Below are 72,089 nucleotides of genomic sequence, written 5' to 3'. Positions count from 1 at the left end.
CTACTCTCAAAAAGTATTTTAATCATCTCTGAATCGAGGACTATCCATGATTTAGCAGCGATTTGTCGATTATCACGTCGCTCCTGATTCATTCTTCACTCATTCCTCAATACCTTGATATAAAGCATTAATCTTTGTGGCTGTATTTCTTGAACAGTGTATATTAGCAGAAGGTAGCATTCCTTCTCCTGCCTCACAAGTAACATAGAAAAGTAACATAAACAAACAAGACAAAACAAAAGGCCATGTCAATAACTAATGAACACATCATTCAATTTAAATTTGTGTCAGTTGTCATTGAAGATAGGCATTTATACAGGTTTAAAAGTGAATGTTATGCTTCAGAGACCTGAGCTAGTTCAGCAAAAACAGACCCAGTGAGTAAAGACAGCAAAGCGGTGAAAAGAGTCACACATCCAGGAGACATTGGGGGTAAGGGCACCAGAAATGTCAGGAATAATCCTCATTACACTGGAAAACTGTGCACAATGACAGCAAGTACGACAGGTCAAAGGACGAGGAAGTAAACTGACAGTTTGGGTTATAATTGTACCATTCCACATTGTTTTCTCTTCCAAATAAGTTTGGCTAACCTGGATATTTGTTTAAAACCTGTACGCTTGTCTGTCCACTCATTTTCCTTTTGTCCAGTCAGACTTCTTTTAGTTTTAACACGGTAAGTACAACGTCATTAATGATGGCCCTAACTATAAAAATGAGACCTATATTGTACGAAATCTAAATTCCCCTTTAAGACAGCAGCACTTCTCTGTTTCTGTTTCCATCGAGCTCACATTCCCGTTGAAATGGCCCTGTGGCCTGCTTTTGTTCTGATCAATGCCTACAATTAACACACACAATCAACTGAGGAGGCCTGAGAAACAGAGACGTCGTCCTTTGAGTGTGAAGCAGCCGTGGAGCCCATCACTCCTGGAGGGGTCCACGCTCCAGTCAAGAGGCTAATGACACACACAGCACTTTCTCCCCCCTCACAATTAATCAATCCTCTGGCGGATCTGAGAGAAGGAAGACTCCTCTTCACAGCAGCATTTCATTGTGTCCTCTTCAGGGCTGCCTTTGTGTGTTCAGCACTGACTGTATTAAGACTTTGAATTATCATAACATAGAGACAAACATGTCAAATAAAAGTACAGTATAAATGTATTAAGACAGAATTTAAACAGTAGTAGGTAACTTTAACATGTTATACTATAACAAAGAGTGGTTATTTTATGGTCTAAGCAGCCCAATCGACAGGACGCAATTACTTAATATGTATTCCTGTAATCATTTTTTATATAGTTTCACATTTGACAGTGATTTTGACTACATCTTACACTCACAGTATTTTATTCAAAAGCCCAGAAACACCACTTACTGGCATCACCTTTCATGAGCTCAAAGTGTGCAGTCCTCAAAATGATGTGAAGGAATGCTTTAGATTACAGCCTGCATATTACAGTGTAAGTATTGAGTGTATACTGTACCAGGTATCAATAAAATACTGGGTGTCTATTATGTTGGCATATATTTTTTTGGCATTATTCTATGTTACACGATCGGAGGAAACATTGACAGTGAAATATTGATATGCTATTGGTCAACAACACACTGTTTCTGCATTAAAGTTTGTGATGCAGGACATCATCATTTGAATCGATCCTGAGGAACTCGGGGAGTTAGAGGGCAACGACACACAGCTGCTCTTCTTGAGCACTGAGCAAGAGGAGAAAAAATTCAAGCTTTTTTTTTTTTTTCCACAGTACATTTTGGGAGTCCATGTCCAGATATCTACCAGTTTTTAATTTGAATAAAACTCTGTTCTGATCTACTGACAAAGTGGCTCTCTGGCTCTCTTACCGCTGGGTACAAAGAGAATGAAATATGCTGATGTTCTAGTGATTTTGTCACTCACCTTGAGGCTAGCCAGTGACAGACCCTCCCAAACCCACTTAATCCTCTCTGCCTCTCTAAGTACAGAGAAATAACATGGACTTACCAGAGCAGTCAGGGCGCTCCCCTGTGCTTCAGCACTGTGCTGTTTGAAATGCAATGAAGGGTGTCAGTTGCAGCTGATGGGCCTGATCACTGGGCCCGCAGTGTCTAATTATCATGTCATATTCTGCACACATTTCAATACCGCACTGGCAACACTCCCAAAGCCAATACTTTGAAGCTGTGTACTGATTATGCACAACAATGAAATAGAGTTTAATAATCAAAGAGGGTTTTGTTTCTTTATCTCTTTGTCTTTAAAAACAACATTGCAATTTGCACTGAGGATTACAGCAGCAGAATACAACATCAACACTAACGAAGACAACAGAGATAACAAATCAAACAACCTCCTGTGTACCAGCTAAGCCTAATTTTCAAAATATTGTATAAGAGAGGAAGTGCAGGAATAGTGAAGCTCTTGTTCTGCTGCCGTTCCTGGATTACACTGTCGCTAAAATGTTTGCCACTCCAACAAACCACGAGTGTGTCCCCTCACATCCACATGCTCCCACTCAGTGGGAAGCTGCAGGGCGTCCGAGGTTGAGTTCAAGTTTGTCTCACTCCCTCGCTCCGTGCTCCTGCCCTGCGGCACAGGCATCGCTCAGAAAAACACACACCCACACTGACACGCAGGGCTGCGCATTACAACAATACTCACACAAATATGCACTTAAAAGCACAGATTTCTTACATGTGAGACATACACATATACACCAGAGTACATGGGTGTATCAGTGCGTCTGTGTGGCTTCCAAGTCGGTTTGTACCGCCCACGCAAGTACCAGACCCCAGCTGTGTTTACACAAAACAAACCCCGCTGATGAACTCAGCGACTGTGGCTAAATGCCAGACTTCTGTGTATACTAATGCTAAATCTGAATTTATACACACTATGCACAATTCTTCTTCAAGTGTTGGAGTTTGTGTGCAAGAACATACCAGCAGGAAAGTGTATAGCAACAGATGTCATATTGAGCTGTGACTTTAGAGCTAAAAACGAATTAGTTTATAATTAGTACAAATGTTTTCCAAGAATATTTATTATTTTTTTATATTTTGCCAAGATTAATTTCTGTGACACATTGCTTTGTCAGATAATAGTGTCCATGTATACACCCAACAAAGGAAGTTTTAGTTTGCATGTTGGTGTGTCTTTTGGAGCTGTCATTACAGCTGCCCAGGGACTGCAGTTAATAAATAAATACCTTAATAAAGAATGTCCACTATGATCACAGACGTTGTTTATCAATTATGGTATAATGGCAGATTATTTGCTCAGATTCCCTTACATTTCCCAAGACTTTGTTGAGTCAGGTACGTTGATGACGCCATCAATAGGCTGACTAAATGAGAGTGAGAGTGACAACTTGGCCATAGTGGCCACAGTGAGAGTTGCAGGTCACATGATGCCCACTGACCTTTTCCTATACACAGGTATTACAAAATATACAGAGGAAAAACAATCAATGCATTTTTCACATTTTTGTGTCCAAAAAACGTTCTTGTGAATGAATGAGGCCGAAAGCAAGAAACAACAAACATGTCCTCTTGCAAGTTATTGTGTAAGTTTTGTGTAATGTTAAAAGCATTTGAATGTTTATTTGAACAGACTAAAACATTGCAAAAAAGTACATACAGTCAACAAAACATACTCAGTGACATTCGTTACACAATATTGAAAGTTCGCAAACATTAGCAACTGCTTATACCCAACTGGGCAAGAAGCAAAACCCCTGAGGATGGGTGTGTTTCGTCGCTGATAAATGTTGCTTCAGGACGATTTCTTCATCCACAATGTACATAGATTCGCTTTAAAGTATATTTTTATTTGCCATTTTCCAATCTAAACAAACCACAAACTTACACTTCAGTAGCGGTATTTCAACAAGTCCTCCAAACTAAATGATATGGTGGTCACTGACTTCAAAAATGACCCATGAACATTTTGGGATCTGAGGCCCCAATAAGCAGGACGACATTCGTCAGTCGCCTCCAAACCTGGTACACATGTTAAAGAATAATTCATATGACCATGGTTCATTTCTTCTCAGTTAAATCATAAACACTTGGTTAAGGTTAGGAAACAATCATGGTCATGGTTAAAAGAAACCAGTGTTGACTGTTGGTAGAAAACAGGATGTGAGAAAATCACTATTACGTGATGTATCACGTGGTATAACTTTTTTTCTGTGTGACTTTGTGTTGATTTTTAATAAAGCGACTTCATTTTGCTTAAGGAAAAAAAAAGCTATATTTGGTTTATTAACAATAAAGGGATTTGCTGAGAAAACAGAATAAGCTGAATAAGTTTACGGGGCAACTAATGTCGAAGTTGAGTAAGCATGCAGTTAAAACAAACTGTTCTATCAAAGTGAAATACAGTATTCCTTTGAGATGCCTGTCAGTTTCTTTTCATTAGTCTTGAAATGTGCCAGACTTGTGCAGGAAGTAAGATGGCAGGCTGCATGACGACCAGAATATCCAAAGGATTTTTTTTGTTTTTACAAAATACACCCATCTCTACAAAAACAACAAAGCAAAATATTTGTCTGTGATCCACTGCACTTGCTATAACAATTCATTAGCTGCTCCCTGACAGTACTTCAATACTACGAGGCCGTTGGATCACATTTATTGAGCAGAGGGAAGGAAAATGATGGTAAAGGCAGGAAAGACATCACTTTATTCTCACCATCTCTCCAGCACTGCTGCCTCTTGCATTAGGGGACAGATCTACATTGATTTTGTGACAAGGACATCACGCTCTGCTTTAATTGGATATGTGCATTTGCAGTCCTCCAAGCTAATTGCATGAGGCCGTGGCAGCTCAGGACGAGCTGCTGGGGCCGGACCTGCGTGATACTCGACAGTTTCAGTCTGGGTCTACGGCCACCAAAGTCTGCACCTCCGTACACAGTAATCACTCCAGGTCGGTGGCAGAGGACGAGCCCTTTTTTATCACTGATGTGTCTCTGGTGCGACAACATTGTAACGCCAATATCGTCCTGGGAGGCAAGTGCTTTGGTCAATGGCTGATGTGTGAAGACAGAAAAACATCCTTGTTAGTGTAAGCTGCTGTAGGTGATAGTGAGCCAGCTGATGTAGCATGATTAATCTTTAGGTAGAGTTTTCATCCCACTATATACCCAGAATGGATATATTATATAGATATACCTATAAATGAATAACCCTACTATTAAAGAGCAACTTCTCAGCTTGCTGCAGTGATGTAGATGTGTACTCCAGGATATGTCAGTACACCTTGACATCACTGTTGGGTGTGGCTACAGTTGCAAAAATAAAAATATTTTTTAAGAACAATTTCTTTATTCTACCAACACCTTCAGCTTCGTCAGGTTGTTTTATAGAGTGATTAAAAGCGCAGCCTGCACTGTATATACACTACAAGACGGCTGAATCTTTGTCAATTATCCAATGAGAACTAAGCACAGAGCTGACCAGCCTCTAATGGATGCTGCACCTCCAACAGAGAAACTTAAAATACTTAAAATAAAGATTTTAAGACCTTTAAGTGAATATTGAAAACTGCTACTACAGTGCAAACACTACAAAACTCTCTTTTATTTAATCACTATAGAAATACCTATGAAAACTCTTTCAAGCCAAAACCTTCAACTATAAAACCTCTAATTCTAAAATCCTTTGGTTACAGGTGCAACAGAGCACACTTCTGACCTTGCTTGGCATTGACAGCAGTGCAAGAGACTTTCAACTAGAGAGAGGAGCAGTGAAACGATGCTTTTCAGCCTGGTGTTCAGTGACTCTTCAATGGTACCGTGTGGAGGTGTCTTCTTTCTCATTCACTCTTTCCCACATTGTATTGTATCCTTGAGCCCTGACAAATGAGTTGAATGCCTTTCCTTCTAAAGAAAAAATTTGCAAAGCCGATTTTTTTTAATATATATTTTTAGACCTGCATTGTTTACGTCCATGTTGAAAGCATCAGCAGGAATTTGTATTGCTGGGATACATACAAAACGCAGACCCGCTCATTAAAAGATTCCTCCATACAGTAGCTTCACTAGTGGTTAAAAACTCCACAGGGCACCTTTAAGTCTCCTCCATCAGATGTGTAGATTTGGACCATTGCCTCTCCTTGCACAGGCCAACCCCATACCAACCTTGCCCATCACATTTCTCTTGGCTTTGGGAGAGCACAGCTGGCCTGCACAGATGTGCAACCAACATGTCAGGGAGTTCTCTGTGCTCCCTAATGTCCATTATCTAATACAGGAGGTGATATTAGTACAGAAGAGGAATACCAACAGCCCTCTGGATTTCTAACACACCTGGGTTGGCCAATAGGAATCCTCCACCTCCAGCTATCTTTTATGAAGATACATACCGTCGATGATGAATGCAATTCACTGGGGAAAATATCATATTTATGAAACTTGCAAGAGGATTTATTGAGGATTGTGCTGTCTCTCTACTGGATTGCATTAATGTTGTGAAGTGGCTGTGTTGTTTTGTCAATTCTTTGAATATTTATATATAAATACTTCAGACAGAAGTTTTCTCAACTTCATCTTCTTTTAAAGACAGTGAGGGTTCATTGGTCACTGGACCCCACTGTCATGTTCTTGAGTAATTGAAAGGCTGTCACAAAAACAAAAGTTGTTCAAAAAGAAAGTTTCGACTCTGAGCTATTAACCACAATAAGGAAAAGTGATTTGGCAGGTGATTTTTTTACTGGAGGCAGGTGGTTAACTGGCTGGAAGGAAAACGTGTAGAAAAACGGTTGAGGGAAGTCTTAGTGACAAGCGTGATGAATGAGAAGATAGATGAATAGATAAACAGAGCACAAAGAAAATGAAAAATGGTAAGGATTTTCTTTTTCATTTTAATTTAATGGCAAGGAATGGCCTGCCATCTTTTGAATTAGTTTTGCAGAGCGTGCTATAAAAATGTAAAAATGTACCCAACAGTGTCCTTTGCCATCTCTCTGGGGGTTGGAGCTGGAGAATCAAGCTCCCACGTCACATCCCCACAGCACTGACAGCAAACGGTGAGGCAGCGTTGTGAATGCCACTCCGTCACAGGGGACTAGTGGTACCGCGACTCATGTCAGCGCGCTGTTCTCTCCTCGCCGCTAAAAATAAGATGTTAAACCCTTCGAAAAACCTGCCTCCCATCTCTCTTGATTTGCTAAGTCGTCTCAACAGGGAGACTCTAAGAGATTCCATCTATCCCATCAGCTTTGGTGCAACTCTCCTCTATCCCACAAACACTAGGGAGGCAACTGTCAGAATCTAAAAAAGCTGTGTTACACATTGAAATTATTACCTCTGTAGAGCTTCAACATCAGTCAGCTCGGAAGGGGGTGTGCCAAAGATACATCTTTTCAAGGTCTTTTCACGAAGGTGGGTTTCTGATCAGAGAATTCAAAATATTTCGGAGTGGCTGTGATGCCATGGATTTGTAAACCCAAACCAAAAGGAATGCAGATTCCTGTGACTACAGGTGTTGAAAAAAACAGCGTCAGCTCTCTTTGGTGGGTAACAAAACATTTCCAGGCCCACCTAGGGGCTCTGTGGTCGCAGATAAACTTGATTTCAAACTTTTATAACCCATACTTAAAGTATGTGAAGCCCACACAGACGGTGTTGCTGTGGTTCAAAGTGACACCCCAGTCTGTCTGCATTCCTCTCTGTCAACACTGTGGAAGAACTGGACAATAATGGAAACCACCTCTGCTTCTCGTCTGTCCTTCTTCTCATGTGTCCTCTGTAGCCCCATCACAGTCAATTAAATTCAAGCTTGTCAGATCAAACAGGCTTACTCTGCCTTTCCCTCACACACACATAACAACGCCCCACAAGGATGCAAGGAAGTGAGGCGATGCCTTTAATTCACGGTGAGGAGAAGAAAGCTGACATTTGCAGACAAGCGTCGAGATGCTGTAAGCTACATGCACACTGTCCAGTGCACTCAATTAACAACATGCTCTCTGAAAGCCTTTGATCTGCTTTTATATACCCTGGACATGGCTCAGCATTTATTGTTCAGCACCCACACAGGCACACACACACATACATACACCCACCCACGAGTGCAAGAACACAATGCTCACATACTTGAGGCACACACAGTCCTGCACTTCAACGTCGAACGTCGTCTATGTTATTGCAAGGCTGCTCTGGCTACTACTCAAAAATTCGGCTTAAATTCTTCGACACATACGTTATATGCTTTGTTTACTTAAATTACTTAAAGTCCCGGCCCCTCCTGTCCACATGTCAAAGTGTCTTTGAGCAAGACACTGAACCCTCCCAATGGCCCCACATGGACGTTCTGCTGCCATCAGTGTGTGAGTGTGTGTATAAGTGAATGAGAGGCAAACTGTCAGGTGCTTGTCCACTAAGGTAGAAAAGTGCCATGTAAGCAGTCGATTTACCATTCTCTTTGTTCATTTTGTAATTGTACTACAGCTCTGTCCAATTTGTGTTTACAACATTTACTGCACGTCTGCATGTCCTGGAGCGTGGATCCCTTCACTGTCGTTCTCCTACAGTTTTTTTGTTTGTCTTTTAGAGTTTACCCAATATCCAAATAGGGGGTCCATGACTACAGTGTGTTGTATGTTTCACAAATTGTAAACCTCTCTGATGTTTCTGATTTTGGGCTGTACTGTATAAAATTTACTTGACCTCACAACCGCTTTTGAGAATCAACTGAGGAAATTTACTGAGAGTAAAACTATTCTTCATCTGCAGCATTCGAGAAAGAAATTAAATCAGCACTACTAAACAATGCATATTATGATTATTTTCATTGTCGCTACAATGCAAGAGGGAAAACGAAAAAAGGCAAAATATAACTATTAAATACAGATTGTTGATGGTATTTATCCACCTGTCACGTAATTATAGATGCACAGTATAATGAAAACAGCAATAAAAGATACATTCAAACCAGCCTGTATGTAAATAATCAGAGAGTGGCACACACGTAATAATATATTTACAATCCAACAATACTAATAAGCTAATGTGAAGATTTACATAAGCATTTAAATATTATTTTTAAGCCTTTATACAACCTTTTCATACATAATTAGTCATTATTAGCATTCAGTTTTATGATTTTTCCATTACTGAGACTATGAAATAAATATAAACAGGCACATTTTTAAAAATGCAGAATACACCACTGATTAAATATTTGTATCTGTGAACTCACGATCTTAGTAGGCCTTGTAAATTCTCACAGAGGAATACACGAGGCACAGAGGAGCTTCCTGTGGGAAGGTCAGGGAAAGGTTAGCGGGATTACAAACACGACTTGCTTTGCTTCCTTCTTTTTACTCTTTACTGTATTTTATCATTTAACTGCCAGTTTAACAGAGACACAAACACACAGGCAACATGTCAACATTCAACAGATATATCGTCAGTTTTCTGTAAGTACTCATTGTGCTTTGTTGTACATAATGATCCTGTTTTGTTAGACGCCCTGCAGTGTGAATGACTGTGATTTGACCTGAGCACAGATCAGCCTGTCCCACTGAGCTTAGTGCATTTGAAAAATGTCAATAGAAACAGTCAAGTTCAATCTACTGAGAGTGATTTCTGTAAGCCGGAGGAATATATAAACGATAACAGTGATTAAATGAAAATCCTATACATTTTTAATTGTTGTACATAATGGTTCATCTGTTATCTTGACAAGGATGGCAGATGAGATCAGTGGACGGTGCTTAAAATGTTTCTGCAAAACAAATAAGCTTTTGATAGCCGCTATGATTCCGTAAGATGAAAACTCTCTGACTTATAGTCAAACAAGGGCAGCAACACTCATCTCTAACATCTCTTCCCCGGGCTTCATTAGATTAGCAAATTAAATGTTGCAACTTGTGTAAGAGGCAAACAAAGAAACAACAGATAGCTTAAAAATGACCTAAATGACCAAGTGCATTTATTAATGACCAAGCTCTCTTTTAGATCAAATAAAAAGTGAAAGGAATATCCCACAAATTACCACAATGTACCAATGATCAATACCTTAAATAAATCGCACAAATCTCCCCTGTTGCTGCATGATTTTACAAACGTAGATGGCTCTGGGTTTGGAGTCTTTCTTCCCACAGCCCATATAAGTCAATGCACACACAATGACACACCTGGGGGACATCAAAGGACACTTTACTTTTCACCCATAATTAGCCCACTAATGACAGAGATCAGGTCAAATGTCCTTCTGCATCCTCACGCAGCGCATTTTGTCAGCATGTGTCACAAATACATACATTCAACATGACAGAGGCCTCCAATTTAGAGGTGAGAGGTTTCATCTCTGCCACTCAAATCACCAAATGTGCCCTATTTAAGATGTATGGGGTCAGGAGGGCATTACATGCGCTAATCATGATGCTAATTTTAATCAGACATTCACCACTTGAATGATGGAACAGGGCTAAAAGCAAGACCATGATTGGGGGGCTGCAAACTATAAAGTTGTATTATATTCCCAGTCTTGAGCCTGTAGCATCTAACTTATTATTCCTCTCTCAGAAGGGCAGCAATATGTAAACAGCGAGTGAAGAGCTCTCCTGTATTCCCACCGCACAAAAGTGAGAGTCCTCCTCATGTTCTCCTCATGGGCCTTTCAGAAAAACACTATCAACGTGATGACAGTTTGCGCTGACTTCAGAGGCACCCACCCCTCCTCTACCTATTTCATGGACTCCTGACATCAGAAATACAAGGATTAACTTTTTTCCCCCCAAGCAAGCGGGAATTGAAACAAAAAAATAAACAAAAATACATTCTCTGCTCAGTTTCCTGTGACAGAAAACAAAGCGCCTGATATTTTCCAACTTTAACTTTAACTTTCAGCCTACTGCTCACCAGTTCAGCTGATTTATTTGCCCACGCTTTAATACTAAGGAGTGCTTAGTTTGTAGTAGTGTGTTGTGAATGTGACTGCAATGAGCACAATGGTAAAAGCCTTCAGTGTAAAACTTTGGCTTTAATACTCGCAAAACATGGTTACTTAGGTTTGTTTACAAAAGAAGTTGCATTAGCATATGAAGGAAAAGCTGTGTTGGAATCCGATACAACTTGCAAACACTAACAAGGCGGAGATATGCAAGTTTTTAAGGCGCTTAAGTCCAAGTAACTGCAAACTGTTCATAAACGTTAAGAAAAGCATGTTCGTCTTAATGACAGACAACATACAGCATGCAAAAGAAGAAATATATCTCTGAGTCATTGATTTGCTCATTGGCTAACACAGATAATACTAGTGTTTGTAGAGCTGCTATACCCAATACTTAGATACAATAATTAGCAATGGATCAAATTACTATGTGTAATGTGAAAGGAGTTGCTTGGAGTGATGAACCCACAAATAATTACCACCCGACTCTGCAGTTCCCTTCAGCTCTGCACAACATTTTAGTCTCTTTGTGCTCTTCATTTTGGTTCTCCGGCTCGTAATTTTGTTTTGGTTCACTCTCAACGATGTCATTGCGTGGTTTCCAGACTCACTTTTTTTCAACAAACAAAGCTATAAAAACCCACTGCATACTACCTATCCGGCAGACAGACAAAGTTAGCAATTAGGTGGTGAACATAGCTGAGCGTTTAGCAACTAAAGAGTCAGATATTAGCCTCAGGAGTTTGTATGGGACTCCAGGTGGTCAGAAACAACATTAGCCATATCAACTTAAAAGGTGATAATATGTCAGTGCTCACACCTTGTTTGCGCTGCCCCCTTGTGGCCAATCAGAATCAGTTAATGCAGGTTTAAATAAGCTGAAGGTTTAAGTTTGGAGTCACTGACCATGCATCAGAGTAACAGGGGCATTTAATCAATCCATATGATACACATGAACACTACATGTGTAATGTTGCATCCTCATCCAAACACACACACACACACTCACAAACACCAAAGCCACTGAAGAATGCCACAAAGTAATCAATGGCTGCGGTAATGAAGGGGCAGCTTTGGCAGGGCTTTTCTAATCCTGTGCATAAATGATTTTGGTTAATGTGGGAGCGTTTACTGTAACAATACAGATGCAGCCAACCCAATCCAGGCACCCAGTGGCTGCCAATAAACACAGCCTGGCGCCCAGTTGCACATTGGGCGGTAGGGCTGGTCAGGGTCGCTGTGTGTGAGCTCCATCATAACTAGAGGTTGCCTTCTATATTAGCTTTCTTTTTGTAATCAAAGAGAAAGCAGAGAAAGGGGAGATCAGAACAGCCACCTTGCTGGTTGGTGCAGAAGCATTACAGAGCATTTTAGGGGTGCCGAGTTAAATTACTGTAGCCTTGACCATGTGAAGACATCAACAAATATGCACGCGTGTGGTGTTATGGTGTTATGAGGGAGATGAAATGCTCTAAGAGGTTTTCTTTTGTGTTGATGTTTGAAAAGAAACTCTCATAACTGACTGATTTATCTGTGTTTGTAAAGAAAAACCTCTAATTTATTATTTACTAATTTTATTATTTAAGGTTTTGCCCTCATCATTCAGCCACTACTCTTGCCTCTGCTCACTTGCTGTCTTGGCAGGGACATCTCTTTATTCAAACCTAATGGCCCATAATACATCTTAACCCAATCACACCATTTCTACTTAGCCGAGAGTCCACTGAAAAGCCATTTCAAGTCATAATCAATTTGAGCTAAATCAATAACTCCTGGTAGAAGAGAGAACATGGGGACTATACTCTCATTTAGTTTCCTGTTATCTGGCTCTGGCTCTGTCTTCTGCTTGATGCTATCTCGTCCACAAGTACACACACACACACATGCGAGCATAACATGTACAATTACGTCAGCACAGTGCTCGTGTCGTATCAATCTTTTAAGACAAAATTCCCCGTCAACATGCTGATTTTAATTGCGTACCATGTTGAACACTGCTTGCTTTTTATTAACTCTCACTTCACAGCTCCACTGCGCACAAGATACTCTTTTTCTAAAATCAGCATTCCTCGCAAACCAATGAAAAATGTCATTTAAAATGATTTAATCACATCTGCACATGTTGACATTTGTCGTTACGATCACATTACCATGGCAAACACAAAATATATTTGCTTTTCACTCTCACTGAGCAGCGTAGCCGTTCAGCTGGAGGTTCTAGTTTCATTTGTTCCCGATACTCCGACTGGCAGGCGGGGAAAACACAACAGCTGAAGATAATTGAAATTGTGTCATTAAACAATTTTGATATTTGCAGGAAGGGTATTTGTTTATCGTATTTACCACTGCAGTATTTCAGTGACAGATAATGTGGGTTTTGGCCAGTGTGATGTATGAGTTAATGGAGGCTGCGAGTTTCTCACAGAAATAATTGCTTTTGCCTGCATATGCATGAAGCTTCTAGGAGAAAAAGAGCTAATCTAATACTCGTTGTATAAGATACAGCCTCTGGTGGTTTTTGTGGAGACAAGGACACAAACAACTCTCAACCATAAAAGCTTCCTTCATGTTGTTTGAACAAAAGTCTGAAATGCACAGTAGCGATAATATCTCAGTAAACATTTAATTGTGATAATGGTTCCAATAGATACAGTATGTGGCATCTTGGCCCACTCATAAATCGTTTTTGAAGTAGTTTTCATACATAACACTCGAAGATTGGACAATGCATGTAGAATTAATAGCTCTGGGGTTGCCCCATGAGATGATAGCATCAGACCTGTTTAATGCAAAGCATCAGTATGTTTTTTTGTTTGTTTTCTTTTTTAATGTTTATTTGTATAGAGACTAGTATGTAACATAAACTAATGCCACACTCCACGGCATTTACAGCCTAAGCTAATTTGCAATGCCCGTCCCTAGATGGGCCTTTAAAATCCATAAACTCAACAACAAATACACAAGAGACAGTACAAAACACAAAGTCAACAATAGGTGTGTACATTAAAAACACAAAACTTTGGTTGGTTGGAACAATTTGTTGCACATTGATATCATTTGCACTGTTTGACTGAACCTGCAAATAAAATATATATTGCCAAATCCACACCCCGCTAGCTCTTTTTGGCTGCATTTTCCTGAAGAAACTGTCATGTGGTTCAGTGAAAACATTGACGTCCCTGTAGGCTCAGAAAGCCATCATTAAGGATTAGACAGGCTGACAGATATGTCAATATTTGTAAGGCCATTCTCAATGACATGTGGGGTTCCCGTTTATCCTGAAACAAGCAATATCAGCCCCCAAAGACACGTCTTCAGTGACAGCTGTTTACCACTGAAAGAAGCAACTACTGATTTGTCAAATCGGATTCTGACTATTTTTACTGCAGGTAGCAGGTTCGCTGAAAGGGAAATCTCAATAGACTGTTCTGCTGTTTTTATATATAGCGAGTGACCAGTTTATTAGCTACACCTGTATAATGCAGTTCAGCCCCGAAATAAATCCTCATATGCTCATATTTTCTTTTTTTGACCCTGTAAGGAGGGTGTTAACTCTATTGTAATTGCTGAAGCTGTACTCTGTGGTGTTGTGTTGGATTGCATTTAATAAAAATGTGTGTAACATTTTGCCCACTGGCATTTGCATAAAGGTGAACAAAACACTGAAAGACCTCCCTGAAAGTCCGCTTTTCTGTTTTTCTCTTTTCATCTCTGCCTACGCAGTAACTGGTGTTTAAAGGGTCAGTTCACCAAATCACAAAAAACATATTTTCCCACTTACTCCATGTGGTGTCTAGCCATCCAGAGCTCTCCTTTCATTTTCCAAAGTTTTAAGATATCCACTGATCACACTAATGCCTCACCCCAGAATAATGGGGGTGAATGAAATTCTGTTTGTGGTGCTCAGTGGTGAAATTAGAAAAACTCAGCCGCAATGTGTCTTTCCAAAAACAATGGCTGGGTTATTCTGGTTTATCTACAGACCTGGCTGTGAACTGTTTTCATTTAGACTATTTTCTCCTGAAAGCCCCCACTAAACTATTCACAGCAAAGTCTGTAGACACAAACAAACAATAGAAGCCTGTATACAAAACAGCACATTCTTCCTTTTACAAATAAAAAGTTGAAATTATAAAAAACACACCCCACTGTGGCTCAGTTCAACACCGTCAGGGGTCTAGTGTGACCAGTAGCTGTGTTACTACTTACTACTACTACTAATGTTAGCTAATGTTAGCTAATGTTAGCAAACATGGCAAGATATCATTGTCAGTTTGCTGACTTTAAGACTTTTCTACTGTTACATGATTTACCATGTCACAGATAAACATTTCAATAGTTTTATCATAAAAACACTTCCGGTAACCACACCCAGCAGTGATGTCATGGTGTCCAGGAGTACACCTGTACATCACTGCACCAAGTAGTTAAACCACTGGTGGTCAGCCAAAACAAAATGTTTAGCGGGTGTGAAGTTACTCTTCAAAACAACTCAATTCTAGAGAATCTCAGGAAATAAAGTGATGCTATTTCAAGCATCCCTGGTTTCAGAAGTCAAAGTCCATTAATTTGTACCATAGAAAATATAACATGACTCACAGTTGGAGCACTTCTGCCTGAATGGACATGAACTCTCCAAGTTGAATCATCAGTGCTAAAGATTAAAAACGGTGTTGGAAAATATCTGGTTCTTAGATTAGAAAGTCAAGGTACCAGCCTGAGTACATTAAAACAACTTTTCAATAAGAAATATCCAATCAAAGAGCTGCTAACAACGGACAAAAGACAAACATTACACTGGCAGGAAACTGACAATACAATCTGCACCTTAAATCCATTCACACAAATTCAACAACAAAGCATTTTGTATTCCCTAATGCCATGATTCCTGTATCTGACTGGCCTGTTCTCCATGACAATGGCGGCCGAGGCTTATGGGTACTGTAGTATTTAGAGCCATCTGACTTGCTAAATTGACCTACAAAACATGATTTCTCAGAGACAAAGTTGAAATATTTCAAACTGGCAGGTGGCCATAACATAAACCTATTGGATGGTTACATTATCCGGAAGAGTCCCTTTATTTTTATTTCTTTATATCTAAAGAAACATTGAAGATACCATTTAAAGAAAAACATTGAAATGGGAATTCAGAATGAGAAAATACATTTCCTGAACCAGCAACTCCTCACACTTCGACAATTCCCTTCTATAATTACCACTTGTGGCCACATGTTTAGCAAAACTTAGACTCACCTTAAACTACATTACACTGCACATTGCTCATTACAAAATACTGTCATCTCCCAGTCTGAAAATGATATTATATCCTTCTCTCTGTTTCTCTTTATTCCTACCATAAATTGTAATTTCTTTCCAACATAAACTCTTGTACTACACTGTTTATTCATAACAGAATAAACAATCTTACAGAGTCCCCAGTGGTTGAAGCATTGCTCCTGGTGACACCAGATCCTGGGCTTATTTCTTTATCGGGATAACTCAGGGTACAGAACATGGCAGGGGACAATAGCAGGCCCTCTGTCTTTATGCGCAGTGTAAACCTCAGTCTTAAAGGGTTGTTGTTGATTCCAGAACTGACAGGCATGAAAGAAGGGATTTAGATGTTGACCCAAACATCTCTCCACCTGGCTTTGAAGCCTGCAAGTAAGGCCTGGTATCACGCTGTCCCACCACCTTGCTTTCTGCTGTAAAGCTTCCAGCACAGCTCCTAGTCAAAGACACATCCTCGGGTTCAAATGTGACATATTTTCCTCCTGCTCATCTACTCTTGTTACATTTCCTGTGTGGTTCAATGGTGCAGCTGCTGATGGGATAAACAGTCCAAATGCTGCCCAAACACAAAGACCATTAAATTCCCCCCTGCGGCTACCTTACCATGAAAACTTCAAACACCGGCCAGGAAACACATAGGTCACTGCTTGGCCAAATCAGGACTTCAATTAGGCAAAAACAATGGGTGCTAGTTCAGGCTACTACTGGCTCGAGGAGACATTCCCACCCACACAGCAGTGTTATCTCTCCCACTACAGACACACATGCATTGCCTGGAGCTCCTCAGAAGACACACAGTTGGCATTGGACTATCTTGTTTAATTATAGCTCTTCAGAGTAATGCTGCACATTACCTTAATTTTCCCTCATTAATGATTGTCATAAAGCATCCCTCGGCTTCTCCCTTTACCCCTGTTTTCAGTTTGTTGATTTTATTAGTCAAACACGAGGCACAACGGCTGGTAAGTAATGATGTGAAATGATAGCTGAAGGGCGTCAGCTGAATTAAAGCCATGGAGTTGACAGGGCAGAAGCTGAGGCACCTCGACAGCCGAGTTGTGTCTGCAGCACAGCATCTTCTCTTTTTCCTGGATGATAATGTGAGAGTCAGATAGAGGACTGGTCCCACACCAGAAAAAGAAACAACCAAGAGTCACCGGTGTTGCCAAGACTTCCCCACCATCAGCTCTGCTTGTTTTGATGGTTTGAAGACAGCACTGATTTCTCAAACTGACACACTAAGTCTTTTTGACCAAAGACACACTGACAGCACAGTGTGTGACACAGAAATGTTCCTTTATTATGTTCTTCTATCTGGTTATTTGAGTGATAGTAGGGTTTGACATTTTCAGATAGATTTTCCACTAAACTCTAGTTTTCTTTGTACAGCTCTAATTGTTATAGTCTGGAGTATGTGGTCCAGAGTTTCACTTCAATAACTGCAATAACACATACATCATCTCAGTAATAAGCTCAAGGCGGCAACATTTCTGTGGAAATACTTTAAATGAGTACGGGTAACAAAAAATGTGAAAAATGTTCCCTTTTTCATTCAACTTCAGCCTTCATTCCTCAGCAGCTTTTATTTTTCCTTTACCGTTGTAGTCACATGACTGACTAAGGGGTTTCTCCAGATTCAGCCTTGTCTTCAAGGGGTCTGTAAAAAGATGTCAAAATATCAACTCCAGCAGGAAGCGTGTAAAGCTGCCTGTGCAGGCACTCTGTCAGCTCCCGAGACAGCACAGTCACTCTCCCTGACTTCCCCTTTCTTCATCTTGTACCAGAAACAGGAGAAACTTCCACTGACAGTAAGTAAATAAGCCAATTGCTTTTCACTTTGGTAGGAGGCAGGGAACTCAAAGGGCTTTGTGTAAATGGAGTACTGTGCGGATGCGGGGAAAAAAAATGACTCTGTCACTGCGGTGCATCACCCAGAGCATCAAGAGGGACTACTGAGACGTATTGTAGCAGGGCCTGAGGCTACGGCCTCCCCTCAAGGGGTGACTCTTCCTCTGGCCTGCCTACTTGACATGGAGATAAAATCTGTATCCCGGAGAGAAACAGAGCAGCAAGCAAATTTTGTTTTCCCAACAAGACCTTGGCATAAATTCAAACAAACATGTTTGAATGCATGAGTTCCACTTGGACTCCCATTGCACTGAGGAGATAATGTGCAGGCACTCATTGAAGATAGATATTGAGGTAACATAGGATAACTATGTAAAAGAAACAAAAGGGAAATACTAAAAGTGAATCTCCACACGGAGGAATACTATAAATTTAGAAACCTTGTGGAGTGTACGGAGAGGGCTTTCTACAGCTTTGGTGTCCTGGAGGCACATGCACAAGAACGCAAACAGACGTAGGACAGGTCACAGAGTCCAACCTGTAGGGAACTCCATCAGCATTTCTAAACAATTAAAGCCCCAATGTATGGAGAGAGAGAAAGAGAGGCACAGAAGCAGCACAAGCACTTACATAACTAAAACGCCTGCCCAAGTCCCACACCACAGGGACTATTAAAAATGTCTCTGTAAAGAGGCTGCAAAGGAGAGCAAAGCAGAGTGGTGTAAAAGTGGACAGGCAGGGAGGGAGGAAAGGAACTGGATGAAGACAGAGGACGGAGTGATGATGCGCAAGAATCCTAGAAATGAACTGTACAGGATCACAACGCACTGCCCGTAATGCTCTCTCAGTTCATTCAGGGAGACAGAAGTGCTTCCAGAGGGGGGAAAAAATGGACACATGCGACTGATATGTTCAGTACGGCGATGGGCTCTGACAGTCTCGCGCCACGTCTCCGTGCACTGTCTAATCACTTGTTATCTTGACACTTCAATGAACTCGGAGATGATTCCCCTCCTTAATATTCACTGATGAGCAGCCCTTATTCAAAGCAATGGGTCATCCAATTAAAGAGAACCTAGACAAGGTCATCTGCACCTGTACATACAGAATGAAGACCAGCGGATCTCAAAGCATGGGGTGTCAGTTCCTTTGTGAGGTTTACAAAAGAGCAACATGAAACTTCAAAGTTATTTTGATATTGGAAATCACACTAGGAATAGTAATTTCAGTGACTTGCTGAACCTTTGATGTTTCTCCTTTTATTTTTTTTCCCTACTACAATGTAATGAGTATCTGAAAAATATTCTACCACCGCCTTTCAAAAAATCTGGTCCATTAAAAAAAAAACTTGACAGCTACAGGACACCATCATCTTTACATATAGATGGAAACCGAGCCAAATCTAATTGAATCTGAATTATGAATGAATGTTGCTGCTTTAAACACATGTGCAGAGAAGATTTATATATACAGCGGGGTCCAAAAGTCTAAGACCACACTGAAAATCTCAAATATTTTCACGTAAACCTGGAAATAATCACAAAGTTATGACATGTAAAATAAAGAAGAAATATTTTGATTCTGCACTATTTTTAGGTCAGTGATCAAATTTAAGCAAATTTGTAGCACTGACCAACTTAACTCCTTCGTACAAAAGGTCAGATTTCTTTGAGTTGTATCGCTTCCAAATGCAAAATATCTTATCTTGACTAGTGGTCAGACTTTTGGACCCCACTGTGTGTATATATATACACAGTGGGGTCCAAAAGTCTGACCATATATATATATATATATATATATATATATATATATATATATATATATATATATATATATATATATGCCAAGAGACTGCACACTCAACACAAATGGCCTCCTTAGAGGATCTTTTAAGAGCAGACAAGGAAGTCAGTCAGATGTTAATGAAAGAAAAAATAAAAAGGTCCGAAAGATATATAGATATATATAGATATATATATTTATATATATATCTATATATATATATAGTGGCTGTGTCTGCTTGTCCATTAGTCTGGAATATAATCTTATGTTGACGTATGAATACCCAAGTTGTAAATATCTATCTATCTATCTGTCTATCTATCTATCTATCTATATCTATATATATATCTATATATATATCTATATATATATATATATATATATATATAGATATATATATATATATATAGATATATATATAAGCAGACACAGCCACTCCATTGGAAACACCTTTACAACAAAGTCCAATAAGGCCAAAGAGGACAAAAACTCAAAATGCTTTCAAAAAGTCTGACTAAAAGTTAACTATCAAACTGTTAGTCTAAAAGAAGGTGAACCTTACAGAGGAGTGATTCCAATCATGTATAACAAACGTTCTCTGCATTACAGAGCTACTAAAACTTGCAGGTAGACGAGGAAGTACGATGTTGTTGTGTTTTACATGTGGGACATGACCTGAAGAGAAATCATGTAGATGGGTTTTCTGTTGTTTAATAATCAGTTTAAGGCCCATATTTCTTTACAATGGCTAGATTTCAACTCCGTTGTAAAGCTGCTTTCAGGTAAGTGCTTGTGCTCACAAAACTATATCATCCAGCTTGTAATTTTCTTTATATGTTAAACACAAACATGGCCTCCTTAGAGGTTTATAGCCTCACTCCGGACTGCTGAATTGCTGCCCACATTTCCTCATCTTTTCCTCATTTGTGATTCAAATAAAGAAGTGATCGGATCAAATAAAAATAAATGTCAATTCAGTCTATTTATCAGGTTACAGAATGGAGATCGAGTCTGCGTGATGCTAAAGCCCGAGTCATAGGACTAAAAGGAGAAGAAAAGGTTGTTCAAAATGTTCCCCAAACGTACTCTGTTTAAACATAAGACCTTTTTATAATGTGTTATAACCAAAACTGTTGTTACATCTAACCCCAGTGTTTGAGGTAAGCAAGACTGAGAGCCAAATTCATATCACCTAGGTACACAAATAAGCCCCTCTCACGCACACGGTCAAGATAAAGGTTAGTGAATGTTGAATTCCAGGAGGAACAGAATTCAAACAAGTGAATAAATAAACAGAGGGTGCATTTCACTGGAGAGTTGAGGGCACAAAGTCAGACAAAAGTAAGAACCTGGTTTACAATCCAACTATATAACACTTTGTCAGGGACAGTGTCTACCCCCGAGATCAAATCAGCCTCATTCCCTTTCCTAAAATATCAAACCATTGATCTTTGTCCACTTTGTATGCTGTTACCTGAACTGTTTAGTGTATAGGAGAAAATTGCAGCAACTTAAAAGTATATAATCTTTGGACCAGAGATTGCTGCCACACTTACCATGAGAATTGCACATAGCGACTCTGTCCTTAGTCTGACATTTTACTGAGAATAGTTGTGAGGGAGAAACAAAGCACAGAACTGAAAACTATTCATTGAAATTGAATCAAAGTAAAGTGTGTTTTTCAGGACTTCGAGCACTGACAATGACAAGGAGACACTACAGAGAAAATAACGATACAAATTCGCAACATGGCCTTATAACCTAGTGCTTGAGAAGACAAAAAGAACTTTATCTATACCCAAATCCAATTAAAGTGGAAACAGGATAGAGGCGCGAGACACATTTTATCTACAGATTCAATCTGCACTGCTTTTCAGAAGCAACAATGGATTATTACTTTATTTGACTGCAACAATTATTGTAACAATCAGCTTTCCATCTGCCAGACATCTTGACTGTCGGGGCAATTTTCTGCAACCCATTTGAAGACAGAGAACAGGTCCTGCCATAAACACTTATTCTCTGTCTCTCTCTGTCACCAGCACAGCTCGTGGCGAGGCCAGTCAGAAAAGAAAAAACAAACTCTGCTGCCGCCACATGACCAGTGTTTAGTCAACAGGTCCCTAGACTAGGCCTGGTTTCTGCGTGCTCAAACACAAACAAAGTCGTGCACCTGTCCCTTCTCATACGCATAAGCAAATACCCCTGGCACAGGGAAGGAACCAGACCCATGAATCTTGAGAAACACACAAACTGCTTACCCCCATTCATTACAGCAGTACCACAGAGGTCCTCCTCCTGCCCATTTGTCTCCATGGCGTCAGGGCCAGGGTCTTCCCTACGTTCAGAGTACGTTCAACCTGCCGTGTTTCACATGTCCAAAGGAGAAGCATCAGCAATGAAGCCAAACAACCAGCAGACTGGGAGAGGCCACGGCTAAGGCACTGCTGACTGCTTATGAGCACAATAACTGCTAATGATTTGCATATTTGCAGTACCTCAATACATTGTCAGTAAGAGCACTCCATAATGTTAAAGACTGGACTGGCGATTATTTTGATTGGACCCCTCGGTGAGACTGGTTCCACACTCTAGGTAGGTACACTATGAATTAGCAGACCACATTCAACTTCTGTAATGGCAACATAACACAGTACCATTAACATACGTAATGGCGTTTCCATACTGTAGGATTAACCAAGTCATTCCCAAAATGACTAGGTATGTGCTTAGAGCCAAGGAAAAGACAAGCATCCAGTCCAGGAGAATTTGATGTACATGTGTGTATTACATTAGCTTGTGAGCAACATGGAAGACAATACTGGCACATTCATAAAACAGTAGTTCCTAACAATGTACCACACATTCTGTTTCATTAAAACAGCATGAAGGGAGTATCATAGTTACATCATGTTGTATTTGTTGAAGTGTTGGTATGCATTGTATGAGTTCATATTTAATCGTCTAAATTACAAAGGACTGTGACATTAGCCTAAATGATGTTATTGAGCAATCCACTGGTACATCCTCATATAGTGAATATTATCAGCTTGTCCTCCTGGTGATGGGTTTCAAATGAAACCAAAAGCTTTAAAGCTGTCAAGGCTCAAGATCAACACATCTTAACAGGGATACAAAGCCAAACGTGGCTCAATTGACAGAGCGCCTGAGGTGCTCGATCTTATGGGCAATTGCATTTAGAATAAAATTGATGTCATTCTTTAAAGCGCACATGTAAGCTTAGAAATGGTATTTTCCCAGGAGACAGAAAATGTCAAACCCATAAACACTTCAGTAAAATGGATGAGCATGCCGACATAGCAATAAATGGCTCAACAGTGTGGCATCTGTTGATACCACAGCAGCAATGCATGTGTAATAACTAGTCATGCCACTTTGTATATGCCAATTAGTATAACTTCTGCCTTGTATATTGTATGACCAATACGGAGTGACGACATTTGTTTTTATGGCCCAATTATACAGTGCAATTATCCCTCAGATTCCTGTTCATTTTTGACTTTTATCTGGAGTTCAGTGGTGGAAGAAGTACCCAGATCTTGTACTTAACTCACTTGCATAAAAGTACTGACATTATGTAGAATAATGTATATTAAATTATCGGATTATAAATAGTGATGCATCGATATGTTCTTCACTTTAATGCTGCAGCTGGTTAAAGTGGAGCTAATTTGAACTACTTTATCTGCGGGGTGGTTTATGAATTTCCCATCAGGGATCAATAGTAATGAAAAATCTTTATCTAAAATAATTACATCATGATTTATTTGTCGATTATATGTTGTATTATTAATGTGAATATGCAAAGCAACTTGTGGTATACAGTAGCAGAAAATGGAAATACTCAAGTAAAGTACAAGTACCTCAAAAAGCACAGTGCTTGAATGTAATTAGTCACTTTCCACCACTGCATGAGTTTTCCTTTTCAGTATGCTGTAGCTGGTGACGGGATGGAAACAATCGCATGACTGCAGCAGTGCCATCTCAGAATATAATCACATTTTTTTTATTTTCCCCATGTTGTGTGACAACTCCATTTAGCCATGCTCATCTACTGCTAATAAAAACAGCAAGCACAAACTACTCCGGAGTAACAGACGTAATTCAGTCGAGTTAGTCAGCCAGTCTCACTCTAACAAGTGCAAAATCAATTAGAAATGCATCACAATCTCATTTTTTACTTAACTAGAACTGTGTAATCAAAAATACAAAACAGGTGAGAATTGAATTAAGTGGCTTCACACGAGTTGAGGCTTTAACAATAGTTGGAGCTTTCCTGTTTCAAATAAAAGCTTATGGGATGCCTGATGTAAATGAGGGCAGAAAATAACTCTAGCCCCCACTCCCAGGGGAAACTGCTAGATTTACCCTGGCAGAAGTACAACCTTTCTTTCTCAGCGGTGCTATGTGCATCACTGAATAAAATGTTTCAGCTCAGATGGCTAAACAGCCACCAGGTCCTCTCAGGCCTGCTCTGCTGTTACTGTATGATTAACTGGGAGTTTAGAGGCAGGAATGGGGTGAGACATCGCTGGCAACCTTTGACACTTCCTACAACAATAACTACATTTGGCGTTATGAAAGATGTATACATGTATTGCAACATCTAGGAAGACATACTGTAGAGGAAGCACATTAATAGTTAAAATAACCAAACAGTGTCAGCACAGAGATGTGGGGAAGCGATCACAGGCAAACTCAAATCAATATCTCCAAGCATGGCTGGCACAATAAAATAAATAAGTCAAACGTACCTTTCCTCACCATTTAGAGACAGGTTTAATCCATCTCAGCACACTACGGGCAACAGATGCAGCGCTCAGCAGAAACGAGACGTTATCTCAAGAAAAATGAGGAGGTGCAGCCTCACTGATGTTCTGCTTTAATACAACATGAAAGTCAAGTTTGCAGGGGAATCTGTTGCACATCTGAGCAAAACCTGAGGAGATAGAGGGCATTGTGCGCCAGTCCTTGAATAAATCCCCTGCAAAGTGCAACTCCTAAAGAAAATAGCTGTACATGTTTTTGTTTGCTTTTAAGAGGATCGGGTGCTATTTGTGTCAGCTCAACAGATCTACACATTACAGTTATGTGCTTCAATTAACACAAATAGACTTCAAGTATCCATTGTAAAACAGACAATAACTTGTTTATAAGCATCTTTATTTTCAGAGTTAATTATCACACAAAAACTGAACTACAGAAGAGAAAACAGTTACAGGCTTTGAAAATATTGACAACACCTTGTAGCTACTTAAATAGACTGCAGTACATTTCCCATTAGGTCTGCACTGTGCATGTGTGTATGTGCTTATGTTAGTATGTGAGAAGCGGAGCAAAAAAAAGAGTGGGAGAGTAAACTGTGTTATCAGGGATGTGCAGGTCCAGCCCAGCCATTTTGAGTGCACGTCAGAAAGTGAAAAGAGTGCAAGCTACTGTGCTGGTCTTCTGCTTAAAGCAGCCACCACCCCCACATGACCTCAGTACATGCAGGAACAGCTGGCTGACTTAAGACAGACACAGTGATGTTTTTGTGGCTTACTGACCCACTCTCTGCTCTGCTTCCCCAAATAACAAAAGGAAAGTACAAATCCATATACTTTGTTATGTTCACCAACAAAAAAAAACTGTTTCCAGAATCAGGCCACATACCATTATTTTACAAAAGGAAAGGTGAACAGGCACAAGTACTTTGAGGATTACTCATTCATAGGAAAGTAAAAAAACAAAACTAAACACAATTGCTTTGTAAGCAAACGCCATACATTTAGAGCTGTTTATTGGCCAAACAGAAAGAAAGGAAAATGTGAATACTTGGCATGGATCATAAGTTCCTACTGAGCAGCCAGTTTCCTTATGTTCATGATCAACCTCTTGCTGTAGTCCTTGTGGTCAACAGGCTTCACATCCATCACTGTAGCCTTGATCCTGGATTCATCCTGTCAGACAAACCATAAGAAAACCCATTTGCATGACACATATTTTTGACAGGTTTTCATATTGTGTGGAAAAAAAAACAGCCTTATCTGTTCAAAATTAGCTTGTATGTGTCTGCTTGGATTTGAAAGTATGGTTTAGCCGAATTCTCTAGCTCATCCCTAACTGTGACGAAACAGGCAAGACTCCGAGGTCTATGTCGTATGTTGTTGGCTAGCTCTGACTAGCAGCTCTACATTGCTGTCCATGCTATACTGAGCGGTGGGCAGTCAGTCTCCTCGTGTCCCCTGACCCCATGCTTCACATGCGACGTAGCCACGAGGTCATGCCTCCCATGGTCGTTGTTCCTGTGTTACATTTTTTAAATATGCTGGGAGAGAATTTGAGGGGTGTAGGTTACAAGCTGAATTAGAGGGTGTAGTTACCCTTAGAGTTCACTTTGACCCAAAACTGTTTCATTACAAAAGCAGGGTGCTGCCTTAAGTGCAATGTGTTTTCCCAGCCAGAAAGTACTTACAAAAGACTCTGTATCCCTCATCACTCAGTATACTTCATCATATATGCAACATATTACTTGTCTACTGGAAAATTAAATAGTATCAAGGGAGTCCTCCCTTTTCCCCCATGACGAAGTGGGTTAATGTGAGACGTTTTGGACTGGGTATCTGAATTGTGTTGGCATACAAATGAATGTTTCACAAAAAAGAGGCAGCTTTTAAAGCCATAACCACCTCCACAGCTGTCTAGACAGGGGAAGGTCATTCCTACCAGGGCCATTATTCTCTGCATTTAAACAGAGGTTACACTCATTTTGTCTCCATTAATCCTCTGCAGCTGAAGTGGGTGAAATGTAAATCATCTTCCTTTGGATTGGTGCCCACATTTCTTTTTATTAATAGTCCATTATAAATCTCTTTACTAGTTTTGTATGATGCAAGAGAAATATAGACATAATATAATACGACAATAAGAAATAACAGAAAACGCTATACATCAATATATATGGATAAATGAACCAGATAACATTTTGGTAATGCATTGTACAAAACAAATGCGTCACTTCTGGCTATTATCTTGGTGTGAGTTAAGGTGCAACATGGTGATTTATAATATATATTTTAAAAATATATAAGATGCAAATGTTGTACAAGTAAGACAAAAAACATTTGACATGTTTGTCAGGCCTCAAGGATAAACACAATGCACTTTGGTGAGTAACAATGAATAAACAGAAACTTTGTTTATGAGAAAACTCCACAGGGCACCTTTAAGTGTTGTTAAACGACTGTCTGGGTTTCCAAAAGGTCGCCGGGGATTTAGCTTTCAGATAAAGAAGTGCTTCGCTCTGTGACTCGAATGTAATCATCAATGCAAGTCTCAAATGTATTAACTTTAAGAGTGAAGCCCTAGTTAAAACCTACACACTCTTGTCTGGCAAGCTACTTTTATACACTGTGGTTAAATCACATTTTGGAAAGGGAAGAGGGAAATCCATCTGATTTTTGATTGGAACGTGATGTTAATCAAAACAAGAATATCCGCTCCTTGATTTTGTTTAGTTTAATCAATCCGTCCAACAAGTGTGCACAGCGCTCTCTGCTAAAAAACACACACACCCTTATTCTCCCTTCTGATCAATGTTGTAGAAGTCTTGAAGTTAAATATATGTAACATGCAAATAAAACATTTCCTGAACATTTCAGATCACAAACCAAATGATAGTAGATAGCATAAATGTGACTATAATCTTACAGAATTTAAATTATAATTTTCTGTAAACAAATAGTCGAAAAGCAGGGTTTTCTTCCTCCTACATCAAATGAAGGAATATTAGTAATGACTGACAGCCAATCCACTAAAAATTGTTTTTGTGGTACTTTACTTCCACCATATTACAGTTGTTGAGTGGGTGAGTAAGATGAGGTGTGTGTGTGTGTGTGTGTGTGTGTGTGTGTGTGTGTGAATCTGCAAGCAGGCAACAACACACACAGCCAAGTTGGGTGTTGATCCACACTTGGACAACCTGTGCTGGCCCCCCTGCAGCCAGCACTGTGAGTGTGTACACACATAAGCACAAGAGGAACAACACACACATAAATTTGTTCCACTGTGACCTTTTTCTAACAGCTTTAAACTTGCCAGGAACACTTACAGCAAACAACAGCCAGGGAAACTAACCATTTCATACTTGCAAAACAAGACATTTTATCTCCTATACAGCCTTTAAAAAGAGAGCAGGGGGGATGAGGAGTCGACTGAAAACTGGCACAGACACGCATACACCAGCATCTGATGAGTAACTTAAAACCCAGTCAAATCTTCACTTTAAATCCCTAACCTACTTGCAGGCTGTATATGTGATCACTGCACACCTTGCTACAGTGGTTCTTACCCAGCCCTGGAAAACTGGTTGAGTGCAATTGATCTTTGGTGGAATAGAAAACCAGCAGTACTCTGGACAACCAGTGTTGGAAACCACTTCACTACTCTACACTCACACCCTCATCCTGTGCTGTAACCCCAGGATGGTGTAGCAGACTTCATCATGTGATCAGTGATGGTCACGTCTTGTAACACAGACAGGATTCATAAATGAGAAAATATTAGCTGACCAGCTAAAATCCACCACATTTCTGTTTGAAACTGGGCCTGCAGTGGCCAACACTGGGCCAGTGCTGCGATGAAAAGCCTTGAATGTTCAATAGCCCCCTTTTTTCATCACTGTCATCCTTTTGAGACACTTAAATCAGTTACAATGTCTAGACACAGCCGACAGGGACAATGAGTCCTTAACAACAGCAGTTCTAATATTGTAGCCGCAAGCGTACATTCCTGATGTCAGGCAAGTTAAAGATTTAAGACTGTCAGAGTCAAGGGCTGAGTGGTAATATTTAAAAGATTGTGTTTGACAGTAACAACACATTTATAGTAATAAAGTAATTCATCCACTGACATTTTGAGAGTTACAACACAATTACCCACTCACAATATCAATATTATGAATGCCAAAATACAACTCTGATGTTGATTTGTGTGAAAATAATTACATTATGCATCACACCCACATTAACTAATTGTTTTGATAAATACACTGTAATTAATCAGAGTGTTTTGATTTAATAGCATCAAGTAAACTATACTCAGTGGCATGGCTTTTGGTTCCCCATATTTATCCTTTAAAAAGGCTGCATGTTCATTTATTTAAGGATTTTGATGCCAGAATGAGATTAATTATGGCTGGACAAACTTGAATATAGTTCTGACTTCATACTTAATGGCTCTTTCAACAGTGTCTTGGTTTTGTGCTTATAGAGGACGTCTTGGTAATTTAGGCTTCGGTTCAGTGTGATGGCGAGCAACAAATGCATAACAATGCTTAATACTAATGACCAATAAATGTTGATCATTCTTTACAACAATTGAGTCATTGTCTTTTATGTAATACAGTGATAATAATGAAGTTGCTAGCGACACTGAGCTATATGTAATATATTGTATAGGGCTGCAACTAACCTATTACCAGAATCTTTAATTAACAGATTAATCAGTAAGTCTATAAGATGTCCATGCCCATCACATTTTGATGTCTTCAGATAGCTCGTTTTGTCTGATCAACAGTCCAAAACCCTTCAAAACTTCAATGAGATAAAGCAGACAAAGGCAACAAAACTTCACATTTCTTGTGACTGACTAATTGATTAATTGTTTTGGCTTTAATATTGTATATCAATGTCACATCTGCTGTCTACCTTACCAACAGTATGTATAGCCAGGGTAACATTTAAATGTGCCGACAGTGTGTTTTAGTGTTTAATGTCTTTATAAGGGATAATTTCATCATACTCCTCATGTGACTGTTGCAGGTTCTTGATTGAATTCCAGATGAGTATAATTCCCTCAACTGTTCTGATAAACCTCAGTATGATACAACAGGGTGGATGGGTGTCATTAACTGTTAAGGACCTGCTTTGTCCTACATCAAGCATATACAATATTGTATACATGACAACATGTGAGAGCACGGCACAATGGCTGGCTTGTAGTATTGAGACGGAGAAAATAAACTGAAAGAGGGGTTGCAGGTGTCTGTTGAAGGAATGTGGGGTTTGGAGGCAGCCGCCAATACATGCTTGTAGCAGTGCCATCGGCAGTTAGGATGCTGAGCTGAATGTGACAGACACAGTGGCCTCTTCTGTGTGTTGAAGGCGGATGCAGCCTCTGGCTTAGCTCCAGACTTCCTGCTCAGAGTCCCAGCCCAATCAATTCTTTTATGTGCTTCCCTCAAAACAAACCTCTATCTGTGTGGCCTACAGGAAATAGTGACCGCGACTAATCTGTGTGTGCACACACTTCACAAAGCCACTGAAAATGAGCAGCATAAACTCCGTTTTTTATAGACAGTTCTGTCAGTCAAAGTGAAAGCAGCGTAGTTTTGTAATGAGTAAATGAATGGGAAAACTATCAAAGAGGAAAAACACAAACAGCTAAACCATAAAGAACCTGTTTACGTGCTATGCATTTTCATCCTACAAAGGAATGGTGGTGGTTCAGGGAATCAGGGCTGCATCATTTATTTCCCTCCCAGTCTTTAACACAGGCGTGTTTTCCATTTTATTACAGCAATATATCCGTCCTCAAAGCATGCTGTGATGACAACAAACCCGTAGACATTTTATCAGACTGATTACCATTCCCGTTTTACTTACGTTATACGTTTCTAGCTTCACTCTGCTGCGGAAGACGAAAGTGTTGAAGTTGGCTTGTTGGAAGACCTCGTCGAAGGCAGCTTCGTTCTGAAATTGAGAAACATTTGATTGGCTCAATTTCAAGGGATACATATTCTTTTAATCAAATGTTATATCATAGTTTCAAGTGCAAAATAAAGTAAGTGTCTGATAACTGAACACTGAAAAATGCCACCTGTGATTTTCTAAGTAATTATGCCTGGAAGAAACAAAGCACAGTAGGTGTTTTTAACACATATTCATCTATGCAGGAGAGTGTGTGAGTGTACATGTTTGGCAGTAACAAGGCCTGAGGTTTAGCTCTTGCCCTGGCTATTTCCTGAGGCCAGTATTATATTCAGCAAGGGGAGTCTCACCGAGTCCTTGAGCTGCCCCAGGTAAGCTGCATTCTGGCCCAGGATGGCCTCTGCACTCTCCTGGAAGCACGTCACCCACTGGTTGTCCCCGTAATCTGCAATGTTGGCCTGTCGGATAATATAGAAAACAAAAGGCAAGAGTGAATGGGAAGAAAAGTTAGGTAAATACACAAGTAAAGATCAATGTACTCTTGTTTAAATTTTGTTTAATTTGGTTGTTTGATAGAGTAGTTGCTGGATGCTTAAATATGCTATGTTAACACATGCCTCTGCTCTTAAGAAATCATTACATCCTCTAATTAGCCTATATCTTGCTGGCAAGCCTGGCAAAACACGCAGAGTCACGGTGCTCTTGTGATAGATACAGAGGAAGCAAATTCACAGCTTATGCTACAGCTTGTGAAGAATAACAATATGTCGACTGGTACAAAACAAAAGCAGCTTATTTCAGATGCCTGGCTGCAATTGCTCTGTTGCTGACTAAGTGAGTTTTTGTATTTAATGTTGTTTTTTAAAAAATAATGTTTGTTTTCAAACAAGCTGAGAAAAAGGGGCTGTATTTGTGTTCCTCCCTGCACTTTCTGTAAAATGACTAACAGCACAGTATGGAAAGCTGCAGCAATTAACCAGGCATAGCTTTGATTTAAACAAGTGTAAAAATGTGCTTTAAATGTCTCTAAATTAAACTGCAAAGAGCCAATTGGGGCAATGTTGAACCACAGGGAGTGAGCCATGAGGGGAGAGAGTGGCTTGTGTCCTGAGAGACAGAAAGATGAATAAGGACAGTCAGTCAGCAGAACAGAAAGACAGGGAAATAAGAAGGACTAGAAGGATGATACCCATAGCCTCAGCACATATGCTCGTGTGTGAGTGCATGTGTGGCATAGCTGAAAAATAATCTATTAGAAGTTTTAGGGAACCCAGTGCTGAGTCACTTACAGAAAGGATGAGTCGGTACTTGAAGTTGGGGAATTCTTTGTCACACTTTTCACAGCGGAACATGCCATTCTGTTGGTCTACAACTTTTTTGTTGCACTCTTGGCTGGGACAGGCCTGGTAAAGGCAGTTTTCCTTGCGCAGGTACACTATGGTAGCTATGCAGGTGTAGTAGTCTGCCTAAGAAAGGGAATATAAACAAACACAAATTCATATAAACAAAAGTTCAGTGCCAAATAATGTTACTGGAAAGTACTTCTTACTAGATGTCTTCTCTCTCTCACGACCTTTGTGTTTTGTATGTTAAATATAGTGACTGTTGAAAACCATGAATAAAACAGCATGAAATTAACATTAAGATGACATTTTAAGGAGCATATAGTGGTGTACGTGAACAGGCAGAAAGCAACATTTGTGTAGCAGATGCACAAGTTACACTCCTAAGCAGAATCCTAATGGCTCTGACACAAATGTAAACTAGTGTGGTAGCTGCTGCTTTTGTGGGGAAGAGGCAAACTTTATAAACTGGCTGCACATAAACAGCCTTCAGGAAACCTCCGTAGTCAACATGGAAAACACTCAAGTAAGTGACATGAATTGAATTCCCACAGGATAGAAATAGATGCATGCAAAAAGAAGCTCAGGGTGTGCTGTAACGAAGAGATGAAATGCTTCAACATGTTTGCAGATGAGTCACATCACTTCTCGCCCTGGTTTCCTCTTGCAGGGCAGGCCCTAATGCACGCGGCAGATAGTTGTCGCGCCCTAACAGCTAATTGTTTTGGACAGAGCCCCCCTCTTACTAACCTCAGCATTGGCTGTGACAACAGAGAGGAGACTAGGCCCCTGCACGCTTTGATAAAGGCTAACAGGTGCCTGTTCAGGATCAGGGAGCAGAGCGACAGGCCTGCCACCTTGGAGCCATATTATCCAAGTGCATCAAGCAATCATTAATGCCACTATACAAATGCAACTATGTTATCTGTGAAAAAACACTTAAGGCCACAATCACCTGTAATTAGCCTTTCTCCAAAGGACCGAAAAAGGAAAAAAGTTTGGTACACAAATATTTGCTTAAGAATTAAACAGGAAAACAATTTATTCAAAAATAGAACATCTGCTGTAAGTACAATGAAAATCAATTCTTTCCTCTCTCTTTCTTCTCCAAGCGGTGACCATTGCGTTAGTATGCAAAAGGAATTCGACCCCAATTAACTTCCAAAACAGGACGATTGATACTCCATGTCACGTCAGATAAATAAAAAAGCCCTTAAGAGTGTGGTAAATGACAGCAACAAAATAGGAGAAAATCATCCTGTTCCAACACAGGGAGCCGCTGGCTATGCTTTTTTTAATTACTGTTTTGATTTACCAAAAACAACCAAGACATCAATCTCTGCTGCTTTTCCAAAAGGAGGTCCAATTAATCAAGTAAACACCTCTTCAATTAGCGTGCGAGTGAGCAGGGCTGCCACAGTGGGAGAGGACAGAACTTGTTTCTCGCTTCTGTCATAGACCTTCACAAATGCAGCATCGAGCCAACAAGAGGAGAGCGGCCACTTACTGTCAGAGAGGGCAAAGTAAGCAATGTGGAAACTTGAGATTGTGACACAAAGACTTTGTGACAGGGACAATTCATCGCAGCAGACTTTGGTTAGGGGGGTCTTGAGAGGGCTGACCCGCATGCCCCTGTGTATGGGATGTCTCAGAGGAGTTGAGGACAGCCTCGGCTCAGCTCCTTTGTCAGTACCGGGCCTCATCACACACCATGCTGAGGAAGAGCAAGAGCCTCCGTAGCCCAGGGTCAAACCTTTCCTCCTTAACAGCAGGGAGCTAATGCCAGGAGAAGCCCTTCACCTGACAGGGGGCTAATGGTTACAGTCAGGATTTGTGGTGTGGATTTTAAGAGAAAAGAAATAGAAATAGATGGGGCTGCTCAAGCTGCATTGCAGGCCACCATTGATAGAATAGCTCAAGTGGCTACTCTAAAAGAGGCATAAGGAGGAGCAATAAGCCATTTACTATCTGTGAATGAGATTTCTGCAGTTCTGGCCATAGAAGAGAGAATTATGAGGGCACCAGAAGTAGGACAGGGTCACTCACAGCCTCGGGCAGCAGACAAGCACGCACAGTTTCACCACTATGAAAATCCTGAAATTACTCATTCAACAAAATATATTTTTCACTTAATTGAGATTTTTGGAACTGTAAGCCATTGAGCCTCCAAATAGACAATACATGCCCGATCTCCAGTGGCGTAGTCTTGTCTTTTACAGCCAGAGCAAAATCTTGGTGCCCTATCATAATCGCTTGCATCTACCAATTTTCCTAGTCTTAATGGGATATTTTCATCATACTGTGATGATTACTAATGCGCAGAGCATGTTAAATTTGTTAAATTGCTCAAGTTAAGATCTCTGAACAGGTCACATTATCTGCTATAGACAATTTATACACTACTGTGAGCACCATTTCCCTCAAGAGTATAAATAAAAAAGGGAAATTAAAGAACACATATTACTATTATTATTTGACTTATCTGAGGGCAGTAATTTCATTACAGAGGGTAACAAATAGAGCCTGTAATGTTAGTAATCAATACCAAAGATAAATGTGACTTTCACCATGAACACATACCAAAGCTGTGAGAGGGCTCCCACAATACAGGGGGATTAATGAGCAGAAGATCAGGAACCATAGTGGGATCCGATTTTAAACACCTGGTGGTGCAGTCATTTTATGACTCAATGATTATGAAGATTCATCACACTGACCCTCATCTAAAAGTACCTTTGCAAAGCAGAGCTATGAGTGACAAGGTTACACTGTAGCAAAACTATATAGACCTGCAATGTGTACAGTGTACAAATGCAGCTTGACTGTGAGCACTTTCATATTTGTTGTTTGGGATTCAACACCAGTCTTTCGGTTTGTCCTTGAATATCTTCAAAGAATCATCCTTGAATAACAATATGTCTGGGGTTACCATAACTTGAATGTTTGAGTGCTTCAAAGCAAGGCTGAGCATGTGTGTACCTTGTCTCCATGTCCCAGGTGCTCCGTCTTAACGTCAGATAGAGTCTTCCAGTTGGTGTTTCCCCCGCCACCACCTTTCACCTCCGTCAGAGACTGTCCATCCATGGCGTGACCCTCCTTGTCATACCTACGTGAAAGAGAAAAGAAGTAATATCAGTCACTGCTGACTTGACCCCCATCACAGTTAACCAAGTATACTTGTAGGACTGCTACTAACGGTTATGTTCATTATGATTAATCTGTGACTTACGTATACAGTAAATCACCAAATTTACCTCGATAAAAATACATACAAGAAAGCTGCATTTCCACTTTAAAGAATCATATTTTTGTTATGCCAGGCCTACTTTTGGCTTCATTCATTTCAAGACAGCCGAACCAAAGCAGGAGACACAATACACTGCCGTTTACATGACTGTCAACAGTCAGCAGGCTGTCCATTTAACAGTTAGCTTAAAAAAAGAACAATCTTGTTCCAGGCAGAGCATCCATTTGTGTTTGTCAAATCAGGGATGGCTCAGCTGTGAGGCTTGTGAAATGAATCAACAGCAGAGGGACAGATGAGCTGGCCAGGGTCAGGGCTGTTACAGTGATATCAGAAACCCATTTTCGCCCAATGTTCCCGGTAATTCAGGGAAGACAATAGGAAGAAGAAGAGGGAAGGCCGGGTAGAAGGAGAAGATGTAAAATGTACTTGTGGGGGAGAAGAAAAAAAAAAAAAAAAAAACAGTTTAAAATGGTCAGTGAGATCAATAGAGCTTACTAATCTGTTGGCCACAAGGCAGAGTGGCACACAATGGGGAGGTCAGGTAGTAAATACAGGGAGAGCATGCCTTGCTCCTGGAGGCATGACTAATTGAAAATATCCCCATTAACGGTTCAGACTGTGGCCAGAGCAACGCACAAGCTGCCAATTTCCCACTCCTACTGACAAATGTGAGCAATTCTTCATGGTGGCACCAGATTCCTCACTAGTGTACCTACACCGCTTTGCTTTAATGGTGCCTGCTCCCAGTTAGGAACTTGCAAAAAGATATTCTGACAAATCAAAGCAGATAAAATGGAAATACCATTTTGTGTCATGGCTCAACATCTCTCCTAAGACAGATGTTCTAAAGAGGAGAAAAATGTAATGACAACATATCTGAGATGATTAAAAATGCATCACACTTACGACTGCAGACTAGTGAGTCTTCACAGTGTTACAAGGCTGCTCTGGACATCTGATTTGACAGATACCTGAAAGGACTGTAAAACACTCAACAAGATACCACCGTGACAGCTTTCAGTTTTAAAGCTGCTGCTGTTTTTATCGTAGAGACAGCGAGGAGCACAGGAAACAGAAATGGGATGGTAGACAGTGATCGTGATGAAGGAAACAAAGAGGACAAATTAGACCTGGCAGAAAATGTGCAACAGTCAACTGAAAGCAGGCAGATCTCAGCTCAGAGCAGCATGGCTTCAGTGAGACAAACTATCTGCAGGAACAGAGATGGATGACTGCTGGAGGTTGCCAGACATGCATGTGCATGGCATAGACATGTCAAATGTCAGTGTGTCAATGAACAAGGACAGGACAGGAGCAGAGATGTGTCAAAGGAAGAGGCAGGAAGGGATGCTGGGGAAAGTCTCAGTAAGCAGTGCTCTCAGCTTGGGGCTAAGACTCTAATGCCTGGGCTGAGAGTGGCAAACGCACCACAAACACGATTACTCCGTGTTGTGTGTGTGACATGGTGTTAGCTACTTCATCTGTAGTGAGTGACATGTGGTCAAACGTTAAACTACCAGTAACTTCAAAGAAGACACAGAGGTAGTTTCTTTTACTGTAAACATGGACAAATGCACGTTTTCCTTTATTTCTCCTCATAATGGACGGATCACACAGGCTACAATTGTAAAACCATTTGTGTAAGAGAACACTGTAGAATAAAGAAGCGGAAATACAGCAACCCAATATTTACATGTCATTCCTACACCTTAGTAGACAGTTCTGCATGCATCAGTAGACTCACCAGTGTGTCACAATAGTTTAATTTTTATGAGTTTGTCCTATATAGAGCTCCACAGGGTAAGTATATCATAGAAAAACAGAATAAATTATAGTTATGCTACTGTATTTTTCTGGTAAAAGGGGATTTAAATAGTGCAGTAAGGCAAACTGAACTCCCTCCTAACCTGTTATTTTGCTGTGTTTCAAATGACCTCGGCATATTAAAATGTAGCTTCCATCAGAGTATTTTGAGTTAGAAAAGCACTGAAGTTGCAATTCTATGCCTGGCCAGCATACGTAGTAAAATAAACTGTCTATAGAAAGTCAAAACAGGGCTGCAACTAACAAATATTTTCATTATCAAATAACCTGCCAATTATTTTCTTGAACCCAACCAAAAATAGTGCTTTTTTTGTCCAACAGTCGAAAACCCAAACATATTCAGTTTACTACTATAAATGAAAAAGAAAACAAATCCTCACATTTGAGATGCTGTAACCAACAAATATTTGGCATTTTTGCTATTCGCAAATTTGGTTTGAAAACATTCAGTAAGTCAGTTACTAATTCAATTTTGCTAATAACACAGCACCAGTAATTCAGCTGGCATTTCTTCCACTTTTCCCCCAAATCAATACAGCATAGTGAAACATTTGGGTAAACTAACTATTACAATTCAATAATGAGGCATCATGTTCACTAGACTGCTGTGTTAGAGCTTGTTTGCTTCTAGGCTGACATAATTACTGTCGTAACCGTATGCTGAGGCCTGTACATGTGGAAATACTGGAGTCAGGATAAGGAAGAAATGTCGGCTTGGACTTGTGTGACTAAATGAGTTTGTGACAAATGTCACAGGCTGACAGCATCAAGCTTTGAGAATAAACATGACAAAATGTAGTTAACAGAAAAGTGACTGCCCTGTCTGACAGTATGGGGAAAGGCATCTCTAAATGTGCTGTTGCCACCTAATGGACAACTGCATCTACACAGTTAGATGGATGAAAGTGTGAACATAAAGATTTTTACACTGATAATTTCCACAAAGAGGAACTTACTGTTCATTTAATGCCAAGCTGGCAACCTGTATCAAGTCATCTCCAAAGGAGGGTGAGGGCATACAGCACATGCACGCTAACAACGCACTAAGATCCCAGACAAACCCAAGATCAAGATAATTAGTGCATAGGGCAGCATTCTTATTTATAAACACACCGGAAAGTGCTGAGCAGCACCACTAATACTCTGCATGAGTTCGAGTCAACAGCCCACCAAGGATAGACTATTCATTTGAAGAAGTCCCAAAGGTCTGCGCCAAAACACAATCAAATTAAGACGCCTCCGCATGAGTAAAACAATGATGTTTCAGCAGCCTTGGCTGTACAGTAAAGATCCATCTTTGAAAAGGCGTTGGGTTCTTCTGTGCAAGATTAAAAAAAGAATCATCAAAAGATGTATCCAGAGTTTAATTGATTTGCTACCTTGTTGTTTTCAATAGTTCACATCTTGGCTTAAAGAACAATCATTAAGGGGCACACTTCGTGAACGGCTACCATCCTGAGACCCAGGCTTATCACCAGAATGACAAAACACATTATGTATTCAACAGCTGGCAGTCTTCCAATGAAAACACACACACTAACAAGTTGATTCTCATCACTAGATATCATCTCTGTAATGCAACCTTAAAATAAAGGTAACTCACTAACGAAGCTATTTTCTCCATCTTCTTCACAGCATGAGGCTGGCTGGGCTACAGCTCTCTGACTTGATGCATAACAATCTTGTCTTCAGCGTGGTTCTCACTTGGATTGACTTGGATAGAGAGTAATGAGTCAGGTCTGGCCTCCCTCCATCTGTGACTTTTAAACTGTTCATTAGTGGATGGCTGCGAACCTGCAGGAACCCAATGCCCAAAGAGGACCCACATGGGCCAACCTCTCTTCTGCAGTGGATAAACCAACACAAGGATTTAAGGATCATTATCTCTGGCTGTCCAAGTGAGAAGTGACTGGAGAAAGTGGGGAACATCCCTCTGTCATTTAACAGAAGAGAGCACAGGAATTGTAAAAAAGCCTATGCTACAGCAGGGATGTGGAGATGTGATTCAGGACTTAATGGTGTTTGGGTAAAAGAAGGCAGAAGACCCACGAGTGGTCCTGATAATGGACCACTTTCTGTCACTATGCAAATATAAAATAATCCCATCACCAAAACACTTAACAGCAGTTCACAGTAGTTAGCATTCTGATAAATGAAATAAAAATATATATTCAGAGAAGCCAGAGGGTGGTGCTAAAACTATCATCAAGAAATTACCATGAGCCAAGACATCTGATTAAAAGAGGCACATTTGAGCATATTTTGAGAGGTGCCTCTTTCTCACCTGCAAAGTAGAGTCACATTTCACTGCTCTAATTATGCAGATCAGGTCCTCCGATTGTGCATAAATGCTCAGTCACATTTGTCCAGTCAGAATAAGAAACTGCAGTGGTCACAAAATACATTTGAACTGTTTACGGTCATTTATTTTTCAGTGCAGAAAATAAATAACAAAAAAATAAGTAAAGAAATGAAACCCTTTGGATGGAATCGATTGGCTCTCCACTCACAAATACAGACATTTTCTTTCACGTCAGAGAGGAGGAGCAGACCCGCCTGTTTAAGTAGGATCTATAAGGAGGACAAATCAATCAGCGTGCCCCAGCGCTGGAGTGAGTTTAAGTATCAACCCCCACCTCAGTCCATGTGAGCACTGCCTCATCTATTAATCATGTACCAACCTGTTCAACTTCATACAGCCATCTAACGACGTGTCTTTATTTAAAAATATAACAAAAACAACTTACAACTTGTCTTTTTATCCAAACCTCTGGAAAAACACATACATATACTGCATGCTTATTTTTGGGCATGTTGTACACCAGGGAGAGGTAATTTAGAAAATAAGGAATCGAGGAAATGGCATGCGAGCCCAAAGAAAAGATGAAAGCAAGTGTTTCTCTATTCCACTCCAAGAAAAGCCAAAAAAAAAAATCTTCAAGGAATAGAGTCACATGCCTTAATTGTGTTAGTACACTGTACTAAAACTCTGCGTTTGGCTGTGGCACTTGCATAAATGCAACTACAGTGCAATATGCATGACTACACGTACACAGATAACCACTCTGATTTTAAAGACAGAGATATCTTGGCTAATTTCCACATAATATTATGTGTTCAAGGGAAAACACACAAGAGAAAATAAATGCTACAATCAACATAATCACACAGAAATTAGTCGGGATTTCATTTGATCTGGAAAGGCGATTAGAGGAGTAAAAAACACATTTTCACAGATTAAGTATGATTTCCATTTAGATGTAATGCTTCATTGAAGCACCCCCCACATTGTGGCTAATGGAGGAAAACTAATCTTGATAATGAGAATCCGAGCATGCACTCTAGCAACTTGGTGAAATGGAAACCCGCCATTTAAATCCTTAGAGTTCTATCATTTCATACTTTATACAATACTTGCATGCGAGAAGTTAGCTTCCAGCGAGTGAAATAAATAAGAAAAAGCCTTCTGGCGTTAAAAGTATACCATGTTTCATACCTGCAACAAAAGCACTCTGTCGTGGGTATACAATTGCTGGAACATAAGTCATTTTGTGCACTGCATTATCTATGAACCTCAGGCTCACTTACCAGCCTCTGAGCTTATATGCCTCAGGGATGTCTGGGTTGATCATCAGGGTACTGCTGAAGGACGCAGAGAGGGACCGGCCTCCAAAGTCTGAAAGCTTCGCCCCCTTAATGGCTACAATGGGCTGCCCAGAGCCCTCAAACTTTTCAGCCTACACAAAACAAGAGATGTGGACAGAGGACAGACAATCATTAAAAAGTTGTTGTGCTGAACTTAGGCACAGCGGAGCTCTGAGCTAAATGCTAACATCAGCATGCTAAAACGCTCATTTGAACAATGCTAACATGATGATGATGATTAGCAGGTATAATGAGTAAACCACTGAGCACAATGCTACAGCTAAGGCTGATGGGAATGTCATTTGGTCATAATGCAAAGAATTTTACCTGATATACAAAGTCATCCAATTTATCCAGTGCTGAACATGAATGTCTGTACCAAATTTCATGGCATCCAATAGTTGTTTAGATATTTAGTGGAAATCTCAAGAGAGCCAAAGTCTGTGGGATTCTTCATTTGGAGACCATGAATGTCTGTACAGAATGTCACCTTAATCCCTTAAGATATTTCAACCTGAACCAAAGTGGTGGACCAAAAGACAGACCGACATTGCCATCAAAAGAGCCATGCTGCTATGAGCTATGAACACATTTCTTATTAGTTCAGTTCCAAAATGGCTGTGAAATAGTACTTCATGTATACTTAATTGTCAGCTTCCTAGTTTTTCAGTGCTCTTTACTATAAGGACACCAAAAAAAACAATAACAGAAAGGAGGGGGGCAACAGTAAAGCCTGCAGAAATGGGGGAAATATCTCCAACACTTGCTTTTTGGCATTGCCATTGTTCTTTATAAGCTATACATCTTGTGTACCTCAGAAAGTCCCTCTGGAAAAGGGGTATCTGTCGAACAAACAAACAGCAACACTGTGCTTCTTGTCAGGAGGAAAGAAATGGTGGCAAACTCAGCACAGTCCCCCTGAGCCACAGGTAAAAATCAACTGCAGGACCACAGTTACTTCATCACCCCGTGACAGGGAATTCAGTCAGCGATTTCAACCACATTCGCCTCCATTAAACACGGCACACATTGTTAAAGGTCTCTGATTCTCACACTGCTGAACAGTTATCACCAAATGTGTTGAACAACCTCTCTAATTAAACACTTTTCGGACAGTCTGACCAAAAATTGAAAAGCTTCACAAACAGATAGCATTTACTGCAGGCTTTTTGTATTACAGGTGCTCATGTCATTGTGTTCATCCCCTGAATGTGTGATCTAGCTTTAGTTTAGCTTCATTAATTTATAGTAAATGGTCTAAACCATCCTATATCAAAGAACAAAGGTCTGAAGGGTTAGACAATTTCATTAATTCTCTGTACTCAAAAACAGTTGTTCTCAGATGATGATTAACATTTGAAAAGTGTTCTGAGAAGAAGGCACAGGCATGTCTATGCTTTATAAAGGCTGGTATTGATTTTTACCTCCCGTATAAAAATCTCCAGACACAACACCTCTACCCCATTACATGTTTTATTCTCCATCTAGTGTTCATACTCACTTCCTCTCCCCACAGCGTGACAGTCACCACCTTCCCGGACATGTCCATCAGATTGAGTGTCCTCTTGGACACTTCTTTGTTGGACTTAGTGGTGAGGCGGGTCACTTCGTCCACACTCTTACACACTCCAATCACATCTGTAATGGAAAACATGAGTCAGAGTTGCACATTAGAGGCAGACACAGGATTGATTTTGCAGTTAATATTGTACCATATACTGCATGACATTGTTGAGAAGACCACGACCACATATGGTTTAATTTCCCAGACAAACAGACTGTTCCCGCATGTACATATCATAAATATTGATTGTGTTGTTAACGCCCACAGGTCATTCTAGGTCTCATGGTTTCCTGCACAAATTGGATCTTGGGAAATAAGTGATTCATCATTTCAAATCAGGTGTGAGGTCAGCAGCCTGTGAACCAGGCACCCTAACCCTAACCCATAATGTAGGAGAGAATCCATGAAATAGGCTTTAACTGTTTCCACCAAAACACTTCATCAAGCTTACTTTGTTGACTAATGCAATCACTCATAACGCAGAGCCATATATTTGTAAAGGTGCAAGAGCGGCATCACCAACATCAATCATCATCTATAAAACCCCACACCCACTGGGTGCAGGCATTTTAAATGTATTTAACCATCATGAAGAAAACTTTGATGCCGACTGGTACGCGGGAGAGAAATTACTCAAACAGCAGTACAAGCCGCAGTCTTCATTAAAAGAATTACAAGCAGGTTCCTATTATTACTTCATTTTACCTGTGACAGCAGGTTCTCATTTTCTCATTGGCTCTGCCATAGGGCCCAAAGTCAATCTGCACTACAGGCTATTACTGTCATCAGTATTATTAATACCACTTTTATCTCTCTGCTCGTATACTGTAATTACCTCAACCTCCCAGCATATCCGGCTCTACTTCCCACTACAAACTCTATCCTCTGCTTACAATAGCTTATTACTGGGTGTTTGGGAACTCCTCAGTAAGAGCTGGGCTCTGAGAATCGGTTGATCGGTTTATGCTTTTCGCAATACACATTGCTTAAGAGAATTATGATGTGTTTATGCCTCACAGAGCTCCATAAAAAGGAAAACAATGTGTACTTATAAACCAGAAAATATAGAAAACACAGAAATAAAGCAGTAGTTTGGTGTATGGTTCATTCACAGATGGGTAATGATGTTATCACTCCCCTATGCACTATGCTGCACAACTCTGCTCTTTGTACATTTGTTTAAAGAATACAAAACATCAAAACTAATGTCTCATAAAATGGGGAGGCAAAACATGGCCACCATTCAAATAGAATAAAAAACAGCTCATACCAGATGGATCATCCCTCAACAAAATTGCGGCACAAAAACAAACTGAGCCTCAAGCTCTGCCCTGAAAGGGTTTACAAGGCCTGATCCTGAGTCACAGACATGACAGTGTGAAGTAGGGCTTGACAGGTTTCTCAATAGCAAAGTCTAAAAAAGTCTCAAGCAATGTTTTGGTTTAACTAGCTGCTTGGATACAATATTTTATACTGTAAGATAAGACTATGTTTAAGAGGTGGGGCAGATTGGGAGGAATAAAAAACAGGCTTCAGCTAAAAGGAAAATTTATTAGGGCCCATCAAAAGAAATGGCTCTGTAGCTGGCTACAGGGACACCAAGCCGCATAGGTGTGTACAGATCCACTCTTTTTATTCCTCCACCATATATTTTAACCTGTTTGGACTGTAGGCTAGGTTTTTCTAACATCTTACATGGGCTGCTTTTAAATGTTTTATTCAGCCGTTCTTTGTTACACTATTGTACTTGGAGGGTTTAAGGCAGTTTCACTCATGTATTCAACCCACTGTTTCACTCTATAAATATCTATAAGCACCTATAATAATTAAAACGCTGAACTGCTGCAGCTTGCACACTGTGGTGGCCACACACACACATTGAATTTGCCATCAATAATAGAATGTTTTATTTCATTATAATTTTTAATTGTATTTTTATTATTTTTAGTATAGACAGAAAATATTCAATTTTATTTAGATAGCGCCAAATCATAACAGAGGTTATCTCTACAGATATAAACATTGAAACTGAAGTGAAATGTGTAATGTTGCTGGTATGATGTCAACAGATCATTTTCACTGTCTATTTGTGCTGAGAATCGTGGAAAAAATAGGCAACATGCCAAATTTCTAGATGACGCAGCGCAGCGGCTGCACGTCTGTTCTAACCTGTTAACACGGGTGTGAAAAAGAAAAGCAAGAGGTTTAAGTAGGCAGTGTGACCCAGCTGTTAGAGGTCTGCAACTTGAACTGCATAAAGAGATCAGATTTGAGCTGCACAAGTTTTGCTGATTAAATTTCAGGGCTATGTATAGGGCTTTGTTTTATTTTTGACAGTATGCCATGTCTTTGTATATGTAGGTAGGGCTGCAGGGTGGTTACTATTTTTGTCTCAAAATATAGTCTGGGAACATGAAAAAAAACCTGATTACAGCAGTCTGGGAGATTTAATGACACAGGTTGGGTTCAGAAATGCCTGTGTAGATCATTACTTTTGCTCCTTACCAACAATGGCATCTTTGTCTCTGTTCTCCAGGTCACTGATGGAGACAAAGTCACACTGCACCATGGGAACATCACAGCTGTCCTCACAGGGGATGACGGTGGATTCTCCATTGAATGTCATCTCATATTCATTCTTCACTGATGTGTACTGCTTGTTGGCGATCTTCAGGGAGCACTTGGAGACATAGTAAACCTGACCCATACAGATGGATGACCCACGTGTTAATCAGAGATCTGGGGAGCATTTCACCTGACTGAATGGTGCAAACAAGATACGACTTCAGACAGTCGGGGGGGATCAACAAAGGCTGGCAGATGATCATAAGCTGCTTATTGTATGGGTACAGTGTAGCCACATGACTCATTCATGGTCTCCATGGTTTTAACTCACAAAGTACTGGCAGCTGTTGCTAGAACAGTCTGCGGCCAAATCCGTCTTTAACAGCACAGTGAAAGACAGTTTTGGCAGATAATTAGGACATACTGAATCATTATTTGGAGGAACATCTCACCTTGCCAACCTCAACAAGGCTGTAGAACTTGTCCACCTCTTGGTTGAAACCAGTCACTCGTATCTCTCCCTGTAATAAAATATTAAATTTGATTAAAGTAGGTCAGGGACAGTACAGGATTTCCAACTCATGATATCTTGTTTATTTACATAACATAAAAATGAACAGTGAGACCACAATAACACTCACACTTTCATCCACAATCTCCATGGAGAAGAGTTTGCCATCACCACGAGAGTTGCTCCATGTGCGGATGCTGCTCTTGTTGGTTACACGAGCGCGGATGGTCCACCTACCGGACAAAGACAAGTCTGAGGTGATTCATGTCAGTGTTCACTTTGAGATTCATGGACCCAGAATGTACACCGACATATGCATGCATTTATTCTTCAATTAATTCATGTATTCATCAACTCAACCTTTTAAGAATCTGCCCCCTAGAGGCCCTCTGGATGAATGGCAATGTATAAAGATGACACTGAACATGTATCATTTACTTGCCTCCTCTGCAGCAGGCTTTTCAGGGACATTGTGATTACTCATAGGAGAGAAAAGCACCAGTGTAGCTAATGACATTAACGGTGCCAGTAAGTCAGTGTGAGCCCAGCACTGGCACTCCTCAATACAATGTAGTCGTTGGGAATGTCATCAGTAACACCTGTGTTTGGCAAATCAAAATGTCCTCTGTGAGAAAGGCCTTTACTGTTCAACTGTGCAGGGAGGTTCAGCTTTGACACTGTCTCTTACACAAACAAAAAAGTATCATTGTGGATACTCCATTTTAAGGCTCTCTTGCCTTCCAAAAATTCTTCCAGACATCCTTGTTATGCACAGCAACTGCAGTCAATTCACAGTAGAGCCTGACCAATGTTGAATTTTTGAGGCCAATACTAATACAGTTAAAAAAATTGATATTATTGATAAGAATTCTCTCTTTTTAAGAATTGTGACCTAGATCTGTTCTGAGCAGGACATTTGCATTTAGCATGACATTTTAAAAGGTGAAAAATAGTGTCATCATGCTCACTGGTGGACAAACTACTTGGACACTGACTTATCTTTGGCATTTCTGTTCTGCAATCTTGTTACTTATTGGTCAACACATTCACCAATACCAATATAATATTGCAATAAGATAATATCTGCTGATATTATACCCAATTTAAAAGGTGTGGCTCTAGACAGATAATGCAGAAAACACCTCCTCTGCTGCTTCCAACAGAAAATAATCTAATACAACACAAGAAACTAAAACGTTACCATGGCAAGAGTTCATTCGGCACTTCTCAGACAGTCTCAATTGACAATAGAAAGCTTTACATAGGTTGTATCTGTGGCAAGGCCATTGTATAGAATTGCATTAGATTCTTTAGTGTTCATGATATTGTGCCTGCCTTCTGTTGTCTTCAATGTCTAGCTTCAATATGCAGACACATGGTTTTGCTGGTGTTTAGTAGGTTTTTGTTGCATTTTTAGTTTTCATATTATAAATGCATGCAGTAATATGTTGTTACTGTCCCAAACATGGCAAATACATACAGTCTTTTCCCACTGATTGGGAAAACATACTCACTTGGACTGGTAGGGGTTGAGGCTGGCGATGGGCACAATTTTGGAGCTGCCCCCTGGTGTACTGGGCATAGCAGATGGGGCCTTCTTCCCAAAGTCTTTATTGAAACCTCTGTGCACTGTCGGAAGGATGAAGAGAGAAATAAATGATCCATGAAGAGCAGTGATGGAGAGAAGTCAAGAGAGAGGCACATACATTATTCATCAGAGACAAATTGCAAAAATCCAATTTCTTTGGATTGCAACTGCTTGATCACTGTAATTATCTCACTTCATGAGGGAAGTTTCATCAAAGAAAAACCTAATGACTTAAAGTACATTTACAACGGTTGACTCTTGAGTCGAGAAAGAGGAAAGACTCAAACAGAAAACAAAAATCTTGTCAAACCAAGTTGTTGGAGATGTGTGATCCAGCATTTCAGTGAGAAGGATGATTCACATTTCACAGAATCAGGGCAGAGTGTGAAATGCTATAACAAACTGGAGATGCTCTTCCCCAGGAGAGCTGTGCTGCCTGACTTTGAGATTTTCCGTTTGAACAAGCGCTGCACATTTGATTTGTGTGCGTCTCACGCGGAGGATTAGAGTTCAAAGTGTCCACTTAAGTCCTCCCACTTTGCCAACCACTGCACTTCTGGTAATTAAGCCCCCAGATCAAGCAGCACACACAGAGAAATGAACAATGACTGTGCTGATGAGGAGGGTGCTTGCCACAACCTCAATTCCCACACGGCAGATTAGAGGGATGAATACCTGCTATGACACACAGTAGAAGATAGCAAAAGCTGGATTGCACATCTCTCCTGGTCCAAGTTATTTGCTATGCTGTGATCCACTGCTTATCTTTGACATAAACAACTGCAGTGTTTCAAAAATAAATGTTTGTTTAAGGGGGTTAATGTACATTCTCCAGGTAGTCTGTGTTGCTACGTATTTGTTTGTTTGTGTATTCTACTGTGCATCCAGAGAAAGATAAACACAATGATTGACATGCAGAGACAGCTGCCCATCAACACAGGATCATAGTTGTTAAAGTTTATGATACCAAGCATTCACATGAAAAAGGGGAGCTCTGGAGAATGAGTGCCGATAACACTGAAAAAACTCTTGGGAAAGCTAAAAATGAAAATGTTTCTCAGCGGGGCTGTCAAAATGACTTGTGTCCTGTAAATCTGTGGGTCACCCACATCATAGAAAGCAGTAGAGAAATGTCGCCATCTGGTGGTTATTTGTGAACAATTTGTGCACAGTGTTTTCCCACAAAATGTAAATTCTGAACATTTTCACCCATAATTCATGTTCAAGAGTTAAAATAAAAACTCGCCCTCCTTCACACCTTCATTTCTGTTTTGGGGCTGTAGTGGAGGGCGGTTTGTTTCAGGGTTCGGCACTGACTGGGGGCCTTTAACCTGACCTGCAAGAAAGATTAGACATTAGTATTAGCCTGCATTATGTCTAACAATAAAAACAAAAAGTAAATATCAGAATCACACTACATAAACATATTCACTGAGTACAAATACAAGCAGCAAATATTATTATGAAATGCGTTTTGAAGCCTTACCCTCAGTGTAAGGAGTAGGGTCACCTATTTTTCCAGCAACATCTTCAGCAGGCTTGATGACATCAATTTCCAATATGATTACCACCCGCCTGTAATAAGTCATCACCATAAACTGCAGAAAATAGCCTCGTGTGCATTTAGTTTTGCAAGACAATAACTAAACATGCTCACAATTATCAACACAATTATACAGACAGTGATATAAAGATAAGAAAAGGTGCATACCGTCCATCCTTCAATATATTGGTCACATGCCTCTTCAGAATGCAGATGCAGTTCGGGGCCAGTCTGTTCTCCTCAGCCATGCGGTTCAGCTGGGTTGAGAGCATGAAGGCTGCGAAGGTGTAGAAAAGTGAGAAAAGAAAATCAGTAAGGGGCAGCCAAGGATAATTCAACTGAGGGGCTCTTGAGAATAACTGCTCCTAGCCATTTAAATGCCACCTCATTCACCTGGTAATGGGGTAATATCTGTTAAGGAGATCCAGAAAAACCTTGAAACTTACTGACTTAGTGTCTGAATGCTGTTAACCACATTAATGTAAATTAAATCTAAATACTAGTCACAACAAATAATCATTTGCAATAACTTGTTTTACATATCACATTGTCTGTTTTGGATCCAGATCTGCCTTCCTATTTTTGTGTGATGGTTGTGTAAGAGAAATTATATTCAAATCAGAAGAAGAAAAAACAAAACTCACAGGACAGAGTGTGCCGTCCATCACTCATCATCACTCGAAAGCGAGCTGGACCACTTCCTCCATCAATCTTGCGAATGTTCTGAAAGGTGATGTACAAATGAAACAGTTCAATATATATTACAAATAAAGGGTTGTCTTCCAAAATATTCTGTTTGTCTGGTTGTGTGATTTTGCATGCTGACAGATGTCATTGCGTTTAGTTTTGGTGTATGGTACATTCAAAAATTCAAATACACATAAGTTATTGCCTGTGTTAATATTTTGTCAACTTTCTTTTGGAAATAAGAGTCTACACAAGCTCAGCTTCTCATACAGTGAGCCGCATCATGTTAGGATCTGTTTCCTGGAGTCTCCCCTGTTGCTGAATATGCGCAGTGTGTCACCAAAGATAATACTGCTAATTACTAAATATTGTAGTATTTTGAATTTATGAGTTGTGCGTCATGATCTGAAGTGCAGTTTCAGAAACCTTTCCACCCTGAGGAGTACCCAGCATTGGTTTGCAGAAATGTGACGGTTGATCAAATGCATGAGAAGACATCTGTGCATATGGTGTCAATCTAAGCTCAATAAATTATTACCAAATACAGGAAAGGTGAAGTCCGTAACTTAGTGGTGTAGTTAGTGGCTGAACAGTAACGTTAAGGAAAGATTGTGTGATCCTAGTTTTTGTTACTCACCACCAACTGAAGCACTGCGTCGTTGCCACCGGAGCCATTTGATAAAGCCTGGAAACACAAATTGTAATTTAGCCTTAGCTATTTGTTGTCAAGTTCGATAGTTGACTATGTTTTATCCGGAAACGTTTCGATTTTTTCCCCAAAAGATAACTCAAAGTTATTATCTTGTGTTGGAGTTCAATGTCGACTGAAATTTTTTTTTTAAATTACAAACGTTAACAAGATTGCTAGTGTTACATTAAGCTAACTAACGTTCGGGTTTTTTGTCTCTATATCAGTTAACGTTACATAACAAAAAGTAGCTAGCTAGGGATGCAAACAAATGACTGCTAACTTCTCCAGCTGAACAAAGAGTGCACTTAAAACTGCACCAAACAATATTCAACTTCAGCGGTTTTTCATTTTGAAAATTATGTTTTAGCCTATTAATTATACTGAAAAGATTGACCATACCTCTATCGCACCCTCTGAGAGCTTCGTCATGTCTGTGAGGAGGTGATTTAGCGACAAAAAAAGACAACTTTACTGAAATATTAACCAAACAGCCAGCTCTTTGCTTCAGCCACTGACAGTACTCGATGAATTGTGTCGGTGGCGCCAACAGCTTGGACAAACGCGCGAAGCTTCGTAGGAGCTGCTCCAGTTTCCGCTTCCGTTCACAGATCTGACTTCAGTTTACATTCTGTCAGCACCGTGAATCTATAGTCCTGGGACACACTCTAAAACTGACCGGAGACCAGCTGCATGAACGTCAGCGCCAAACATAACGTGACGTCAGGCGCTTACGACGATGCGTTCATAGCCATTGAAAAATAGGAGATTTCCGACTCCACTATAACTCATAATTTATAACTCTTTTTTGAAAGGATGTAACAAAATCTTGAATGGCCGTATTTTTTTTAATTATTCAAAATGATGGTATAGTGGATGATTTTTCATCACACTAATATACATCCAGTGACCATTCACACAGTTAGTGGGCGATCTTTGACAAAGTTATGCAAGAAGTAACCTTTTCCCTAAATTATTTTACCTCGCAAACTCTTTTATTGTGAAACTAATATATTATATGTCGTGGACAATAGATTGATGAAATTAATACAAAAAGATAACAATGGCTGAAAAATGTTGCCTTTATACATACCATGCATGTATGTTAAATTGCCATCAGCCCCCTACAAATGTACTATTTGTATTTTCCCAGTTTATTCAATGCATCAATTTACCTTCAGATTACAAAAACAGTTTTTCATTCAAGAAGACAATAAAACTCAAAGCCTTGACATGTTGTGATTCAAATCAATTTAATTTATTATCCCATTAGATGACATCTTTAAAAATTAAACTACATACAAAAAGATCCTGTGACATTGGCCTTACATTTTGACACGCTGGAAATTTAAAGTGTAATCAATTAACTCCAAGATGAAGAGAGATTTAACTATGGGTATGAACCATTTCTTGTATCTAATTATAATTTTAAGAGTTGCTTGACCATGATCTAATTTAGAAAAAACTGTAAATATTTGTTTTTTTTATGGGATACTGGGCTCCTCAGTGTGTTTAGTCTACAATGGAACAAAGGAGCAAATGAAACAATGGTTTTCACACACATTTTGATCCAGCTAAGTGATAATGTACATTTAACCTGTACAATCATAGTGGTCTTGGTCTGGGTTTTCCCTGGGACAGCTGTGTGGGTATTAGTCCCTACTTAGGTGGGCCACCAAATGAGCCAACATGATTCTTATCAATTGGGAATCCCACTTTATCTTTGCTTCCAAGTTCTCCTCTCTGCAAGATAGGAGCTCCAGGATTCGGGTTGTTGATGACACCCATGAAGATCGGCACTTGAGTCATATCATCCATAAGGGCAAAGAAAAAGGGTTGGCTGAGGTGGAAAACAGGATTGGATGCTCGTGAGATGACCACAGTGGTGGCTGCAGCAGCCTCTGCACCCTCCTCATTTATCTCCATGCTGGACTTGTGCATCACACTGGACACCAGCAGGGGGCCATCTGCCATCTCAGCCAAGTTGGGACTAGAAAACATCTCTCCGAGGCCTAACCCAGAGCAGAGAGGACAGAGTCAATTCAAGGCATGAAATATGTTTTCACCTTTAGTCCGTAGCATGTTCAAAATTTTCATCAAGTAATAAGAATTTGTGTGTGTGGTAAATATGACAACAAAGACCACAGGAAAATAATGACATCTTACCCAGTTTGGTAAAAACATCCTGTAGCTCTTGAGCATACTCCAGTTTGAATTTGGGGACTTTAACTTGAACGGCCCTCTCCTTGGGCAGACGATTATACAGGTCTGAGACATTCAGCTTTGCAGAAAGTGAGGACACATTCACCTGGCCGGACAGAGGCATGACCACCAACAAGCTCATGGACGTCTGGAATGGGAAGCTGGCTACCTGCACAGGAAGAGGAAATAGTGTTGTGATAAAATGGAGGTTATGTCAGGTGTATTTTGGGGACAGTGATTGAAGCGTAAATCTGAGTAAATAAAAACGGAGAGACTGCATTTTACCTGAGCGTCCAGTTCATTATCGATAAATAAACTCAAGGGATGTTTGGCATCTTCCATCACTTCAACATCAACCATGTGCTTGTCGTCAAGGTAGAACACGCCTCTAGAGGTAAAGCGCGCGTCAAATTGAGCTTTCCACTCTCCTGTGGGTAACATGGTAAAAGGGGTCTCCATTTTAGTCAGCAGCATAATATAAACATTCAGGAAATTGTGAAAAGGGAAAACTTGCAAACACAGGAGTTTTCATTGGTTATTTCCACTGGGATCTTTGGGAAATTAGTATTCTCAGCAAACATGAAATCTTGGAAAAGAGGCTAATTATATGAATATGGTGACATTTCACCTTTGAAATGGACAGCATTAATGAGCATGAGGAGCAGATTGGGCGGTAAAGCAGACAGGAAGTCAGTCATCTTTCCATTTGTTGCCTTCTCTACCCAGTCGTTTATCTGCTGCAGGCTCTCCAGGACTGCTGGCTCTGAGTCATATAACCGCTGGGATTCACGGACAAACTCTTGCTTTGGCTCAAACCCTAAAACACACAATTTACACACTCTCTCTCAGACTCGGGCTATTAAGTAACAAGAGAAATTAAAAGAAAATGATTGAAGCTGTGTAGTCTCAACATTTAGTATAGTTAAGAATGATTTAGACGAAAGTTGTGTTCTAAGGAAGTAACCTTGGCGCAGGAAGATGCGCGTGGCAATTTGCAGGTCACTTCTGAGCTGCACTAAAACATTATGCAGAGACTCGTGGTAGCAGGGGAGAGTGTGTTCATGGAGATGCTGCATCAGCAGCTCCTTTGTCTCATTCACTGCACCTGTAAAGAAGAGGGGTGTAATAATTGGATGAGAAAGGTGACCGTCTCCAGACAGCTATAAACTTGAGAAAGTTGCTGACACAATTCATCAATTGTGGTAATTGCTTATGTGTAGAAAACAAGCTGTTTGTGTCTTGTAAAAGCTGCAGCAGGACATGCATACCCAAAGCCAGTTGGGAGAGCGCTAATGCTATGCTGAAAGGAGATATGATGACATTTGGCTGCTCTGGCGTTGTCTCCAGGTTCTGCAGCAGCTGCACACCCAGTTTCTGAATGGCAGCAGCGATGGCCTCCCTGGACTGTGGTCTTCGGCTGATAGACAGACAACCCTCATCTTGTTCCTCCTCTGATGAGCTCCTGTTGGGCCTACTAGTTATGGTTGTTGCAATTACAGGTGTTTCTGTGGTATTTGCAGTTTCTGGTTGTGCTGTACTTGTGTTTTCTGCTTTCTAAAGGCAGGAATAGGAAAACAATGTTAAGTACAAGGACACATTTTCCAATTTAGATGACCAGAACACTGCTGTGACACAACAAGCACAATGTAAGAAAAAAGTTCCAGACTCTAACCTCTCTAGGGTGGCTGGGCATCAAAGGAATGAGAGGCACCAAAGGGATTGACTCATCTTCTGCCACCTCACCATTCTGTTGAGCAGATGGATGGTATAAAATAACAATCTATACAAGAGTTATATAATGAGCACAGATTATAATCATCTAGCATAATCTGAAGAGTGAATTGAAAGTAATGTCAGTGCTTTACAGTGACTCCTTGGCTGCAGAGACAGATCAACAGGAGTGTCAGACGATGGTCCATGTCCTTACAATGTAACTGTTAAAGAGAGAAATTATTTTTGGCTGACAAAACGTGCAGTCTGGTCAGTTTTATGAAACAAAATAAATATACCTCTCGTGTTCAAACCTCTTAAAACACAACACTCACCTTTTGTTTATAGTTTATTTGCTGTATTGTCTACCGGTCTCGAAACACTTTTGCTCTACTTAGTCGCTCTCTCTTTTAAAAGGAATCCAGATCATCTGGAAATATGCCTAAAATATGGGAGCCACACAAAACATTTTGTAGACCGTTCACCAAACTTTCCACACAGAAACTGCAAAACGTGTGCTTTCAGCAGATATCCAGGCTGCCTTGAACCACATCTGAATATTGCAGATTTGTGTTCAATAAAACATTGTTATAGGCTATGTACTTTGAGGGACAGAAAATCCACTTTCACTTTTTGAGTATCGGTGCATTGTGGTGTCTACAGGCATTCTGTATTCAAACCAAAATAAAATGTCCAAATGTAAAAAAACAAAAGTATTAACTGGTATAGTGTCATAGCCGCCTTTTCAGACCTTACACAAACATGAAACTTGAATGAATAACATATATAGCATTTTCAAATTATTTAAATGTAAAAAAGAATCACAATAAGTTTTTCAAAATATATTTGATCTTACCTTAAATTTAAATTAGAAAAAAACCTGCTGCCTTGTCCAAAAAAGGAGCGACTAAGTGACTGTGGATGGCAGAATTCCTGAGAGTGAAAGATTGGCAGTTGCTCAGCAAACTGTTAAATATCAACTTACATTGATTGGGGCCTCGTTTAAGCCACTATTTGTTTGTAAATGTAGCTACTGAGACTCATCCGGGGTTAAATAATGAAGCCCGACACGCTTGGCTATTTTGCATGTCAATGGGCAGGTGATAATATCGTGACACAACTAAATCTAAAAAAACATGACATCTTAATTGCAAAAGTGTGGTTAATCCAACTCTGTGTGGGCAAAACAAATACGACTTGGTGACACTAGAGTTACACATTTGATGTCAGAGAACACAAGCCCACACTTCCCAGAAACCCCTGGCTTTCATATGTTACAACTTCACTGATCAGACAGCCACACTTTACTGCTCTCTGTAGAAGCTGTAGTTATATATTGTGACCAATAATTGCTCAAGACAAAGAAAAGAAAAATAAACTGATTCAGCTGATTTAGTCACAATTTTGCCACTAAGCAAAAGTGATATCTTCTAGATCACATGACGGCCGTCTGCAAACACAAGAGGGGACTTTGTCCAATTTGAGCCCTAGTGACTCAGCCAAGATCGGACGGCAAGGCTGGGCGTCATGATGAGTCCAGGTGAATCACACAGAACAACTGGAACACACAAAAAAACATGGAAGCAATTTTTTTTTTTATTAATCCAGTTAATAAATAAGCGTTTTCATGGACTTCTCGTAAAATGTTCAAAGATATATAGTGGAACAATCGTAACCAATTATCAATATGCAACTACAAATTTTCTTTTTAAAACAAAGTTGTTTTATGATTATTGAGCTTTCGCTCCAGTTTTACAAAAAACACAAAATATCAAAAGGTCTAGTACACTTGTCAGAGCATTTTGAGCTTTTTGAGCAAACAATTAGAAAAGTAGGTTGTTTTACAACATGAGTGATAAAAGGGGAGAGCTTTGATTGTTGGATGTTAATGAGCTTTGAAAACTTTGATAAAGTCATTAAGAGTTTCGTGGAAACTGAGCAAACAAGTCTCTACTGTATATTCATCTGCATTACACAATAAGGAGCAGGTTAAACCACATTTTTTTATTGATTTATAATATATTTATATTTATTGTTGGTATTTTCTCAACATATTCATATGCCGTTACATATAAATGTTAAAATACAAAACTGTTTATCTTGGCATTGACTGTTTCTATGTTAGCTTTTGTAGTCAGAAATTAGAAAGTGGTGAGTCAACAGTGTGCCATAACTGGCATTGCACAGTCAAATCTGCCTAGATACATTTCCAGTATTGTGTTGCTACAGGTTCTGACTGCTAAATCAAGAATCTCTAAACACTGTTTAAAAATCCCAAAGCAACTTCAAGTAATTTATTTGTGGATAAAAACCATTCAGCTTTAAAATCTGAGTGAGAATCTAAATGTTACAATTCAGGCCATACTTGTGCAGTAGAATAAAGGCTGTGCATCAGTAACTGACTTTTGTATGGTACGACAATTGAAGCGTCTCCACTCTGAGAAGATGCACCAAGACTGTCGACAAAACAGTGAGTGTACTTTTATTGTTCATGATGTATAAACAATCTACTGTGAAACATCTCTCATGAAACACAGGGGTGGGGGAGGGGTGACGCTAACACAAACAAATGATTTGATCTACAAATACTGCATAGTTTCATCAGTGCATTTGGATACGCATGTATTCTAACATCAAGGGAAATGAAAGTTGAGGTCAATGTATTTTTGGTGTTGTTATGCATCTATTTGGAAAGTGTAAACACTACTAAAGAACCGTGTTTGGTTCCACCTTCCTGAGCACGTCTTCTGATTCATTCTTTTGAACAGAATAACTGACCTAGTCAAAAGAATAAATGACCTTGTCAAAATAAGAAGTTCCCATTATATACTATCTGTACATCTATAGGCTTTTAAAAAAAATCATGGGATTTACTGTACATAATGAATGTTACTTGCGTGGCACACATTTCCTATTCATCAACTTCAGTGCCAGCAGCCAAAGTGGCAAGATCTGGTAGACATGAAGCTTATACAATGCCTTTACTTGTGCTGCTTCATTCAAAAAGCAATTTAGAGGAACTCACAAACTGCCCTACCAGTACAATTGACTTCAAGCTCAGGAGAAGGGACAGAGAGAGTTCGGACACCTGATGTCTTCACGATTAAGACACTTTCAAGGTCAGCGATTGTAGTGAGTGTAGCTTGGAGCCATTGATTTTCTCTAAGCTAGTAACCGAATGGCCCCGTTCTCAGAGCCCAGCAGCAAGAGCCTCTTGGTGGGCAGGACTGCCAGGCTGGTCAGAGTGCCGCGGAAGTTCTCCGAGCTCAGCTTTGTGCTGCTAACAGGGCTCAGGGAGATATCTGTCATGGAGTACACCCCGATCTTGTTAGCCACGGTTCCCGTTACAATCTCCGAACCGTAAAGGTCAAAGGCGTGGATGGGGTCGGACTGCGACTTGTACAGGCGAAGAGGCTTGTGCTCCAGATCTTTCCACACAGAGAGTGTGTAGTCAGTGGAGGAGCTGATGACCAAGTTTCCTTCTGCAGCCTGAAAAGTAAAACACAAGAAAGGAAGTCACTGACTGTTGATGTTATATCCCAGTAATATTGCTGGTCTAAGTTTCCAACATCCTGTTTCAAGATATGTGATTAAATGCCAAGAAATGCAATTCAAATCTCCTTGTAAATACCCTGAAATTAAAACAATCTATAAGACAGGAATAAGTGAACGAATATTTTTGAAGTACAGATACTTGAAAAAAGCGAGATTACTTCGGTTTTAATGGTTATGGTTAAAATTCTTTAAAACAGAAACATGTAGCTCACATATTCAGACAGATAAATCCTGCATCCACAAACTTAGAACCTTTAGTTGGGAGATTGTTGAAATAGTTTGATCATCTTTGTTTAATACAAAATGTCTTTTAAATAAGATACAATAATGAACAGAGTTGATCTGTTTTTAATTTCCCAGCTAAATATGAAAACAGCCACAAGTTGGTACACGTAAGAATTGAGAGGAAGTCTGAGTAATATGAATGTGCCAATGAGAACCACTGTGGTCTTTCTAATGAGTAACCTGTGTCCATATTTGCCTAAACTTGTGCCTTTAAAACTAGAGACACAATCCTTGACCTAATTTGGGGTTAAATAAAGTTTGCTCATCCTTGCGCTGTGTTGACAACAGATTTGCTGGGTACAACTTTCACCATCTCTGCACCACTTAGTATCTCCCCACCTCTACCTTAGGGGAATGTCAAAATAAAGCCACTTGGCTGATTGTCTTCTTGAATATTTATCACATGACTACTGTAAATAAGTCCAGCCACACCTTCTGGCTTGAGTATGAGGCATACAGTAACTGGCTCTTACAACAATTTCCTGACAAATTCTTTGGGACAGTACTGATGACAATAGCTCAGGTTATTACATATATGGTACTAAATTATGACTATATGGATAAACACTGCACCTATTAAATTACAGGCTGAACACACATCAAACAGCAATATCCCTCTCTGACAATTGCACTACTATATGCCTTTTACACCAAGCTCTCAACCAGCATCAAAAACAGGTCACGCATCAGAGTAAAATGATCCAATAACCCACGTAGACAACCCACCAAGAGGTCTAGGTCAGACATACCAACGTAATGTGGGTTGCTCAGAGAAAGAGTCAACACAAGTGACAAGTGATTAACTGGCTGATGTGCACTGTGTGGGTTGTGATTTCCACAGTTCCAAAAGTTTCCACTGTTTACCAGAAAGCCTGATAGGGATTTCATATGCACGGATTCTGCTGGTTGATGCACCAAAATGTATAAATCGAAGAAAACAATAGAAATATTCTTCTTTTTAGAAACACAATAAAACACTTATACTTAAGTGTTTACTGTGAAATATACAACAAGAAATTGTTTTCCTAACTGTAAAAGACTGTAGGCCTGTTGTATTTGATGGTACACCTATCATCCAACCCCTCTAGAACCCATGAAACCCTTCTGCTATTTAAAAAAGCACATCATGCCTACAACTGAACAAAGTCATGGAGTTATGTTAGAGAAACTGTCCACTGTGTTTGGCTATAAGTTTATCTGGAAGAACACAGTTTCAACACAGCACAGAGAGCGAGTGGACATTTATGTGACACACTGCATGACCCGTGTCCCCGGGCCCACGTCTTGTGTAAACAACTTGACCGTCAATGAGTCCCACACATCAGTGTTGGGAAACACACGTTGAATAGGGGTACATAGTGTAACGAGGGTTCAAGTTAGTGTGCGGCCACCGATCGAGGTACCATTTTCTAAAAACAAAACGGCAACACATGTTCCACCTAATGATCAGCAAATCACATATTATATTTTTTTATTATATTTCTGTATACCTTCTGAGCTGGACGAACATACAAAGCCTAAAAAAGTATTTAGTATTCACAACATTGAATTGTTGTAAAAAAAAATATTTAAATTTGTAAAACTAGGGACTGTTTTTAAACTATCCCTGTTGGTGCATTTAAAGACACTCCAAAATGTGTTGGCTGCCAAACTGCAACATTTTCAATGCCAGAAATTTGTATTCATATTTTACTTTTATTTTTGCTTGTCTTCCCTTTCCCCCCCTCTTTTCTGTAGAGACTGTTGGACATCCAACAGTGATTTTAACACACAGCCTAACCACATTTCTTATACTGTTCTGAAAGCATTTGTTTATTTATGCATTCAACCAAACCATTGAAATGACTTATCCCAGTTTGTCATTGTTATAATTTTAAAACATGAACAATATTTGCATATGTTCCCAAATGCCCGGCTGGCCTACGGGTTTGTCCATGTAGTTGCAACATCCGTAGTTCGACCTTTTGTTGCATGTCATCCCTTCTCTCTCTCCTCCATTTTTTGTCTCCTCTTTACTGTCCACTATTTAAGTAAAGGCAAAGATGCTCAAAAATACGAAGGACATGGCTTTACTGCCACCGGTAGATCATATTCCAGTAACCACATATCTAACGAACACCACTGACTAAGATGTTACCCAGAAGCAGGCCTGTTCAGTTATACAGACGCAAAGTAAAGAAAACACACACACACTCTCTCTCTCTCTCTAAGTATACCTTCATTTGGAGGATATCTCCCTCATGAGCCGGCCAGCCCTTCAGAATAAGTCCAGTACGTGCGTCTAGCAGAACAATGAAGCCAGATGAGAAACCTGCAGCCACAGTGCGCCCTGAAGGGCTCACTGCCAGGTAGCGGATGAGCCCAGCACTCACATTGTTGTATGCCAGACGAAATTCATGCTGGGAACACAGGGGAAGATTTGTCACCGTCAAGGCTGAAATCACTCTATACTGGAGAAGTGTATCAGTGCTACCATTTTGAAAACACAGTAACGACAGATAATTGGGGGATGTTGTATGGCGTAGGTCTCGAGTGAATGAGCTCGTTAAGCAAATTTTCTACCTGCAATCCTGGTTTGCGAGGATCAATGAAGCGGAGAACAGAATCTGCACTGCCAAACACAACACTGCAGTGTGGAGCTGGCATGGTGGTGACAGCTGTAATGGGATTCTTCCCATCCACTGCTTCATATGAGCGGATCTGCTTGCCTATGGACAACAGATAAAGTGTAGTTACATAGAAAAGCAGAGTTATTTCGTTCCACCCTTTTGAGTCTCATGTCCTCTAACTAACCACACAAACCATATATAATGTAAGAAATGCATTGTGCTTAGTCTCTCTTACCTGTATACTGGTCCCACAGGTGCACAGTACCATCACAGCTGACTACCTCCAGTGAAGCCTCTAGCTGTCCAACATAGAAGATTGACTTTCGATGGTCGTTATACGTTAGCCTGGGTTCCACCTCCTGTGTTCCATCACCATGGTTATAGAGAGGCCAAAGCTTCACGGTCTTGTCTTTACTACCAGAAAGGAAGTAATCCTCTCCTGCCAGCGGTGCCAAACACTTTGTGGTGCCTGAGTGACCCAGGAAGCTCTGCAGTCGGATCTGGTGGAAGTGGAAATGTGGATCCTGCTGGTTGAGGCCAATCTCATACTGCCAGTAGGCCAGCCAGTTGCCCTGCAGGGAGCGGCCGCTGCGAGGGAGCTCCTGTTTCAGGGCACTGTCCTCTGGGGTGGGGCCTGTCACCCAGGATGAGGAAAAGGAAGCTGTGCCAACGGATGGAGTGGTGAAGGATGAGGCAGTGGTGATGATGGGGTTGGTATGACTGGAGCGTCCCCAAGAACTGGCCAAGCCCAGGTTTGGGCTACCATCATAATCAGCATCCCGGGACACTTGGATACGGTTTCCTACCAGGTGGCTCCCAAATGTGCCTGACTCAGGGAGGGAGTCTCCCAGCGGGGTGGAGCTAGTTGAGGGTGCAGGGAATGGGCTGCAACCCACACGTCCGCCAAAACCAGAGGAGAGACCCATGGATGAAGGGCGTAGCTCTGCCCTGGACGCTGTTGTGAGGTTCGTCTCTGGACACCCCTGACTCACACTCTGGTGGTAGGACTGAGCCAACTGCCAGACCAGCTCGTGGTTGGGAACAAGTTTCCGAATTGCCATGTCACCTTCAGAAATCACAATACAGCACTGATTTACGCCACTCAAGTGTAAAAATATATATATAGGATTATAGCACAGCGTATACTGCCGTCTTCCTGCTGGATAGGGTATTTTGTATTTGACATACGATGAGGCATTTCCTACCTATGAGGCAGTAGAAGGGGATGTATGATGCATGGGCCATCTCAGGGTTAAATACAGTCTGCAGCTCCTCCAATACACCCAACTCATATGTCACATTTGACATTTCAGGTGTGCAGACGTCCACGACCGTGACTTCTCCTACAACTCTGCGAGGAGCACTGACCAGCTACAGTGTCACAGTGAGAGACAGTCACCACATCTGTGTATTTCCAACTCCCCTTTCAAAAGAAATAGGTGTACCTACATGAAGAAACTATCCTGCCATGCTCACAAATGCATGTACTCTATTTCTCCCTCTCTGTCTGTCAGACAGTTTGTTTTCCAAGTCTTCTGTTTTTATCTTAAAACATATTTTTATATGCCTTTGTGCCATTTGCTTTTGTAAAGCTCTTTATGACAGATGTAATAGTTGAAAGCATTCTAAAAATAAACTTGACGCTTGTCAGTCTTTGTGTATTGTGGGTGTGTGTGCATACCTGGGGCTGCAGAGAATGCAGCAGAGAGAAAACAGCAAAGAACCGGCGCAGAGTGTCAGCCATATGCTGCTGCACCATCTCCCTCCCGATGCGCAGACAGATGAGAGCCATCAGGCTGAGTGTCTTGAGACAGACGGCAGTGCGTGTCTGCACCCCGCTGGGGAACCTGAGTACAGCAGAATGCGTACGACCAAGCAGAGGATGAATGACAAATCTATTGTAGCTGTTTTCTGATTTCATTCTATTTCAACCCAAAAAAGACATTGCACTTTAAAAAACATGAACCGTAAAATATTAGTAAAACATTCTGTTTGCAATATTTTATAATGATTCTGCTATTTGACATGCTGTGTATGTACACTCAGGCACTATCCTAAGTTATATGTCAACATAGATCTAGAGTACATGTGTTGTTGTACGTGTGCTATTTACCCCATGCGTGGGGTGGTGAGCAAGTCCAGTAGTGGCAGGAGCACATCCTGATTGATCTTCATAAGCATGTCCATCAGAGTGGTATCAGAGAGAAAGACAATGATCTTCTGTGTTAGTGCAACAGCTCCAAGCAGACTTGCCTCCTTCCGCGTGTTAAGACGCTGTGAAGAAGGTGGAGAAACCTGGAAACATAGACATTTGTGAAATCAAAGTGTGAAATGTGAAATCACATTTTGTTGATGTCCTTAGACAAATAATTACCTTAAAAAGTCAAATGGTACAAATAAAAAAAAACCCAATTTAGCTTAATAGGCCAATGGAGGTTTTATGTGTGTGAGTTTATATTCTCTTCTCTTTTCCCGCCTTACCAGATATCCTATATATGGCAGGTACTGGTAAGTGAGTACAGGCTCTCCATAAAGTTGAGCTATGTAGATGAGACAGTCCAACACAGGCCCTGCTGTCTGGTCACCAACCACAGGTTTCTTCTCATACACGCTGCCCATTCCCACACTCTCCAGACTGCTCTCCTCAGACACAGGGGCCACAAACTGGTGTTTCTCAAGTCCTACAGGCAGTGAACATGAGAGGGAAAATGGGTGTAAAAAACACGATCACTAACACATGACACTGGTTTAATATGCAAATCTCCAGAGCATGGCTTTGTCAACGCGACTAAATCTAAATGAATGATGCAATTAAATTTTTTATGACAAACATTTACGTACCAATGTAACAATTTGTGAGCAATCGCAGTAAATTTCTGGCTACGTATCGAGACGTCACTGTTGGTCCAAGCTTCGCTGACAGCCAACGAACTGTTTTGCAGACTGTATCTGTGTGTGGAGACATGATTAAAAACATTAGACATTATCATTTCATAAACAAGTAATTTACATAAACAGCAATCATTTACTCACCGAGAAGAATCTTATGCTCTTTCTCCTCAGACTCTTCGGATGGATCATGGTCATCCTCCTCCTCCTGCTCTCCCACGTTGCCTTTCTCAGTGTCTTCCAGTGCCATTCCGTTCACAAACTCACCCTCCAGAGTGGCAACTGTGGCTCCTGAGGCTTCTGTGCAACCAGAGAAAGTGAGCTCCAGGTTGAGAACAGTAGGGTCATCTGTCCCCTCTTTACCCTCATTAGTCTCAGTCACCTCTTCTTCCTCCAGCTCTCCTCCCTCCTCTCCCTCACTAGCGTGTTTCAGGTCCTGGCTGCTGTCAGCCGATTTAAGACTGGCTCGATCCCGCATTGAGTCCCCATCACCCAGTGAGAGCTCACTTGTGCTGCTTTTGTCACTTAGTTTCCCCACACTTAGAGACTCCTGGTCTTGATCTTTGGCTGCAGAGTTCTGGCTCTGCTGTTTCCCAGCAGCCACCCCTGCTCCACTGTTGACATAGAACCCATTCTGGAAGTCCTCTGCCTCTGAAAGAAACACTTGGTCATTGAGACTGATGCCAGAAGAGTAATCGACCAGCCCTGCGTCTCCCACCACCCCGACTCCTCCACTGGCACCACTGCTACCTCCCATATTACCGCTGACAGGTCCAGAAGATGGCCGCACCTCGCCACACTGAAAGTCCTCTTCCTCTTCCTCTCCTAGATTACATGTGCCACCCCTCAGCCCTTTGCAAGCTTCCCCGCCAGAGCCTGAGATGCAGCTTTCAAAACCAGTGATGACCTGCAGCACATGGGGGAGTAGGCTGGACAGAAAGGCCTGCAGGCCGAGCCTCACAATCAACTGCAGAATGAAACAGTCAGTGTACAGATAAAAACGTCCTCGCAGGCAGTGAGGGTTTTCATAAACGTTGATCAGTGGCTTCAGTAAGTACTTGTTTGCATTTCTGGGACCCAGTACTCTGGAGATGGGCTCGAAAAGGTACCAAGCAGCATAGACAGCAGTGGCCTCCTCAAGCATAAGGGCTAGAATGAAGGGCAAAAGAATCTCAAGACCCTCAGCTGTGATGTTACCCCGCAAAAGGGTCTCGAGCTGCTGCCGCAGGTGAAAGACAACATCTCTTCCTTGAAGATTACATGTACTCTCCATCTTGGCATGGTAGGAAAAGATAAAATGATGAAGTGCTGCAAAATAGGAAGGGAAAGGAAAGGGGGTGATGACTGAGTTCAATAACTGGCAGGGGTTTGGGGGCGGCAGACCATCGCTGATGGGGTCATATTTGAAAAGGAGTGGACGAGCGCAATCTGGTACTTCTCTATGTGCTATTCCAGACTGCTTCTCTATTAGCAGTAGTGTTTCAAGAGCATGATGCAAAGGCAGTGGCACGTCACGGAGGTTGGCAGAGCATAGCTTCATAACAGTTTGGAAACGCTGTCTGAGGGGGTTGCCTGGTTTCAGCCCTCTCAGTTTGGAGGAGTAGAAAATCTCAGCGATGAGAACACCAAGAGCCTGCATGTCTCTTTGGTAGAGCTGTGTAAGAGAGGGTAGAGATTCAATTATCACACCATCTCTCATGCAGTCATTAGATCCTGCAGGATGCCATACTTCAGCATGCAGACTCTTCACCAGGAAATTGTTCAACTTCTCCAGCTCTTCCAAAGGCTGCAATGGGCTGAAGCCTTCAGGGAGGACAATCTTGATTTCCTCTGCATTGGTGGAGGTCACACTCCCCTCCCCATGTTTTTTGTTCGTTGGCCCGCCTCTTTGTAACATGGCACTGCGTAAACCAGGGCCTAAGCCGCTTGTGAAATCACCAGGGAATGAACTCGGGGACTGAGATACAATAAGTGCTGTGTGCTCTCCTCCCATCTTTCCCCCCGCCGTACTGATGCTTGGCATCGGCACAGAGCAGGACACAGAACTGGAAGAGCCAGTGGATGCTAATGAGTCCAGAGCTTCCATACCTTGTTCGAGCTCTTCATCTCTGTCTACCATGGTCCAGCCGCTGGACTCACACCCTGTGGACTCTGGCACCATTCCATCCACAGTGTCAGCCATGGTGTCGATTTGAGGGATGTGTAGAGAAGGCACATTAAGAGCAGCAAGGCCAAGGAGAGGAGGTTCTGCTGGGGCATACTGGGAAGGAGATAAGCGGGGCGGGTGAGGCTGGTCAAACAGCTGAACTACACCATAGGTAGTCAGATTGGTGTGGTTGTCCACTAGGTGCAGGCACACATTCTTGGCCTTGACAGCTTCTTTGCCAGACAGCTTATAGCCAAATGTGAGATCTATCCAGTGATGCAAATGCTGGGACACCTCTTTGCTCTCCAGAAGGCGCCGATGGACCTCAATAAACTCCTCACACGACTTGCACCAGGAAGGCACATCCAGGTCTGGCATGTCGGAGTGGATTGAGCGGAAAATGGAGGAATCTGTGTAGAACTCTGGAATGCACTCATCAGGGGTCCAGCTCTGCATGCGCTCCATACTGGCTGGGTATTCATTAGGCTCCCACTGGGATCTAACATGGCTGCACAACACTGACTTGGGTGTCTGCCGGGCTTTGTAGACATAGTAGGTAATGTCTGAGAGCACATCAGATATGTGATGAGGTACATGGAGGTGGTCAGGCTGTCCAGCACCACCAGCGCCCACAGAGCCACTGAGGTCTCCACTTACACCGCTTCCACCTACCCCATTACCCACTGCAGCGGCCAAAGCCTCTTTGGTCATCTCATATGTGAAGTCCAGCTGCTTATCCCCCTTATTGAGCCTGAACTTTGACCTCCTGAGGTCCCGGAATTTTCCAAATGGCACAGTGAAATCCACCACCCAAGGCAGCACTGGGTGATAATTAGGGTCTCCTTCTCGCCGTCCTGCTAACCTGTTCAGTTCCATCAAGTAGCGAAAGTTACTGACTCGTCCATGGACCCAGTCCAGAACCAACGTCTTAAGCTCACCAAAGCAGTCTTTGCAAAGTCTCTTGTTCTCTTGGCTCACACATGAATTGTCCCTTGGCAGGACACTTTTTGGCACTTGTCTGCCAGTAACATCACTGTTTGCATCCTGTTCCGCCCCCAGTTCCTCATAATGGGCTAGGTTGAGCTTGAGGCGGCTGCAGAGTTGCTCATCTACTGCTATGTCCAGCAGGGAGAGCTCTCCACAAGACAGACCTGCTGCATGACATGCCTGCAGGGCTATTAGTAACTGGTAGAGAATGAATAACACTTTGGCATGGCTGTTAGCGAGCTTGGCTGGGCTGAAGGAGACAATATCATGGAGTGAATACTGAGTATAAGGTAGAATCACATAGAGCATCTCTGCTGTCTCCAGCAGACACTCTGCAGGCAGAACATTTGGACACAGATGGTCTGACTGGGACTTGGAAAAGCAAGATGAACTGGATGGCAAGTAGTTTTCTTTCTCCTTCTCTCTGGCTGGAGAAAGGGATGGTGACACTCTGTCAGACGAGATGAATGTAGTATTGAAGAGCTTCTGTAAAGCATGACGCACTGCATCTACAGCTGCAGCATGCATTTGCTCGTTGGCTCCCGTATATGCCTGCACAAGTTTGTAATGGGCTTCACGCCATAGATTCCTGAAAAGGGGAAAAAAGACAAAAAAACAATACATTACTATCTCAAACATGTTCTACTCAATCACTGCATCTATTTTCCTCCATTTAGGTATTTTAAACTAATACATAAATCTCACATCAGTAAACTTTAAATTCATTGCAAACAAGACATATAAACTGACATTTATTCTTAGAATTCAATTTTCTAACAAGACAACAGTTAAGAGTGCTATTACACAACCCCACTAACAGTGAATGAGAAAACCTGTCCTAACCAGAGCAGATAGAAATGAATAAAGCTAATTTAAATAAAAACACAACAAATACTTGACTCCACAAAGGCAAGTTTCAGGTCATTTTAAGCAAATCTCCGGGTACCCTAATATTAGGGTATCAATGTCTCATTATCATTAATAAATCTAAACTGATATAAAATTGAGAAAAGCAGTAAATCCTCCCTTTTCAGAAGGTAGAATCAGAGAATGTTTCACATTTTTGCTAGATAAATTACTTTAACAAGTAATCAATTACCAAAATTGTTGCAGACACATTTTTATGTCAATCAACTTATAGATTAATCAATTAACTGTTTCAGTTCTACTTAATATTAGAAAATAGAGAGTAATTAATGTTCACAAATAATAACTTAACAGTCAATTGTTGTGGGAATGATAGTTTTGATTGAGCTTTAGCACAGATGTAAGGTGATTAGCATAGCCACATTTTACAGTAGAACATCGAAGAATGTATAGTACCTGACATTGTGTTGCGACACACACTGCATGGTTTTGACATAAGAATCCTGTGGCATGAATTCCATTTGTTGATGGCAAGGGTCTCTGGCCAAACGGTAGCTCAGCTTGCTTTTCCTCAGACCCTGAATGCACACTCGCGTCCAGCCAGGAGGCAACTTTGCCTGGGAACACTGAAGGTACGTGTGAATTTCTGCTTCACTGATGCTGTCAAAGCGGGCACAACGCATGACCCTCCTCTCCCTCAGGCCCATCACCCAACGCGTAGGAACAAGGGCTACAAGCTCACTGGGACGGGGACCAGGGCCTTGCTGCCGTCGATCAACCCCCAAGTCTTTCTCAACTGCATGCATCAGCCAATCCATGGTGAATCTCCAATGCTTAAGAGTTGCACAATGTCCTTCTGTGTACACCTTGCTGCCTCCCACAAGGATGACTTTCAGACATTCATGGAGGAAGAAGTCAAAGTCATCAAGGGCAGATCTAATCTCCTCTGAGGAAATAAATGAAAAGCAAAAATGGACAATTAGATGAGCATCTACTTTTTTAGTAGTGCTTTAACAATGACACAGCAATGAGAAATGTATTGTTTTCCACAGAGGAGAAAAGAAGGTTGTTGCAATGAAAGAGTGATGTGATGTTGATGAATGCGCATGACTACTTGTCCTTCTCCAAGTCCCTGAAGTTTGAGCTCAGCTCACATGACTGGACTGCCTCTGCCCCATCAACACACCTACTCTACCCTGGTGGCAAGTTTGCTAAAAAGAAAAAACCTAAGTGATTTCAGCTGTAACTTTACCACAAGCAAATTATTACTCAGCGATCCCAACTAAATGTATAACTCACTTTACTTACGATAAGTTGCCAAAACGGTCATATAGTACCAGAAGTTACAAGTTTGAATGAATCTCGTATAACGTTAGCTAGGCTGCTAGCTGGTTGGCACAGATAACATCCAAGAAACAATTACGCTAAACCTAACTTAAACCGAGACCATAAAGATTGTAAGCTTCGAACAAAACAAGTATATGTTATTTAGCAATGACAACCTCTTTCATGTTATAAATATTGGAAAGTGAGTTGGGAGCTTTAAGAAGACAATTGGGGAAGTAACGTCAACTTAAGGCTAATAGTTAGCTTAACGAAGTGGCTAACGTTACGATACCTACCTCAAGCAAGCAACAACTCACCTTATAGTTACTAACATCATTGACACAAATCTAAACAAGAGCAGCTACACTGGGTAAATGTAACTCCACTGTAATTACATAACAACAGCCACCAACAACAGCGCTTACTGCTTAACATTAGCTCACCTCTCGCCACTTGAAGCAGTTGACAGCTAGCTAGCGTTAAGCTAACGGTGCTCCGCCGGTTTCACGCATGATGAGTTTGTACTACATTAACATGTAAAGACGAGGACATGCTGGGGGGCGACTACTTGCTGCATTTTGTGACGCTTATTGATGCGTGTCAGCAGACAGACGACAGTCAGTCAGCCGATGGTGTTTTGTTCTGTGCTAGTTGGAGCCATGTTTAAGAAGCGACACCTCACGTGACACAACAGCAGCCTCATCTCATGTGATTAGTGCTGCTGGCTGCAGCTGCAGGATAAGGCCACTTCCTCAATGTCCTGCAAGTGACATTTGATAAACACCAGAAATGATTTGTGTGGTTACTTGATAGAGCAGAAGTATATAGTTAACTGTACTGCACATATCGGGACAACCACTGTGGAAAAAGAGGAGATAACTGTTGGTGATTTCATTTAATTTGATTTAACAATACATTTAAGTTAACATAGTAGTACTAAAAGGGCTTCAGCATACCGGGCACATTGTTTAAACATGTATTATGCCTTCTCTTTATCCCCCTTTCCATAATGGAAATTCTGTTTTTTGTTGTCTTTTGCACAATCTCCTGATGCTTGTCACTTTACATTTCACGGTAAACCCTGTGTTGTGCAAGTGACAAATAAAAAGCTTGAATCTTTGAGTTAAAGCGACACCAGCAAACTACTCTATCTCACTGAGCTAATGCTGTGAATGAAATGTAGCTATAATTCCATATTTTGCTGGCAATTTTCAGGCCTTTAAGGTCCCAAGAAATTACCTTATCTTATTTTAGGAACCACCTCATCATAGTGATGCTACCCAAATTGACAGTTCTTCAAGTTCTTCGCAGAATCTCTTCTAGAAAAAGATTTGCTTCTAATAACTGACTGGGATGTAGTGAGATTCATCTCCACAAGGTGGCTGTAATTTCACAGACAAATCCTCCAGAGTCTTTTTTTCTTCTTCCACAAACTCCCACCAAACCTGGCTATTTGCAATGATTTGAAGTTGGATGTTTTATTAAACATAGATGTGAAAACAGGCCTCATCAGAGACTGAATGGAATTCATTTGTTTCTATGGTCCATTTATCACAAGTACAATGTCAAATACAGGATATTAAATGTACAAATTATCTTATTTATACAGAACATTTAATTTTCTCATTTAATTTAATATTTATATTTGAATATATTCTCTGATTTGGTTATGAATGAGTATATCTTGTGAGGATACGCTTCAAGGTATATTAACGCATGTCTGTCTGTGTGCAATGATCTGCTTTTGTTTTTGTTGCTGTCTTAGTCCTGCTGTTCCAGCACTCATGTGAACGCTGTGCGCAAGGCAATCCTACTCTATGAATTCACTTTATATGGACATTTAAAACAGCATTTAATTACACATATTTTTATGTAAGGATGTTTTGAAAGCATATTTTGTCTGGTTTCCTCGAGTGTGTGATAAGCAAATGATTTTAGGGAGGAAGTCAAAAATAGCAGGTAAAACTGATTAAAAAAAAAAAAACTCTCATGATAAAGCAAAGGGTCAGAATTAAGTCAATTATAATACAAACTCATCAAATGGATTGTCCAGATTGTAACAAATGTTGCATGTCTTCAACATTGTAAAAAAAAAAAAAAGAAAGAAAGAAAGAAAGAAAGAAAAAGCATGAATGTTGAAATCCCACACCAAGTTGTAGAGTCACAATTACAGGGACACAAATTAAAAGCTTCTCTCATGTCAGCATACCACCAGTGCAGCATAATTACTGTCAGCATTTTTACAGAAAAGATACAGCCAAAGAACATGACATTCCTTGGCTCAGCATGTTCTGCTCTCAGTAGTTTTATAGTACTGCCAGGCAAAATGTGTTTTATGTTCCAAAGCACAGTTTTGGTTTTGGTTTAAAGCATTCACTGCCAAATGGCCTGAATGTACACTACACAAAAAGAGGGTGGATACAATGAAACATACTATGCATTACAGCATGTTATCCCTCATAACACAACAAGCTGTTTTTTTCCTCTCGTCATACAAATTATGTTTTTGATACAAACACATTCAGGTGACCCTCAAAAAAGTTTCCCATAACTACAGCTAATTTGACATAATACAGAAAAATTATTTGGTTTTAGGTGTTTTTTTTAATTTTATTTAAATAGCAAGTCTGGCATTATTTTTACGAGTAGAGACTTCCAAGCCATCGGTTCACTAACACCGAGCAAACAACCACAAGACTTTTCCAATTTCTTGATTCTCCTCTATAATTTTTTTCAGTTGTGTACCAAACATCATCTCCTCCACTGACTGGTAAATACAGTCATTTGAACCAAAGAGCAAAAAGTGTGCCATGAAATAAGAGGTTGAATTAAGAAAACTTGGTACCACAAAGCCAACCAACAGAGACACCACAGGGTTACATCTAAAGCCAGGATAGTTGTGTGACTTACACAGAAAAGAAAAATCGCTGTCATTTATTTATGTCGAATTTATTGGACAACATTTGAGAAAGCCAGGCTTTCCCCCTCTGGCACGAGGGAAACAAAGCACTGCATAGATTGATTGATTGATACACATAAATTAAGTTCATGCTGAAACTAATGTTTTAGAGGAGGTTGTAGCCATTTTGTTCACATGCAAACTAGTTTTGTAATAATTTCCCATTTATTGTGTAAAATGAGACCTATGGGTATTGTGAACCTATTACCACACATTGTGACTATCCCTTTTGGAGTTTAGAGACTCCTAAATTTGATTGAAACTGACAAACTCACAGTGGTAGTTTATGTGTTCTGGGACAAACAGGCATTTGAAAAGCTGTAGAGAGGTGAGCTACTGGTGACGGGTAGATAGACTAAAGAATTCAGGCCAGCAGAAACACACAGAGGAAAGATGGGAAACTATTCACTGAAATAGTAATTTACAGAATGCCGAAAACTACACAAAGGTCTTGGAATGGCAGCCAACATGTTTTTAAGGTTGGCTCTCTCGCTCAGGCAACGACAAGCTTATCTCCCGGTATACATTGCATTTCAGTTAACTCTTCAGAGACTCAACTGTCTTGTGTCACATAATGGAGGGTTATTATAAACATATCCATCGGGAGATGAAACTTACAGGAAAGTTAAATTAGAGAATGAAATGATCACAAGCTTTTTTGATTTCTAGTTAAAAGGTTCATGGGTGGGGTCGCACCATGGAAATCTGGACTCATGACCTCAGTTTTTTTTAATGTTAAAATGGTAAAAATAAAAGGAGTGCATTTTTGAAGCATTATTTCAATTTGCAGCCCCATTACAGGTCTACCAAAATAAT

General features: G+C 40.6%; 3 protein-coding genes across 5 annotated transcripts; all 3 read right to left on the bottom strand.

The window, feature by feature from the left end:
* Positions 1-25,007: 25,007 nt before the first annotated feature.
* rpa1 (replication protein A1) lies at positions 25,008-50,265 on the bottom strand. 3 transcript variants are annotated; one of them, XM_070905728.1, is made up of 18 exons: positions 50,141-50,265; positions 49,688-49,735; positions 49,008-49,086; positions 48,532-48,640; positions 48,307-48,395; positions 48,077-48,156; positions 47,257-47,260; positions 46,747-46,861; positions 45,363-45,465; positions 45,174-45,242; positions 44,662-44,854; positions 42,094-42,230; positions 40,536-40,684; positions 34,856-34,982; positions 31,823-31,999; positions 30,884-30,991; positions 30,489-30,575; positions 25,008-25,784 (listed from the first exon to the last, which is right to left on the bottom strand). In XM_070905728.1, exons 1-18 carry the CDS (start codon positions 50,168-50,170, stop codon positions 25,680-25,682), a joined length of 1,809 nt encoding a protein of 602 aa, XP_070761829.1. In that variant the 5' UTR covers positions 50,171-50,265; the 3' UTR covers positions 25,008-25,679. The 3 variants fall into 3 exon arrangements, with proteins under 3 accessions (XP_070761829.1, XP_070761828.1, XP_070761827.1); XM_070905727.1 differs by lacking the exon at positions 47,257-47,260 and having other exon boundaries at positions 46,747-46,852; positions 48,067-48,156; XM_070905726.1 differs by lacking the exon at positions 47,257-47,260 and having other exon boundaries at positions 48,079-48,156.
* Positions 50,266-51,397: 1,132 nt separating this feature from the next.
* serpinf2b (serpin peptidase inhibitor, clade F (alpha-2 antiplasmin, pigment epithelium derived factor), member 2b) lies at positions 51,398-53,859 on the bottom strand. Its single transcript, XM_070906387.1, has 8 exons — positions 53,806-53,859; positions 53,613-53,687; positions 53,209-53,494; positions 52,905-53,045; positions 52,569-52,757; positions 52,226-52,368; positions 51,905-52,109; positions 51,398-51,750 (listed from the first exon to the last, which is right to left on the bottom strand). The coding sequence occupies exons 1-8, from the start codon at positions 53,857-53,859 to the stop codon at positions 51,398-51,400; spliced, it is 1,446 nt and encodes a 481-aa protein (XP_070762488.1).
* A 2,700-nt stretch (positions 53,860-56,559) lies between these two features.
* On the bottom strand, positions 56,560-67,806 carry wdr81 (WD repeat domain 81). Its single transcript, XM_070905194.1, has 11 exons — positions 67,445-67,806; positions 63,133-66,710; positions 62,941-63,048; positions 62,581-62,780; positions 62,213-62,394; positions 61,781-61,946; positions 61,305-61,470; positions 60,335-61,165; positions 60,053-60,198; positions 59,707-59,889; positions 56,560-57,139 (listed from the first exon to the last, which is right to left on the bottom strand). The coding sequence occupies exons 1-11, from the start codon at positions 67,804-67,806 to the stop codon at positions 56,813-56,815; spliced, it is 6,249 nt and encodes a 2,082-aa protein (XP_070761295.1). The 3' UTR covers positions 56,560-56,812.
* Between the last annotated feature and the right edge of the window lie 4,283 nt (positions 67,807-72,089).

This window comes from Enoplosus armatus, chromosome 5 (assembly GCF_043641665.1).
Source record: "Enoplosus armatus isolate fEnoArm2 chromosome 5, fEnoArm2.hap1, whole genome shotgun sequence".
NCBI classification, from domain to species: domain Eukaryota; kingdom Metazoa; phylum Chordata; class Actinopteri; order Centrarchiformes; family Enoplosidae; genus Enoplosus; species Enoplosus armatus.
The sequence above is the reverse complement of the archived record's forward strand: the minus strand, read 5'-3'. Positions and strand labels throughout refer to the sequence as shown.

Coding starts and splice junctions, on each gene's coding strand:
- rpa1 (XM_070905728.1), bottom strand. CDS start 50,170: ATGACGAAGCTCTCAGAGGGTGCGATAGAG. Junction 42,231..44,661: donor AGACAAAGATGCCATTGTTG/GTAAGGAGCAAA, acceptor TTTCCATTACAG/ATGTGATTGGAGTGTGTAAG. Junction 25,785..30,488: donor TGAAGCTAGAAACGTATAAC/GTAAGTAAAACG, acceptor TTTGTCTGACAG/GATGAATCCAGGATCAAGGC.
- serpinf2b (XM_070906387.1), bottom strand. CDS start 53,859: ATGGACCATCGTCTGACACTCCTGTTGATCTGTCTCTGCAGCCAAGGA. Junction 52,110..52,225: donor ATAATGAACTGGACGCTCAG/GTAAAATGCAGT, acceptor CTTCCTGTGCAG/GTAGCCAGCTTCCCATTCCA. Junction 51,751..51,904: donor GGATGTTTTTACCAAACTGG/GTAAGATGTCAT, acceptor GCTCTGGGTTAG/GCCTCGGAGAGATGTTTTCT.
- wdr81 (XM_070905194.1), bottom strand. CDS start 67,806: ATGGATTGGCTGATGCATGCAGTTGAGAAAGACTTGGGGGTTGATCGA. Junction 61,471..61,780: donor TGCATTCTCTGCAGCCCCAG/GTATGCACACAC, acceptor GTGACACTGTAG/CTGGTCAGTGCTCCTCGCAG. Junction 57,140..59,706: donor GAGATATCCTCCAAATGAAG/GTATACTTAGAG, acceptor TTTACTTTTCAG/GCTGCAGAAGGAAACTTGGT.